Source organism: Python bivittatus, unplaced genomic scaffold (assembly GCF_059951505.1).
Source record: "Python bivittatus isolate LINGU-HERP-01145 unplaced genomic scaffold, Pbiv_v1 ctg000080_np1212, whole genome shotgun sequence".
NCBI lineage: Eukaryota > Metazoa > Chordata > Lepidosauria > Squamata > Pythonidae > Python > Python bivittatus.
This window is the reverse complement of record NW_028277035.1, coordinates 3337576-3398523: the sequence shown is the minus strand read 5'-3', so window position 1 is coordinate 3398523 and position 60948 is coordinate 3337576. Positions and strand designations below refer to the sequence as shown.

Genomic DNA, 60948 nt, shown 5'->3' with positions numbered 1-60948 from the left:
TGTTCCCAAAGCACAGCCAAGATGTTAGCTTACTTTTCAGCTTCTCTCTCCCCAGCCCTCTCTACCACATCTTTGGACACAAGTTCTTGAGCAAATATCCAGCCAAGGTTTCATAACATTATGATGATGTCAACTCCCATTCTTATAAGAACAGCAATATTCCACCAATTGTGGTGTGCTCAAGAAGACAAAAGCATCGACGAGAGAAAAACAAACACAAAGCCAATACACAGCTTTTGAATGTTTAAAACACTTCTCATACCATCTTGTGAATTCTTACAACCACCTGTAAGCTGTTCCTATTGCAAGTTAGAACAAGACAGTAGTGGTCACAGTGTGCAGCTTGCCAAAAGCCACCTCATGAGGTCACAAAAGAGAGACTTGAATGAAGGACTTATTTTTCACTGTCGCCAAATCCTACTTCAACAAGGGGCAACGTATCTAGAAGGCTAGGCAGTCATTGTTGTTTTGGGTGTTGTCATCACAAGCAAGTTTTTCTTTTTTCAAAGAGCTGAGCCAATCCTAGCACATGAGTTCCAGATCATATGACTGTACTCTTCATGCCCTTATTTCAGCTCATAACGTCAGCCAGGTCAAGCCGCATATATGCCTGATCCTTATCTATATTGACAATGCTGGTGACTGTGGCGCCATCAGCAAGCTTAATTAAAAAGCTCCTACTGCCATTACCCAGGTTACTACTAAGTATTTCCTAATATGGGCCCATGACTAACCCTTGAGGAACGCCACTTCTTACTTACCTAAAACACGAAAGCGCTTTGTTCTCTTAATTTACCAATTGCACAATACCTGAACAAAATGTCTTATTTACAAGTGTAAACAGTAACAGTAGTTTTCCATTATTTAACAGATCAACGGCTAGTTGAACCAAGGAAGCAGTGGCCTTTCTTCACAAGGTGCTAATTGTGAACTTTGATTTGGTGTTATCCAAAGCAGCTGGTCTCAGACCACTTAGCCTTGATGAACAGAAGCCATCTACTGTTTTGAAAAAGAAACCAGATCAGGCCCATCCATTTTGTCCTCACAGGATCCATTCTATAGTCTATTACCTACCATAAACATTTATCACTGATGAAGCATCTACTCTATTATCACATTTGCTCATTCTGAAGTTTATCTATCAAATTTTCAGTTACCTAGGAAACTTGTTCTCTCTTACTTGTAAGCATGGATGCTCACCACTTGGCAATCAACTGGTTTTGAAATTGGGCCTTCTGTTCTACATAGTACTTTTCTGATGCTTTGGAAGGTCAGTTACAAAATCTCATGGGGTGTAATTCTAAATATATTTCTCTTGTAATGCACCTGGAGTCAATATTGTTTTAACAGCCTGATACTTCTAAACAGTTGGATTAGAATTTCAAACTTTAATCTCCAGGAAATTGCTCTCAGCAATAATTCCCCATCTATGACATCATAATCATGACACTGAATATTACAGTAAGGAAGATTCTCTCTCACGCACACACTTGCAGCAAGATGTGCAGAGAAAGCTGCAATATTACCATTTAGATGCAGTACCACTTCTATTCTAATAGTAATTCAAATGCAAGGGACAGGGAGAGAGAATTAGAAGATAGAAATTACCAGGCTTCAGGAAACATTGAAGTAAAAATCAGCTTAGAAAAAGAAGACATTGATAGATGGGAGAAGCCCCAAATGACCCAAAATGGCCTGAAAATGCTCAATGGCCACAAAATACTGAATTAATTTAAAGGGAAGAAGGATGCAACTAGATGCAGAGTGACATACAGAAAGGGATATGCCAGACAATGGTGTTGTTTGGCTGGCTGGGATCCTAAACTGAGGCACTCTGAATTGCATCAATTTATCACAAGTCCCGTCAGTGTGTGCATATTCTTGGTCAACTCTTTAATGCTTGTGTAATTACATTTTTCTCTCTTTTTTAAGTGGAAATTTGGTATATTTCTACAGCATAAGCCTGGTTGACTAAAGCGATCCATGCCATTTTACCCTTAGATTGAGTTCAACAAAGCAGCCAGCTCTATTCTTCTTTCCTTCCTGAAATACCGTTTGCCACAGCCTCTCACTGATGCTTTCAAGGGGCAATAAGCGGTACATTAGCAACAGCTGTCATTGTAGTTTTAACTTTTTGGCTTAATTTTAATATTTTGTAGTTTTTAACTATATACTTTATATATTAAGGATTTTATAGTTTTTAATCTGTAATGCCACCTAGAGTCACTTGTATAGTGAGATGGGTAGCATATATAAATTTGAAAAATAAACAAACAGCTGCCCAGTTAACTCTTGTTTACATGCTGTGTTGCATTCTACTTTATCAGCAATGATTCATCTTGAATCTCCTTTGTGAGTAGAGTAAGGAAACATCTTCCTTAAAGACATGTGAACATCAGCAGCTCAAAGCATCATGTGATCATGGTAACAAACACTGGTTAGCTCCCTTGCTGCCACATTTTATATCCATTGAAGCTTCCGTTGCAATTTGATCTATGCATGTGTTGTGTGTGAGAGAGGGGGGAAGGAAATGGGGACATTCAGCTCAGTCTAACTGCTTGTAACACCCAGGTAGCTGTTTTGCATCCAACAAGGCAGAAGTTCTGCAGTTTGCAGAGAGATCTCCATTGTGGGTGGGAAGCCATACAATTCAGCATGGTCCTTGGTATGAGAGGCAGACCATGAAGTAGAAAAGATACCTCTGAGCATATTCCCATTCTCCTATCTCCATGATCCTAACTGAATGACAGAACAAGTGAAAAACGCACATCAGGATATGTATGTCAACAAGCAGTGCCGACTCCATTATTGTTCTTCCTAGGAGAAAACATGCAGTTACAGAAAATGGTCCTTTCTGCCCCATGTTATGGGGCAAAACCTTTCACTTGAAGCACCTGGGCAACAGATGCTGCAAACATTTCAGAAGTCAGCCAAGCTATAGCTTTCAGCCCTCTTGGCCTACTTGATGAGCTCATGGTTGATAGCATTCATTTCAAGCCACAGATGAATGGAGCTGAGAATCAAAGCTCTGCTCCTGTTCATTCAGTTATTACTGTTGCCTTAGAACCATGCTGTCAGGCCTTGTGTTAAATCCAGGTCACCAAAATCACCTTTCAACCGACGTAAAATGATTAGGCAAAATGTTAACATTATTGAAATTTAACTTTGGCTGAGAAACAGTAACTCCACGGCTGAACCTGGCTCTCCCCATCTTATTCTAACGTTATCACCTCTGGACTCCAACATGTTGCCTGGGGACAAGAGCTTGCCTGCCAACAAGATCCTCGGCACTTGCCAAAATCCCTTCTCTACCAAATTTTATATGCTTTGAAATAAAAATAATGAACAGGAAGCTGGCACACTCACCAGCCTCAAGCATAACCTGCACTTCCAATAATGCTTCTGGGCCCCACCTAATTCCCAGAAGGATTCTTAGAAAATATAGTGGTGAGAGGGTTGTAGCTCAAGGCTTTGTTTGCCTTCCAGTACAAAGACATTTTGTGATTGGCCACACCTATGAAGGCAGCTGGTCTGACGGTACCCTTCATACCCACTCAGAATTGCTAGAGATGCCACTGGTCTGAAAATACTGGGGATCCCTTTCAGAGGTGGACAATTGACAACATATGGGCTCATGCATGTTGTCTCTTTATGTTGAAGCCAAAATGCCCCCCCAAGTGGTGAGGCTGAAATTCTCAAACCCAACTTTCTTCTTTGGGTGGGGTAGGTAGAGTGGAGGGCTGGTTTTAAGGGGTGAAATGAGTTTTTAACACTCAAGGAACTTTAAGGCGCCCACTGCACCCCTTGTGTTGCTAAGGGAAGCTCTCAATCTCTACAAGATGTCACTCTAGACTCTGGGGAAACAATGAGGTCAGCTCTGGAAGTAGCACAAATTGTTTGCTTCCTGGTGAAACCACGGGAAACTTTTTAAAAGAAAAAAAACCCCAACAACTCAACAATGAAACAAGAGCAAAGTGCCACCCCTCCCTCTGGCCCTCTCTGTTAGGTTACTGGGTAATGCAGTTTCTTCACCTTTGGCTCTTCCTGACACCTCTTGGCAGGATTGCTCTGTTAAACTGTTTAGGCTTAAGAATGTGGCATCAAAGTGTTTCTTTTTTAAATCTGTAACACAACAGCAATTCTGAAGGAATGCAAATATAATGCTGACAACTGTTGACTTATATTCATGAACTCAGGTGGCAGTTGCAATGTTACATGTTGCCTTCTTATACATTCTTAATTATGAGATCTAAGAGACATCAGCTACTTTTATGTTTAGGGTCTATAGCAACAAAGGACTGAAAGGAAAGAAAACAAGGACCAGTTAGATTAAAAAAGTGTTTTTTTTTTATTTTTAAATTAATAAAAAACCTTCAACCTGTTTAAGCAAGATTCTGATTTTAAAACCTAAAAAATGTAGAACCTCAACTCTTGGCCTGCCACTGGACTGAAGGGAGCATTCAGGAGCCTTCCTTCAACAGATCCATCTTCTGGAATAGCTCATGTCTCTCTGATGCATATGCCTTTGAAAATTTAAGCTGTTTCCCTTCTGGATTAGCCTCCCCAATGCTTAAACATTGTCCTTTTTAAAGGGAATCAGCTTGAGAGTTGAAGGGGGAAAATTTTTCTGAAAAAAGGGAGGGAGGGAGGGAGGGAAGGAGTGCAAGAAGAGATTTAAGTTCATGGTACTTAAGATACAAGTTTCAGTGATTTGGGATGTACCTGTTGCAGCCATCATGAAAGTTTCAATAGGCCAAAGTAGGGGAGTGTGGATGAAAATTTATACCCAAGTTAGAGCATCTTCCCCCTTCTTAAGGAAAAAAACAGAACAGAACACCAGCAAGAAAAAAAGCTCCAGCCTGCACAGGGAGAAAGAGCTGGCTATCAAAATTATTTTGTTAGAGTGCACATATATTAATTAACTCCTGTCCAAGACATCAGAGCAAAAATAGACTTCTTATGTGTACACAAAGTTGTGGGCCAAACTCAACATGCTATCTGAAGAGGAAAGCCCCCAAACCGTCTAACAGAGGCATTTTGCATCATTCCACTATTTCTTTCCAGATTCTCCTGTGGCCTACAGGAAAACTCTGGGGAGCAGCCTCTGCAGCAGAAAATTAACTACAAAAAACCCACCCCAGTTGGCAGAGAGGAAGGGGATGGTGGCTGGATCCCTTCAGCAGGTTATCCTCTGCCAAACAGGCCCTCTGAAGTGCCTGTGTTTCAGCTGCAACGTCTTCCCACACCAGCCCTTGTCTCTTCACACAAGGACAAGGGCGGCTATGATTCTGGACATGTGGCTTCCTCCAATGACTCATTTCCCAAGGCCCCTCAACCATCTAGCTGCTACAGGTATTGCCCCACCCCTGGGGACCAATGGGAAAAGAAGAGGACGACAAAAACAAGGGAGCCCCAATTTCTGAGCCCTCCCCCCTCCCCCCTCCCCTCACGCACATCCACATGTTTCAAGGGAGGCACCTCTATTCTGTTTTCAACACAGCTGCCTCTCCTTCCAAGCAGCGTTCTTAGAATACCACCTGGATCTTTACAATTCTGTTGCTTTCATTCGTGATGTATATACATTAGATATATTTATATATTTATATATTATAGTTATATATTTTTTTTCTTTTTAAAAAAGAGAAGAGACCAGTTATTAACTCTCCTGAAGAGCGGATAGGGGAAGAAAAGAAGAAAAAGAAGAAGAAAAGGACCATGGGGATAACTGATGACATATCATCAATTAAAAAAAAAAACTATAAAATATTCCAGTGCGATCTTCAGGAAAAAAAAAAGCCCCCTCCCATTTCCCATGCCTCCCTCAGGTTTGCCATATCCTCTTCCCCCCTGCCCCGTCTTCTTTCCCATTCCAAAAATGTTAAGTCTTATCTCTGGCCATCCATTGCCGCCATGGCTTTCTGCTGGGGGGGCCCTGGCTGAGACACAGGAGGCCACATGGGCTGCTGATGGTGAAGGTGATGGTGGAGGTTGTGACTGGTTGGTGATGAAGGAGGGATCCAGGCAGGTTGGTGGTTGGGAGGCGAAGAAGCCCAGAAGGGGCTGAAGCTCCCTGGAGGAGAACACGCCATGGACGTAATGGGACTATTGCTGCTCTGGAGATTCTCTGAAGTCCGCAGCTTGGAGAACATTGCTAGAGCGTCTGGGAAGTTGGGTGGCGTGGCTGGAGTATTGCTGGGTGTGCACATCTGAAGAAGAGAGAACAGAATTATAACTGAGGATTCCCATCACCTGATCAACATAGAACCAATATGGTAGCACCCAAAGCAATAAGAAACAGTCAATATTTAAACCAGTCTCAACAACTATCCTCCCTGAAGATTCAGTAGTTTTCTCTTGCCAAACACACAGTATCTTCTAGCCCAATTAAGCAGCTCAAAGCAAAGGCTGGACCCAAAGACCCAAACCTAGTATTTTCCTAGTGAATACTGAACCACAACCCCCCTTCTCCCCCTTTTACATCTAATTCAAGTGAACAGAGTGACAATTTTCTGTTCTGTATTAAAATCAACCCACCATCCTCTATTACATACTCTACACTTTTTAGTGGAAACTGAATCTCAAGGAAGCATAACACTAAAAGCTACGTTCTTACATCCTTCTTTTCATCACTCTTTCACTACCCTAATTCTGAGGATTCTGAAAATGATTTTAAAGGGACTCTCTGTCTCAGCACAGAGGCAATGAATGGAACCTGCGTGTGTACTTTTGATAAGCAGAGGAAAGAATCCAATTCAGTCAGTAAGCGGTCAGAATATTTTTTAAAAAATAACCAATTCAATTGGCCTGTGAATTGCCCTTTATCTCATTCATGGCTGCACTGTCCCAATCCCTAATTTGGCAAGAAGCTTCTTATAGTGTAGGATGTGGTTGTGGTTTTTAGGAACTCCTTTTTCCCACAGTTCTGGGGTGAGCAAGGAAAGAAGAAAGGAGATTCTACTTGGTGGATCCCCCATATTCAGAAGCAAGAAGGAGATATCTCTTGTCTTTATAAATGCTGCTGAAGGAAGATAACAGCAGCAGCAATTCAGAAATTAATAGATGTTTGTCATAATCCAGCTCTATCTGATACCTAATAGCTAGCTAGGTTTATCATCTAAGCATCTTCTTGAGAAGCACAATTTAGAGATGGGGAGGAAAGAGAAATTAACAGCAGGAAAGAATATCAGGCTGTGGAAATAGCTGTTACAGCATCAATCCTGGAGAAGGGCAAGCAGCACCTGTTTAAACCAGTACAAGAAGAGCCAACAGCTTGGCCTATCATCATCCTGTTCTGTCCCCTTGACCAATCTAGTTGCTGGTCAAAATGTTAAAACCTCCCACTAGACATTAATATGAAAGCAATCTTGTGAATGATACTTTCCATAAGCTTGGAGTTAACAGTGAATAAATTGTCACCAAAGAACAGCCCAAGCACTAAAAGGCACATATTGCCCCTTTACTTGAGACAGCATTCAAGCAGGGTTTCCAAAGGACAGAGTTACTCTTCTGCTGAGGAGGGAAAGATCTGGCTTTCCCTCAAGCCTGACTTTTATGGCAAGAAAGCGTAGCACCAAAGCTTCCATCTGAAAGAAGCTTGAAACTCTCCATCATGAATAAGGGAGGCAAGAGTGACTGACTGCAAAAGTGATGAATGAATATGAATACTCTAATGAATAGAGTATTGATTATATAATCAAGCATTAGAGGAGTTAAGCATCGCTGCCCAGATTATAAATAAATTCCAGGTGTCCCTGAAGCTGGTTAGTCAGTGAAAGTTAAAGCTAAGTGTCTTTTGCAATTGGAGAGAATTGATGGAACTCCTATGGATTGCAAATCACAGGAATAATCTAGCCACAAGGAAAAACATATAGGTAAGTTATACTGCAAATTTTCACTGACCCACAAACACGAATAAAACTTGACATAATTCTGAAGAATAGTAAAGAGCCCTATATACTATGCCATCAAAATGAAGTAGGCAAACAAGCATTAATGAATATATTTTGCATAATTTCCATTAACCCAACACAGTACTGTAGAACTGGTGACTTACAGTCATGGGCATCTCCAATGAGTAACCTCTCCCTTACCAGGACACTTATATTTTCCTATGTGTAAGATTGCCTCCTGTATACTGTATCATAACCAGGTTCCACTTGCGGGGAGGGGGAATTCCTGGACTTGCCCTTGCACAATCATTGTATCTCATTAGCTTCCTTTCCAGCCCTGGGCACTGCAGCACACTTCTTAATTAAAGTCTGCTGCCCATCTAGCTCTCAACAACAACAACAAAAAAGATGCTTCTGAGAGTTAAGAAATAGCAAGATATGGTGGTGTTTGGAATCATGCACATAATGAAACACTCTCAATTAATTGCCCCATCCATTTTTCTATCTACCATACAGTACCTTCACTGGGTCTGGGGTTGCATAAAACACCCCCTTCATGACTCAATCTGTGCACTAAAGAGTGAGTTTGGGGTAGTTTGTACCAAAACCAAATCATGTGGTCTTTGGTGTTTCGGTGCACACACGAACCAATTCAAACACGACTGTTCTGTACAGAAGTGGTTTGGTGGAGGAGGGAGTCCGGGCTGGGGGGTTTCCTTGGCAAACATCAGCAACAGCTGGGAAGGGAAGACACTGAGAAGGTGGTGGAGGTGGGGCAGCGGACAAGCCATGTAGAGAGGGAGCAACACCCACCATCTTGCTCTATTTGCCCTGTAAAATCACTCTGGGATCCTTCTGGATGTTACTTCTGCTAACACCTGGAACAACCAACAGCCCAGTCCCCCCCCCCCCAGCTGAACTGTGGCTGATCCAAAGCAGTTCAGCAGAATTTCTGCAGTATGATTGGTTCAGGTTTCAAATAAAATATTTTCTGTTTTGTGCACACCCCAAGTCTGGTCCCACTATTTTGCAATCTACTTAGATGCTCTCTCAAGGAACTCTTTTACCTAAAACGACACTCTTGTGGCTACAGAAATTCTGATGAATTTAACAACTGGAATGGTCTTGAACTTCCGTCCTAATTTAAGTTCTAAAAGGGGTCAGCAACCTGGACAATCTAATTAATGATAATACTGTCATTTCAGTAGGTGAAAGGGAGAGCAGGGTGTTAAAACTTTTAAGCTACCACAAGAGTCAGTTGCAGCAAATACGGTTCCCCTTGCAGAAACAGTCCACAGAGAGACAGCCATGAAATGACTGAAATGATGAGGTACACCATCTTTTCTGTCACACTCTTTGCATTCTGTCATTCAATTCAGGATACAGAAACTCATTTTGTGCCTGATCTTCCAAGGGTGTTATCTTCATGTATGGCAGCTTTACTGTGCATTAAAAACCAACTATTCCAGGGCGATCATACCCTGAAATAAATATACCCAATGTAGGAATACGCTTCAAGACTGCTGAACGCACATGGTACAAATCTACTGCCTGATGACAACAGGATGTTAAGAATTATTAATCAAGATGCAGAACTGCAATTGTCAACAGAAGCAGAGGAGGGTCATAATTTTCTGGCTCCATAAACTGCAGGACAAAGAAATCCTCCCTCACCTCCCCCTCCTGCACCAGGCAGATTCCTCCAGAATGCCCCCATCCCAGGATTTAATGCCTCCACCCAGACTCTTTGGGAGGGCATGTTTTTCAGGCTATCCTAACTGGGCAGTTCAATACTGCTTTGGCAACATTCTGTTGTTCTGACAGCACAGCCTGGATTTGGTCTAAAGCCCTCACAACTGTTCAGATCCTCCAACACCTTCTTACTCCTTTATTCTGTCTTCAAAAAGCTATATTCAAGTCCTCAGCTAGAGGTGCACCAACTTGGAGCATCAGAGAGGCAGGTCTCCTAGCCTACACCTGACAGTTATGCAATGCACCCTTTTCTTCCCAGTGCTACCACCCAGCTTCCTTGCTGGGTGAAATTCACACAAGCCATCCCTAGGCCCAAGCTATTCCTGTAACTGATATTCTGTTCTCTCCGTGGAGTTTGTATATTTTAAAACCTATTTTTTTAACATTTAATGTTTTATTTTAATAATAATTTTTGTCTTTTTATATGCCTGTTTTTATTTGCTTGTTGTTTTATTAATTGTTGTACGCTGCCCAGGGTCGCTTTGTGTGAAATGGGCGGCTATATAAATGTGATATATAAATAAATAAATAAAACAAAATATTCCTTTGTTCTGAGGATGAGTGTAGACCTCCTGTATTCCATTTCCCAATTCTTCTATGTTATACCAACTCAAGTTTTCTTTTCCTTTTTGTAAATGAGGGTGAACCCTCTCAGGCCTTAGACTCTCTCCCTTTTGAGAAAAGGACACATTTTAGCTGGAATGGCACACTAAGGAAATTACCATTTCATTCTGGGTAGCTAACCACACAAGGCTATAGGGCAGAGGAATCTATAGGGTAGAGGACAGACACAGAGGAACTGTACCAAATCACTGCACTCCATGCATTGCCCTCATTCTTCTTATAAAATAAAACAGGCTGAAAAGCAGGTAGACTTATATGCTCCCTAGTCATATACATTCAATGGGGTAAAGGAGGGCAAGTGTGCCTATTCCCCAACCCCATTAAAAACAACACTCCCTGAAATTCTTCCAGCCCAAAGAGGCTGAAAGCCTGCCAATAATGCATGCATATTAAGCCTTGCCTCACCCACTACGATGAATCTGCATAATGAGATGTACCCACTATTTACACAACACTGTATTTCCTAAACAGCAATTGTCAACCAGTCCAATATTGTCTTTCTAAAGATATGATGTGCAATTACTTCATACCATGGGAATGGCTTCTGTATGTTTCCATTTATCAAATGTCTTTTGTGATCGTTTCTACACACAAGATGGGGAATTGTACATCCTTTCAGGAACTAAACTTATGGACTGGACCTCATTTGCCTCCCATCCAGTTGAGGAACAGCTACAACAGCTTCCCGTCAGCTGAAAATATAAAAAGTGTCCTTGCTCATATAAAACATTTCAGGGTATAACTTTTTCTTCAGTACGCTTATTCTGGGATTGGTTCCAATTTCACCTTGTTCCACCAGCCCTTATTCTAAATTTTTACTGAGCTATTTCTGGATCTTGCATTAAACTTGTTTTAGACTTCTGAAAACCCTGGGGTTCCCCAAGCTCAATACTGTACTTTTTTCTTACACATGGGGGGGGGGGGTTGCTATGCAAGAAACAATTGCAGAATAACTGTTATTTGTATATAGGATCTAGACAAGGATGGACAAAGTTTAGAAGCTAAGCTTCAGCTTCTAGATTATCTTGGTGGGCTGCAGGGTGCCATTATGATATCACAGAAGAGGAGTGGCTGAAAACATCCAGACTTTTTTTTTTTTTTTTTTTGGCATGTGGGGTTAAAGGGAGGAAAACTCTGGGAAGCAAAAGTCTTCCGCTCCCATCCTTAATTTCTTTCCTAGTGCAAGAAATTTATGCCACCAACATTCAGCATCAAAATGGATGACATTTAGTGGTATATTTCCAGGCCATTTAAATTTATTTCTTAGATATATATGCCACCTGATTCATTGTTCATGTTCGTAGGAGGCTTTAAGGATGGGAATAGAAGCCTCCTGCTACCAATCCTGTCTTATCCTTCATTCCCTAACAGAGAAAAATGTGCCACCCGAAACTGACCATTTTGCCATCTATCTATATGGTTGCTAGGAGTTGAAAATGACTTGGTGGCACATAATCAATCGATTTAGCAGCAGAATCCTATGACTGTGCCTGGTGTGTGTTGCTGGGGGGGTACATGACCCAAGGATTGCCCACCCATGATGTAAAGGAAGGAAAGTAGAATCATCACACTGATGTAACTTCAGGCTGTGGAGATAATCAGCATATTTTTAAAGTTAAAGGAGGATGGAATTGCTAGTAGTTTTCTAAAAAATTAAAATCCTCATACTTTCAGGTGAAAATCCATGAGGAGATTGATCAAAGATTCTGTGAGGGTTAGAGTAATTTGCCTTAAGGCAAGTAATTTTATTAAGTGACCTATAGTGTGTTCTTCCAGCACCAATTTTACATGTGGTGCTCCGCAGAGTCATTATACAATGTACATTCTCTTTCTAACTTCCTTCCAAACAATGCTGTATACCCAAACCTATCATTTTGATCCAGACCACACACATTCATTTTTTATTCACTAAATCAATCTCTTGCTCTCTCATAACCAGTTGTCCATCCATCAAAGCTGCCTTCCTCCACTGCTCCTGTCATTACAAGCACAGGCTCATAAAGGAGATGTTTGGAGTTTTTTTTTACATCAAGCCAAAGAATGTGATTCCATTCTGCATCTAACCACAGTCCCCTGCCATGTTAGCATCACAAAGGAACTGTACAGGTAGTCCTCAACTTACAACCACAACTGGGACTGGAACTTCCATTGCTAAGTGATGCAGTCATTAAGCGAATCACCATGGTTAAGTGGATCACGCAGTTGTTAAGAGAATCTGGCTTCCCCCATTGACTTTGCTTGTTGGAAGCCCCCTGGAAAGGTCGCAAATGGTGATCACGTGACCTCAGGATGCTGTAACTGTCATAAATATGTGCCAGTTGCCAAGTGCCTGAATTCTGATCACATGACCATGGGGGGATGCTGCAACAGTTGTAAGTGTGAGACCAGTTCTAAGTCACTTTTTTCAGAGACACTGTAACTTTGAACAGTCATTAAACATATGGTCATAAGTCAGGGGCTACCTGTATATTATTGAGAATAATTAGAGTACCATAGAAAAAGGAATGTTGATCTAAAACCTTGACAGAGTTTTGACTTATTTCCAAATGTGAACTTAACAATTATTTAAATACTACTATGGGACTAACGAATTATGATAGTGGATCACAAAAAGATCTTTTGTGGAAACTGATAGACAAGCTGTTAAGTGTTTCATGGCAGAAGACAAAATGCAACTACCCAAGTAGCAAAGAACATTTATTTATTTGTTTATTTATTTAACTGCTGTACACCTGCCCATCTCAACACGTGACCCTGGGTGGCAAACAATGTCAAAATAATTACGACAAATGTAAAAATTAAAATACACAGCAGCCGAGGCAGTATCACAGCCCACAATCACTAATACAGCCAGGAGAGAGGTCCCTTCACATACTCAGGGCTACAAGCTGGGGCTGTATTGTGACAAGGCTTTCAGAAATCACAAAGACTGCAGACATTCTCACTTCTGCTGTTCACCCTGCTCAGGTTCCCTCTGCCACTTCAATCCCTTCCTCCATATTCTGAATTGCTATCCACCCTTTGCTAGGCTAAGCTAACAATGTAATCTTTCAAGGTCAAACACAAGGAAGAATTCTAGGTGACTGAACAGAGGTTGCAAAGTGCAAGCTCCACAGCCTGGTGACTTTAGGGGCAGGTCTGTGTTGTTGTTTTCTCAGCAACAATATAGAACTGGTTTACCACTGCCTCCTTCTATTTGCTTGTTGCTGTTGCTGTTGTTGTTTTACTTCCCAGCTTAGCTTGCAACGTTCAGATTTCACAGCCACCTCCCAGCCAAGTGTTGCCCTAGGCCTGAACCTGCTTAGCTTTCTCAAATCAGCCAAAGCTGGCTACGTCTTGCCACTTGTTTTCTAGCCATGCTTAATCCCATTTCTTCAGTGTTGTTAAAGGTGATGCTCATGAGTTCTTTGATGTTTGTTATTCTTTATGGTTCCAATTTGCCCTCTTTCCAACCCCAGAAGAGAAAGCTTAAATTTTGGGCAAACGCGTCCTTAATACAAAAACCACAGCCTTGCTTCACAAAGGAAGGGTCTGGGGGTCATGCTGATATTCTCCCCCAGAAGCATACCAGCAAAAACAGAACAGTACATTAAGAAAGGCAAATTAGCATCAAACATGAAGTACAGCTGCCCTCTCTAGAAAGCCGGGGCCACATTAACAACAGCATAGTGACAGAGCAGCAGCGTTACCACAACAAAACAGTTACGAAACGAGCCAACGGTGGCTCCTCTCCATCTTGCTGTTCTGAATGAGTTACAACTGACCTCTTACCACTCTTTCCGCCCCCCACCCCCCCCACCCCGGCCGCCAAGGCAGCCACTGTAGTCATGTAACGGCTTGGAGAAATCCAACATCAAAGAGAAATGTTTCAGAAGGGAAGAGAGAGACATTCCAAAAGATTTGTTTAGGCAACAGCATCTCTGTTTGGGTATATACACATACATAAACATATACATATGGGTGTGGGTCTATAAAGACGTGTGCAAAGAAAAATATAAAAAGTGTGTCTGCTTTTTAGGTTTAGGGCCAAAAGAAGCTTCTTACAACCAATCAAGTCCATGATCTCTCTCTTTCCCAGCCATGACCCTTCAGATAAATGCATGTGGGGTGGGACTGGGGCAGAGAAGACGTGCGAAAGCAAAACAATCTGTTGCACAGGTGGAATAATCTGAGGCAGCCTTCCCAACCTAGGGCCCTCCAGAGATGTGTTGGGCTTCAAGTCCCATATGCTCTTGGCAACGTGGCTTTATTGATACTCAACTTATCTGAAAGAAACCAGATTGAAGAAGGATATTTAAATTATATGTGATATAGACAATTATCTTATCTACAAACATATATTTTATAGAAGTTCTTCATCTGAAGGGCGCTTACAGCTAAACCATGTTTCTGCTAAGTCAACATTATAAACTGTGACTTGCCCATGGCGAGCCAACAGGAGGGAGAGGACGTCACTAGATCTGGGCCAGAAGGCAATGTAACAACTCAGTGTTGCAAAACAGAAAACAACATCGGCTCTGTGATACGTCTTAGCGATTGATAATCGTCTTAGCTTACCCTTCCCGTGTACAAACAAATTCAGCCAGCAGCTTGCATCATCACAAACCCTCTGGAGAGGCCAAAACAAAAGGCTGCAGAAGGTCTTTCCCCCATCAAGCTTCTTCACTTCCTGGTAAGCAGTGACCACTCTGTGCCAACATTCTAATTATAACTTCTCAAATACACACACACACACACACACACACACACACACTTTTCCTACTCTAGTTCTCAATTGCAGGCCTGGTGCTAGGGTGATGGTTTTTTTAAAAAAATTGGTGACATCACACCTCCTTTTTCCAGTGGGAGGTGGGGAAATGGTGAGGGCAGGTTCAGAAGGAAAAATGTAGACTATTCTCCATGAACAAAATGAAAGAGCAGTGAGCTGTGGAGTTAAGGTGATGGACTAGAACGAGGTGAGCTAGATTCAAATCCACCCTCACCCATAAAAGCTCACCGGCTGACTGTGGACCAATCATGCTCTCTCAGGCCAACCTACCTCACTGAGTTGTGGGGAAAAGCAGGAGGGAGAAGTGCTACATGTGCTGCCTTGGACTAATGAAAGAAGGGCAGGGTACAAATCTAACAAATAAAAGTACAGTAATATATGGGTGCGTGCTGTGGAATGGTAAATGCCTGGAAGGAAAAACAGAGGATACAAGCCAACCAAGGACTAGGATAAGATTGGAGGAGAGGCCCAAACCCTGTTCTCAATCATTTTTATTTTATATTAAAATAGGTGATTAAAACATATGATTAAAAAATGCTAGTGAGCCCTTACAGGTAGCCTCTGATGAGCAACATGCCATCCAGACGAGATGCCAGACAATTCACTTTATTTGCATGGAACAAATATGGCGTTACAGCTTGTGAAAGTAATTAAATTAAAAAGGATAGATTGCCTGTCCCAGCTGAACCACCCCCATCCTCCCATCTAGTTGGTCAGCCTGGAAGCAGCAGGCCGAGAATAGGAAAAATGGGGCCTGTCACAACAAAGAGGGTTCGGCAAAGCGGAAGCTATTGCGTAATGCTCCACGTATGTGACTCAACCTTCCTGCTTGTCCTATTCAAACATCAACAAAAACAATTCAATGGACTGAGTTTTGTGGCACCAAAAAGACATCATCGCTAAAGTTTATGGGATGGCTAGTCTACCACAGTTCTCTTTGGGACTTTTTCCTGCTGCAAAGAAGAGAAATGTTTAACAGAAGTTTCTCCAAATATATTGGGTTATAGGTTACAGCTCCTAGAATGCCCAACCACCACGGCCAATAGTTCAAAGCACCAGAAGGCAGAACTAAGGCTAAATAAGCAGAAAAACTAGGCTTGGCCTCTCTTGCATAAATAAGCTTAATTGCCCAAGGAGGGCAAAGTCTTCTTTAACAACACCAGGCAACTGAAACACATCAAGCAGTCCAAACAGGGAAAAATTGCTTGCTGTACTATCTCTCTCTCTCACACACACATGCATTTGTATCTATGCACACAGACACCCACAAACATCACAGATCAGTTACCTTTATTTCTGGATCTTGACCTGGAAACTGCAAAACTGCCAAGAGCATCAATAACCAAGGAAATATTAATTAGCATTTCTTGTGTGAAAGCATTTACGTGTGCCAGAATGATCACGTTACTTAACTCTGGCTTTTCGTAAGTCCACATTGTGCTATCACTATCTATGTGAGAAAACAAACATTTGAACCTGCAGCAACTCTGCATAATTAATGTATTGTAAAATAAAATACCTTTATGAATTAAAAAGAAGGCAACCAAAACCAAACCAAATCCAAACTACAATATATTTGGAGGATAAGATTAAAAAGTTCAGAAAATGGAGGATCCCTATATAAATTAGCAGATAAGCTTGCTCTCTGCTAGCGTGGTCCTTTCCCCCAGTGAGTTTCTGAATGTTTGAAGATTCGTGTCTATAAGCATCTGATAGCCATGTCCCATGAAGTTGCAGTCAAAGCACACCTTCCTGATATAGGTGCACCATGTACTTTTATGCATTTGCCATAAAAGATTTTTGACTTGGCAAAGCTCAATTGTACAAAGGGGCCAACTGATCTTCTGCACAGAAGGAATGTGCTCTTTTCACACCAAGTTTCTGCTGTCCCTAACATTCAGGAAACATTTTGCACAACACAATGTCATTCTGTACCACAGAGGTTTGCGAATGTTGGAATGAGAAATGTTGCAGTTAAACAGAAAGCAAACATTATACTATACTGAGGTCCAAGCCAACACTAATTCCAAGATTATTATGAGTTGATTGGCTTGTCCGCTTGCTTGCTTTAGCTGGAAAGTCATTTTCAGTGACGTCTGGCCTAAGCAAAGAGTTTTCCTAATATTGTTCTTTTGGCTTTGGATTTTGTTATCCATGGAAGGAACGAGCCTCTTCTTCCCATCAAAGATCACACAGAGCTTCTAGTTTTCGACATTGCATTTGATCTTGTGGGGCTGCAGAATGTGACCTTCCAGGCCTTTATAATATGAAACTGCAGAGTAGAGTATTTATGTGCACAGTACTCAATGTAAAAGTTTCAAGCGTGGCTGAACAGATTTCAACATCACCTCTAACGTATAAATTAAATTATTCATTCTAGCTTGCACCACTTCCTATTTGTCAATCTAATTGTCTCTGGCCACAATCCATGAGCCTCTTCAACAACTTCAATATGCTTTTGGTTTTTTAACATAATTTGCAGGTCAGTATAGTAAAGCGTATAAGTAGTTGTGCTGGACTGTGATCATTCAAAGCCCATGATACAGGAAGTGTTATTGAAGGCAGATTCTGTTTAATTATTTTTCAAAGAAATTTATTTGGTAAATATAGCATTTGCCTTTGCCATATCCATTTATATTGTTCCTGCTCCACCTGCTATCAACTGTGCAAGGCAGTCAAGATCCAACCCCTTGCATCCTACCAGATACACAGTCTGTACAGCCATATGATCAGTCTACTGAAACTGAAGCAAGGTAGGTCAGTGGAATAACAGATTTCTCCTCTTGCACCAACATATGCACGATTCATACAAATGACCTATAAGAAGGTCAAGGGTTTGAGGCTCCAAACCACATTCCCAGAGATAGTACATCTACAGAATATCTATCAGATGAATGTGACATCAACACATCCTTGATTGTCTATTTTTCAAGTCCAAAATGAGAAGTCATAGAATCAAGAGTGGAACTCGTTGGCCTAACTGGCCCCTTCCAATTCCTTACTCAGTACAGGTATCCAAATTAAAGCATCTCAGATTGATGGCTATCTAATCCTCACTTGAAGACTTCCACTAACAGGGGGCCTACCACCTGCCATAGTAATTGCTCTAACTATTGGATTTTTTCCCCCACGTTCAACCAGAATCGGCCTTCCTGTAACCTTAATCCATTATTACGTGTCCTAAACTCTGGAAAGAAAGGAAACAGGCCGGGCCTTCTGTTTTTGTCTCTTAGGATTTTGCCATCTTCACTTGGCAACTGAAATCCTGATGCTTTTCTCTTTCTTTTAATCTGAATGTATTTAAAATGGCACTTTTTATTATTCTTAGCATCCATGAATCTCAGTTCACTCAATGTGAGAAAGGCAAAATTCAGAGTGAGCTGAGATTCATCTAAACCACTGGTTCTCAAAGTGTGGTCTGGGGACCCCTGGGGGTTCTCAAGACTCTTTCGGGGGTCCACAAAGCCAAATAAATAAATATTTTCTCAGTTTTACTTTCTAATAGAGTAAATACTGATTGAGATAACCTACATAAACCAAAGCTCTTTGGGGTCCTCAATAATTTTTAAGAATGTAAAGGGGTCCTGAGACCAAAATGTTTGAGAACCCATGATCTAAACAATTCCAGTTTACTTGTATGTTCGCTTCCTTGGTAACTTGCCCCTTGTTCCTTCTTCTCAATGTGTCCTTTTCCTGTTTTCAAGCCTCCACTAAACTTCTTGGCTTCTTCAGCTCTCTTCAATCCTCAACTAATCTTCCAAAGTTAACTTGATAAGTAGCCATGGCTTTCTTTTATGCCCCATCTTCCTCCTTATTCTGAGCTGAGTCAAGAGATCAGAACCAGAGAGGGAATGATTAATCCTTCACTCCATCTCAATGGTTCCCAGCCCCTTGCAATTAGCTCCCTAATTGAAAAGGCCCTGCAAAATACCTTTATTTTTCCTTTACTGTGGAGTAAGGATTAAAATCCTTCCCTTCTGGAGCTGGCCTATTTAATTTTTCCCACCTGTGATGGTGCAAGTAGAATGTAAGAATGGCTCAGTTTTTAAGGGAGAATGGCCAAAACACTTTTTTTCTCAGTTTCCTTTTCTAACCACCAAAGTCATTACCACATTGCTGTGCCCGGGTGACTGCAGGCCACTGACTGTGACTATTCAACTCCTATGTCCTAGTCCATGCACAAGAATCCCCCCTGCTCACTTCCTTATCACTAAAGACACTGCAGGACAATTTTCCCTACTGATGCAAAAAACATACACGTCTCCTTTCTCCCTTACCTGATTATAAGACAATGATGATTAGCGGTGATGCTAATCCTTGTTTCACTTCTAATATTTTCTTCTTTGTTGTATCATTAAAAAACCCATTCCAGTTATGAGCTAACCCAAAGTAACGTCCTGCCCCTGACATCATTTGTCAATCTGATCTCTGGCTATATTACACCTGTCTTCTAATCACAAACATATTAAATATCCTTGATATTTTAAAATAATCCCTCAGGGGGGAGAGTCTGGAGGGGGGGGACTACAACCCTTAATTAGGTTAGCAATAGTAATACCATAATGCACATGCTGACACAGAGTATCATGAAAAAGCTTGACTCTACTTGCTATTTATACAGCACCAATAATGTACCCACTGCTTTACAGAACATCATAAGTAAACACACAAATGGTCCTGCCCCATAGAGATTATCATCGACATTTCAACATTGCAGAGAGCAAGAAAGGAGGAAGAAAAGGGCGAGACAAGAAAGAGAGAGTGCAATCAGATGGAAACCTAGGCACTTGTTCTTGTGCTGACTCTGCCAGAAATATCAAATATGCCCATCCTAAGAACACAAAGGCAACAAATGGACTTCTGGTTTGAGCAACACAGCACCTGCAGGACACACACAACATCTGAAAGTCTGCTCAGCCCCAACTACTTGAAGTGGGGAAAACGGTGACCTCAATAAGGAACTGAAGTGTCTGGAGTGCACCCACCCAGAGCATTGCTGGGTTGATCAAAACTTAGTATTAAAACGATACAATGCACAACCCTCCCCACCCTCAAACTTTCTTTTTTGCTCATAGCCAGGTATGCAGCTATGTTCAAATGTAGCCTAACTGCACTCAATAACTCAAGAAAATAAACCACAATCAATAAAATAAATAAATAAACTTGGGTATTGGAGTACAAGGGAAAACAGCTGAGTATTTTTATTCTGCTTGTTAATAAAATTCTCAGCAAGGTTACTCTGCCTGTTTGTAAAAAACATAAAAAAGCTTTTAAAAAATGTAGAACACACAGATATATGGAGAAATAAAATAAAACAGAATAAAATAGCCAGTCTAACAAGAGATACTTTTCACCAATTGGCACTTAAGATAGCTAACAACTAAATATATTAATTCTCTTGAGTTAAAAAAAATCATTTTCCTCTGAATCTTAAAGGACATATGAATTGGCATCAGGCATGTGGACACTCCAAGGCCAGGGTTGCCAATGTGCTTAAATTTCAGATACCCTTCCTAATCTTAGCTGGCTGAGAAGAACACAATTCCCAGATGACAGTCCTTGAGATGCCCTATATGGCTTGGCATCGAGTTTTATAGGTCAACCCCAATGTTTTTTGACTTAAGCCTGCAAAAGCAAAGGGAGGCACTGGAACTACTTTAAACCTGTTTCAGCCCTACACCAGCCAGGACTTTATCCACTTTATTCTGAATCTAGTGAAGATTTTAGAGGGTGCCCCATAGATAAAGCGGAAATTATCAGGTATGCGTGACTCTGGTCAAGAGGAGTTTTATCCATAAAGGAGTGAAGTTTCCAGCAAAACCAGTATTTGAATCCAGCCTGAGGGTAACTGAGCTTCAAAGGCCTTTACATATGCAATTGTTGGCTAGTTGGAGGTTATGACACTAACACAACTAACCTACGGTCTATGAAAATATTCTTCTGATGCAGGCATGTGAGTCTCCATTGCAAAACAGTAAAAAGTAAATTTAGGAGGAGCCAAGAGAACCTTTACTCACCTCTCATTTCCAGCTAAGAAAATATAAATTTTGTAATTTATGTAAACTATATTAACTAAGCACATTTGTACCACTTTGTATTATTTTAGCATTCCATTCACCACCAAAACCTTTAGCAATTTTTGAGTCACTGACAGTCTTAGGTAAGCCTACAGTCAACCATTAATACTAGAAAGTTGTTTCCAAGAAAGGAATATGTGTAAGAGTTCACTGGATTGAGGATGAAATAATGGTTTTTTTCTGAGATGAAATGACACAAGTTTAACTGTCTGTCTGCCATATCTATGAAAAGAAGTGAATAAATATATTAACTATATGTGAAGGGGCATGCATATTGAGGATGACACTACTATATACTGATGTGGGAAGCGTAGCATCCAAAAAAAGAAAAGGAGGGGGGCTAACTGATTTGCAACGAGGTTGTAGATACAGCCCCAGCAGATTTAGAAATAAGATATAGAGCAATCCAGAATTTGTTCTTCATCTGTAATACTGTATTGTACAGAATGAAATAAAATGTTTGGAGTGCCTTCATCCTACACTGTTCACTATCTGCCTAGTATGCCTGCGACAGAAACAAAGAGGCCAGGACAACTGACGATCAACCACAAAAGATCTGCCTGAAAGGAGACAGAAATTCTGTGGTTATGTAGTTAGCAATCTAGTTGTATCCCTTGGCTGTGTCAGAGCAGTGTTCTCTGACTTGTTTCTGTCCTGATGTGTGGATAACAATACCCATAACCCCTAGTCAGCTCCCATATGGATAGGGGAAGATGGGAGCTGCAATACAACATATCACAAGAGCATCTTTTTAAGGAAGGCTATGTTGGAACCACCATGTTTAATTTGATTGTAGTTCCAGAGTGGTCCTTCTACAAGGTAGGCTGATTTCTCATGTATTGAGACCCCTATGATTAACCCAACATCTCCAATGAGTTCCATGACCAAGCAGGGATTGGAACCTGGCCATAATCCATCATTTCTGTGCCACATTGTTCCTCTTATGTTCATCTGAGACTCTGGAATCATCATTCTAGTGCTAAAGGGGAAGAGAAATAAAACAGCACAACCCTTCCAGTTCATGCACATACCCCAAAACTGGGTAGAGAAAAGGAACTAGTATAAATCATGGAAAACAGATCTTAAACTATTCAGATCTTAAAAGTGTCCATGATGAAGCTTGCTTTTAATCACTAGGTTTCAACTTTTAAACCCAGATAAAGAAGTTAAAACAAACTCTACGCTTACAGAATTGGATTCAGCTCCTTCTCTGCTGGTGAGAGCATCTCCTGAACAGAATGGAAAGAGGAAGGACATAAAAAAGATCTTCCCTCCCCTTGCAGCATAACCTCTTCAAGAGCAGATTCTGAGGGGAGGATAGGGTTTTGTAAGATAATAGAGGCATCAAAGATACATTACTGATTTGGAAACCTTCCAACCACAGAAAATCTTGAATCCAAGTCCTCCTGATGGTCATGGGTTCAGATACACTAATGGAACAATGGAAGCCAGATAAGGGAAGCAGTGTATGATCTGGTGGCAGAGACTGGCTGCCCCCACCCTCCAAAAGTCAATGGAGACCCTACTAGCAGAATACAGGGAAGAGATGGGGACAAGCATAAAGAGGGTATACCAAAAGCTCCATTTCAGCTCCACGTAGGTATGAAGAAAAGGTCTCCCACCTCACATGCTGCCTGAGGCAAAATGGGAGAACAATGTATGTGAGCTACATTTCCCATCATAACACTCCCCACACCAGACTCTGTCACTAACACTAATAAACTGTAGAATTCCTTTGCCTATTAAGGAAGACATTTCTAGATAAGAAGTTAGCCAGAGATAACACACTGCTCCTTTTTGGAAGTCAAAACATAAATAAGACACTAATTTATGTACTTCTATCTTCCTTCCTCAGCCTGGTGCCCTCCAAAGTCATCTTCGCAGACCCATGGTCATAACAATTGAGCCAAGAAGCTGGTCATTCATAGGCCCCAGGACTTACTTGTTGCTCCAGTAATCCAAGGACATCATGAATTCTGGAGCCCTACAAAAATCTTGTACTACCGTTTTATGCTACTTATGTCATAATTAAGTCATAAAGGGGGTCATAATTTGGGATCTCAGCAACTGCAACATCCAGGTAATTCATCTGAAGGATAGAGCTGGCTCAGTTTTTTGCAGGACAAATACATTTGATTATAAACTGACCTTAAATTCCATATCACCACTTCTTTAGTGGCTATCAGCTTTTTGTTTGAAGAAATATTAGGATGTGATCTATATTACACCTTGCAGTCAAGACTTTCCGACCCAATTTGCAGAAAACTCTGCTGAATCCAAACCCCTTCAGCGCACGGTGGAAAAAAGGGGCGTGATTTTCACTGGGTTTGCCCTCTGATTTTCTTTAAAAATTGACACTTTCTCTCCCAACAACACCAGTGGCCTATCGATATGCAGAGGTCCCATCCCGGACTATTTGTCCTTTAACTCAGTGTTTCTCAACCTCAGCAGCTGTAAAATATGTGGACTTCAACTCCCAGAATTCCCCAGGCAGAATTGCATTAAGAGAATGCAGCGACTGACCTTTGGACCTTCTGTATTTAAAGCACGATCTCTGCTTCTCTGTTTTGCCCTCCCCCTCGAGTTTTAGTAGAGAGATGTATGATCTTGGGGTGAGGTTTTCCCCCTGGCTTTCAATGCAAAGGTCTGCTCAGGCTTATACCTGCCAATGCTACAGCGTCCATTTTTCTAGACCATTCGGTATAAAAATATAATTATATCAAACAGTTACTTCAAATGTTTTAAAGTATCTAAAGCACAAATGGGAATTTTTGTTTGATTCAGTTTACTTGTCATGGCATGAAGGTAATCTATTATGTCTCGACACAAGTAACATATCTACCCACAACTTATAGTAGATACAGATTTTTCCCTCTGTAAGTTTTTCTATACTGTGGCATCTTTGCAAGATTTTCTTCACTGATTGTGTACAGTAATCAGCTTTCTCCAACATGGCAGCCACCTGATTTTTCATTACAATTCCCATTATTCCTTGCTACTGGCAACAAATACCTGCCTGATACCTATAATTTTTTATTTTCCAAATGAAGCATCTCATAAAGTTTCTCTTATGTTCATCTTCCTTAATTCTTAATTCTCTTCTGTTCACAAACTATGAATTTTCTAGTTTATGTTGGGGAATGGCGTATAAGCAGCAAAAATGGAATACAAAACCAGGTACCACATTAATCTGAGAAGCAACTGAGAAATGTAGGTGAATAACACTTGGCAAAAGGGAACAGTCACAGGGCAAATCATAACTTGAACATTAGTTTCCTGATTAATGTGTAACCGGTTATAAAAAGATAGGGAAAGGGAGGAATTGTGAAGATAGCCATGCAGAGGAGACAGGATATCCTTTGTTTGCAATCTCTGTTAAACTGTCCCTGGCAAATGCAGGAACTGTAAACTCTTTTAATGCTCAGCAGTTGGGAGAAACATTCCAGAGCATGCAAGAATGGGTCCTGCTGTCTCAGTGCAGTTCACAGGCAATTCTGTTTGGCTGAAAACTGCATCTAACAAACAGATTTATGAATAAATGGGAGGGTCTGGCAAAGGACAAGATGCACACAAAAGAAAAGAAACAAGGGGTTTTAAAACTGCCAGATGGGAGGATGGATTTCTTCTGCCTGTTGCATATTTCCTCAGTTTGGGCTTTTCTCGCATGTGTGTGTTTATGTGGGCATGTGTACTTTAAGTGGCAGATAATAGTTAATAGCGGTAACCTCCTTTGGGGGAATCAAAAAAAAAAAAAAAAAGGCCAGAAATGGATTTGTTAGCAATATGCGCAGAAGGATACCCAGCACCAAGGACTGGATATAAAACCAATTAAACAGGCTCAACTGAACTAGGCTCCCCTGCTGTGTGCTAAGCATTTCAAACACCCTGAATCAAATCTGAAATCCTACTTTGTTGACTTGCGCAAGGGGCTGCACAAGATGAAAGGCTCCCGAATATTCTAAGCTGACTTTGAGTTGGGATATTATTAACTGAGACCTCCATCATTCACTGAAATTCTACTTAGGAATTGGATGCAAAAGGGCATCGTCAGCTTCCCTCCACACTATCAACACCTGTTCAAAAATGCAAAATACAAAAATGCAGCCCCTTGGGAAACAAAGCAGGCTGCCTCAGAATCAACTCTACCCCCAGGAGGCAAAAAGCGCCTTTCGAAGGCACCCAGCCCCACAGCCATTTTGCTGTCCCCTTCCTACCAACTGCTGCCTTGCTGGTCCATCTTCCCCAAGGCTCTTTTCCTGCAAAGTTCAGCAACCAGAGACCTCTCGGTGCAGAGGTTCTGCAACTTTGGTTCTTGAACTGGAAGGACTCCTACTGCTGGCCAAATAAGGGCTTTGAAACAGAAATGGACAAGTGTGGCAGGAAGAGCAAGGGTGATAAGTGGGGAGAAGACAGGCAGGAAGGGACGTGGGGTAATGACAGTTGAGAATCCAAAGCATCCATGCAATAGCATTTTGAAGAAAACACTCTAGTCAGGAAGGCATCTAATTCATTATGGCTGCTTCCAACACCGGAAAACTCTTGGAATTTGGGGTGAAATTGCTTTCATTACAACTTTTGTAGGAACGTCTGCTTTCAGCAGGAACCCCATTCTGCAGTAACGGGAACGGAATCCAGGGTGACCTCCCTACCACTGCTTTGAAATCATTAGGAATTATGGAAGTCAACCAGTTCTCACTGAGCACAATGAGCCTTTCACTGGGAAGGGCTAGGATTCCTTGCAAGTCACACAGGAAGCTGCTCCAGGATGCTGCACCCATGTTTCAAGTTCAACAGCAAACCTGAGATCTACTTTCACATTTAGGTTTAAAAGAGCAGACTTAAATTAGCTCACTGGCTGCTTGTTTTAGCTTCCAGGGCAGTTATGAATCATTTGTCACCACTTGGCAATCTCATACAGACCATTTATCCCTTATACTAGTTTCTTATTGCACAGCTTGAATTTTCATGCCAACATCATACAATCGTTTTTGCAGAGAACTTCACGGGGGGAGGCGGGGAGAACGCAACTATGCATAAACCTGGAATTTCACCCCCCAGGAATATAAATAGAACCATCAAACTATATAAACAAATACAAATATTCTGAAGCCACATTATACTGCCTGGAAAGGCTGTTTTAGACTGCAGAACTGGTAATATTTTTCTAAGCAAAATGCAAAGTTTTACATTCTTTGTAACATTTATTCTTCAGATGGTAGAGCACACACTTTTCACACTGTAGGTTCCCAGTATCCCCAGTTCAAAAAGAGACAGAACAGGTAATCAGAAAGATTTTTCACTACCTGAAGACCCACTGTCAATTAAAGGGCTAAATAATCTAAGGTAGATTTCTGTGATTCTGAAGAATAATATAAAGCAGGTTATGCCCACTCTCTAAAAACCAATCAGAAACCCAAATCATTATCTGTCCAGCTTCTCTAAGCAAACTGATGAACATACTATGTTCTGAGTCTCTACCATGCTTCATTCTGTTACCACATTAGTAGAGGAAGAAAATGTATGAACTTGTGCACACTCATATATGTGTAATTCACTAATTACACATTGTATGCATTCCCCCCCTCCCCCATACCTGGGTAGAACAGATTACATGAATTAAACCAGAAATCAGGAGCCTTTTCAGACCCCATGAACTATTTAATATAATGGCTCAGGCACCTTCTCTCTTCCCTTCAACATTTGGATGAGCCTTCTAAAAAAGACTGGATTTTTCAAAATTAAAAATCACCCAGGTTCAGGGACTCATTTGTGAGTCCAAATGAGTGTTGCAGCCCCTGCATGTTGCTGACTTCTGCATTAAGTACTTAGAAGAACCCTTTCTTTGTCCAAATGATTGGCTCTAATAAAACTCTGTTCATATTGCTATGTCCTAGTTTCTAAAGTACAATCACCCATGTACGCCATGCCCAGCATCCTCCCCCATATAAGCATTTGAAATCAGTGCAAGACTTTTTGATAGAACACCAGTTGCAGAACCCTGAAATCTGATAGTTGCAGTCCCTCTCAACTTCAGAAAACGCAGGAAGTTCTTTTACATGAAATGCAGTAAAGCTCATTATTTTCTATATAGATTTATTCTTAAAAAGACTCGTAAAAACAAGCTTTTTAGATATTTTTACAATGCAGCTCACTGATGCAACCAGTTACATTATTTACATTTTCCTAAACTTTACAATATGTAACTTCCTAACATAAACTTTCTCTTTAACAAGTATTTCTAAAAGAGAAATACTGTCTTATCTAATGTCGTTATCTGAATAAATTTAAGATTTCTGTATCATCTAGTCAAATTATGAAGTCCGTCTGAAGTCTACAGTTAAAAGCATACATTAGCAGATAAATGTTGAAAATGCTCTGAGGATAGAAAAATCTACATTAGCCAACAACAGGCAAGCAACATTAGAATTCTATGAGAGATTTCTTCCTAATTTTTTTCTCCCTTCTAAAGCATACATAGGCTTAAACAATAGACAAGAAGTGAAATGCTGCAGCTTAGACTGTATCTACTATTATCCTTGCACACGATACTAGTTCACTTTCCTAAAAAATTTTTTTTTAAATCTTCCTTTACTTGCTAAAAACCCTGCCCTCAGCCAAGGTCACATAAAGTTTTGTTCAAGTTTAGACGAAACATGCTAATAAAGATTGGGGGGGGCTAAATCTTGCCAGCATTTCCTCCTTTCTTCCAAACTCACTGGATTTTAAGTAATTATGGAGAATAAAAATGGTTAAACAAATCCATATGAGGTAAAGGCAGAGGCAGAGGAGGGAGGGAGGGTGAGAGAAGCAGAAGTCCCTGTTTCCTGGCAGACATTTTGGCTCTTGTTTACATTTGCAGTCTGTGTTTCTCTTGTTGCAGAGCAATATGGCTGTCTGTAGAGCTGACAGCTTTGAATGCACAACCACTGCTGGCTGCAGGCTCTTGTTCCCTCCCAGTATCAAAGGTTGTGTAAAATTATGCAGACGTTGCATATCCAAGACAAGGAGTTCCTCCTCATATTTACATGGCTTGACAACTCAAGCGCTGCTCAGCATGGTCTTTCATTTCTCCTTCTGACAGGCTTTCCAAGTGTATGGAAAAAGGCTAAGGATAGTTTTGATTTGTTCATGGAAACAAGGAAGACCCAAGGCATTTAAAAAAAAAAAAAAAGCACACAAGCACATCCCAATGTAAATTTCCAGTGCTCACAAAAGGAGGGGGGAGGATGTGAAGAACAATATTAACCTGAGAAGTTTGAACTACTTACCATTTGATGATGGTGATGGGTGTTGGGAATGTTGGTTTCTTGAAAAAATGCACTCAAAGCCGTCTATGTTAAAAAAACAAACACACAAGCCTACTATTAGAACAAGGGGCTACAACCCCAAGGGAAAAGTCAAGTTGGAGGGCAGGAATAGCAACATATTTTTACAGAGAGATTCTTGCCCAGCCCATTACTGCCCCCCACCCCCATTTTTTAAAGCACTGACCTAGGACAATGCTAATCTTCTTTCCTCTCCCTTTGGGGAAGGAAGAAAAAAGGGAAACCACAAACCCAGCAGAAGAGGACAATGTATACATAGCTCATCACCTTCAGCCTCAGCCAGGTCTTCCAACCCATAAGCCAACAGACCACAGGAGCTTTTTCTAGCCATCCTCCAAATGGGGATGAAGTGAACTGTAGCCCCACACAGGAGGAACAAAGCTGGTTGGAGAACATTTTAAAATGTAATAAGAAAGCCCCTACCTCTAACACTGAAAAATCAGGGCAGATGAACAAAAGTGTGTAGTTTTAAAAGAAGATGCAGGGGGATTTGCTCCACGGAAGCAAAAGACAAGCCAACAGCTTTTGTAAGTATAATGCTATGCCCAGCAGAAATGGACAAAGACATTTATCTTGTAGATGCCAAAGGCTTGGCTGAAACCAATCTTTTCCTCCTCCAGTCTTGTAAATCAAAACAGAGGACATATTTAAAACACTGTGGCTAGACCAGGGAAGGATTCGGCCATATGTAAACAAACGCACTTCTTTAAAAGCAAGAATTTCTAACCACATCTCAGCAGACAATCAAGTTTCTTCTCTAGGTAAATAAAGACCACACATACTAAGGAGGAGATATTAGCAGGCCCAGCTCAGAAACTGATGTCCCCGCTGCCTCCCCAAATAACCGGGGGTGGGGGGACAGTCTTCTTGATACTCCTTTGCTACCAAATCTGGTGCCTCGCTCAGGAAATAAGTGAAGGGGGATGGGTGGGCAAGATAAGCCTTCACACTCCGCCAAGGCATGGCCTACTGTTCGTTTTTTACAGGGATGTTTGCACTATCCATGCAGGAATATTTGCAGTTTACTCAGTCCGAATGATCAAATTAGCCTCCCCGCAAGTAGGCTGTGTGGTCACGCGTCCTGCACTCTCTCTGCTTGGCCAATTCGAGAATATTAATGTTGTCCACCCGCTTCTTCCCCTCCCCTTTTTCCCACGACCAGCAGCAACAACAGATTAGTCAACACGCAAAGGCCTAGCACATTCCTAGCCCCGGAAGGCACTCATTGTAGAAAGAGACAGTAGTTATTAAAATGGCTCTGATGGATTGTTTACATGCCCAGTGCCAAGGAAAAGGCTCCCCCGTCTCACCCGGCGGGAGGCAGGGCAGCAGAACATCCCTTAAACCACCGTAGCCACCGACCCCAGACCCAGAACAGAAAAATTAGGTAGGCGGGGAGGGTGGTCGTGGTGATTCCTTTTCGCCTCGCGCGAAGGAAGGCGAAGAGGGGGGAGGAGGAAAACCAGAAAGGCTCGCAACGCACCTCAAATTGCCAATGTGCAGCTTGCAGTAGCTGCTTCGCTTGATCCGCCGCACAGCCCGCAGCCAGCACGAACTGATTAATCATGACTTGATGCCGAAGCTCCTCCATATTCACCGACATGGCGAGAGAAGCGAAACCACAACACGGAAGGGAGGAGGAGAGCCAAACGCACTCAAGGTGGTGGCGGCGGGGATTCGTATTTTGGGGGGAGGAAAAAATCGACAAAGGCTTCTTCTCCTTCTCCTCTTCCACCCCGAAACGCCAGGCGGCTTCTCTGTTCCGGAGGCTTTAAGCTAACCCGCGCCGGGTTGGAGCCAAGCCGCCTCTCGGCCTCTCTAGCTTCAGTCGGCAGGAACAAGGCTATGTTGATATTTCCCCTTCCCCTCTCGTAGATCCTCGGCAGCTAAACCACCACAAACAACAGCATCCAGGGGAGGAGCATGTGGAGAGGATCGGAGTGGGCAGGGGGGAAAGCCGGAGGTGCCTCAACGTTCAATTCCACGCTTTCCTTGCCCGCTGATTGGTTGCTGCAGTGTTCTCTGCGTGTATGAACGTTCGATTCGAATCTTCCAGGCGGTGGATGTTTCTCTTTCTTTCTCCCACCCTTTCTGCCCCGTTGCTTATATTTCATTGGAGGAAGTAAACCATCAGGTTCCTTGTTTATTGGTTAGCTGCTGTGTTTTGGCTGAGAACGAGGTCATTATTGGTCCTTTTTTCTCGTAAGGGAGGGGTAAAACTATGCTCTTGTTTGAACTGAACTGGAAATTCTACTCCCTTTGTTGATTGGCTGCTTTGCTCCCTCCCCCTCCCGTTCTTTTTTCCACTGTTGTAAAAAAAAAAAAAGAACAAAAAGTATAACTATAGACAACAAGTTCATTGATAAACTTCTCTTTTACAAATATATTCATCTGGAACAGCAGGAATGTGCAGCAGTGTCTTATTTCCTTTGAAAATATGTGATTACCCTGAAAACGAACCTTATCATATAATTGAAAAAGGTAGAGAGAACACTCACAGCTCTTATCGGAAACTAGGCTGCCGCGAACTTCCGGATCCTTATTGCTCAGAGAGAATAAAGATCGGAAATGTTTTTTTGAAGTCTATATTAGAACTTCTTTTACTAAGTCATAATGGAATGAACTGCTAGTGATAACTTCCCTTTGGAAAACCCACAGTAGTACAGAAAACGGAACTCAGCTTTTTTCTTTCATTTTATTTTTTTTTAGGCCTTGAATGAAAGAAAGCTCAATCACGTGCCTCAGGATTTGCGACCCCCTAAGATGGGGGCGATCCCCTTCAGTCAGTCCCTAAGAACTTTTTGCTGTATACTGCCAGATGTGGATCAGAGCTAACAGAGGTTGGACTAACATTATGATGTTGCAAAATTGACTTTTTGTGTTAGGGCCACTCTGTGAGCTCATATTCACCATTTTATCTCAAAGGGTAGCCCCCAGTGAATGCTAACTACACACACAAAATAATTCTATTCCCATTCTATTTTATGCTATTAACATGATTTTTGTTTTTATACTTACTGTAGCGTAAGAGCTATGTCATTGGTTATATGCTGGTCTATGACTGAAATAAAATTGATTGAACTACACACACAACTGCTTCAATACATAGCAGCTGCATTTAGAAAGCGGCCGAGTTTGATTGAAAACTGCAGCTGCTAAACAGTGTGGGGCTTTGTGAGAGTAGGACTCTCTGTTCTGGCCCAAAGGTGGATCCCATGTAAAACCACATGAAACCAAGCGTATCCATGATCTACCATGTGACAATGAGTTCAGGTTGATCATATATAAAAATAATGTGAAATCAAAAGGATCTGTGTTGAATTTAGTGGCTCCAACCTTTTTTTTTTTTTTTAATCTGCGCTCAGTCGTTACCGACTCTGCAGTGACTGCTTGGACGAGTCCTTGCAGTTTTCAAGGCAATTGTTTCAGAAGTGGTTTGCCAGAGCCTCCTTCCTAGAGCAGAGCCCAGCTGGCGTGCGCAGGAGGCGGGCTTTCCGTTGCTTCACGCCCTTTTCGGGCGAGCGCGGTTTTTCGCACTTACCAGCAACTGCTCCCGACTCCTTTTTGCAAGGCGCCGCCAGCATTTTTCCTCTCACCGGAGTGAGAGTCCCCATTTATCTACTCACTTGAAACTGATTGGTAGGTTCACTTTGGTTTCAGAATCTTAGAGTTGACCTAAATACTGTATATTGCTGAGCCTTTGCATCTCCATATGTGAATGTTACTGTGGGATAAGAAGAGAAGGGTTGCTTTGCTAAACCAAACCTGCTACAGCCAGCCCAATGAGCTGGTTTTTATGCATTTTATGCAGCTGGATCTTTACCTTCAGTAAGTTTTCACCATATCCATTCAGAGTTTTATTTTATTTTTTCAGCATCAAATTCATGAGTTTGCACTGACATATATTTGGATTGCATTTAAGCTACCATTTCATGAACCCAGCTAGGGAAATCCTATTTAAACTGTACATAGCTTTTGCTTTTGCCTTTCTTATTGACATCAGCTACACCTTTGATTTCCTCATGACTCCAAATCATCAGTGAACAACTGGAGGTTTCATACTGATAGAAGAGATGTGTTTATTAATTTATTAGACTATAGCCCCATCTTTCATTCATGAGTTCCAGACAGCATACATAGTGTTCCTCTAATTTTTGCCCACAAAAAAAGTAGATTGGGATGAGAGAGCGATTGGCCCAAATTTATTTATTCATTTATGCCAATGTTGACTTATGTGTCTTGTGAAAATACCCATATATGTTTATTTTTCATACCAGGATGTTGAAGCATTATAATTCCATTCTGGGCCAATCATTTCCTGTAGATCAATTGTATGGCACTAAAACATGCTGGGACAGGTAGTCTTTTGAAGATGCTTGGGTATAGCCTTATCGTGGGTATGCTTATTAGGAAAAAAAAAAGTCCTGCCGCTCCCTAATTTAGTTGTAGTCTTAACTCAAGTAAGTGCAACTATGCAATAGTAGGTATAGAAGCAAAAACTGTTGAAGCAATACTGACCTGTTCCCACAGTATTCATGGAAATTCTGTTGCCATCTACCAATCTTCGCTGTCATTCATTTACAATGTTCCTGTGTTAGCCATGCATGGAAGGCACAGATCAGTATGCAGTGACTACATTACCCAATACACAAACATCCTTCCCAACACAGGAGAGAAGGGTGCCTCCAGGAATAAACAGCAAGCTATCAGTGGCCTCCCAAGTCCTAGTATTTGAATGGCAGGCATATAGAGATCAAATTTTTCCCAGGAGAAGATTATGAGCATCTCTTGGCACCAGTGATGAAAAAAGATAGGTCTAATAATTGCATATGACCTTGTTCATGCCACACACTTAACTGAGTCAAAGATGGAGGGATTATCTATTTTGTGAACATCCTAACCCAGTTAATTCACTCTGACAACTAACCAAGAAGTAGTTACTTTTAGCTCAACACAGCCTGGGTTGTTTCAGGCCAAACCTTCTGAACTGCTCACGGTACGCTGGCTGTACCTCCCTTCTACTCTCCATTGCAGCTGATGAATGGGGGGACTGAAAGGATGGCGAATGGGTAAGGAAATGCTGGGTATCATGGTACATTTGGGGAAGAGAGATGTGGTCACCACAAGCAGCAGAGGAGTTGGACTTCATTTGACCAGCTCAAACCAGTGCCCCCAAAACATAGAAAGTCTGTTTGCTTTTTTTTTTTTCCATTCCTCTATCACATAAAGGACATTGTGGCCATAGATGGGGTTCTGGCCATTATCTTCAATAGATATGTCATGTCTGCCCTTCTCCCAGAAGACAAAGCAAACTTCATCTGTGTAAAGTGCAAGCTGGTGAAAATACTGAAAGCAAAGTTTGGTGAACTGGAGGCCAGAGCATCAACCTTACACCTCATATGTCAATGAATACATCTTGAATAATAGTGTGGATGCCATCACTTGCCTCAAGCAGGAGAGCAATGGGAAGCTTATGCAGGATGAAAATGAAGGCAGTTGGGAACATGTTACCATCAGAAGCGAAATGGTCACAAAATAAACCATTCTCCTAGTCATTGGCTACCAGTTCCAGCCTCTGAAACAGCTATAAACATGAATGAGCCACAAAATCAAATAAACAAACCAACCGAACAAGCCATAGTTGAAGTTCTGCCACCTGATGCTAATAGAAATGATCCATCACCAATCATCAAAAAGAAAATGAAGATCTGTGATCAAAAAGATATTTAATCTCCACATGTGTGTTTTCTCCCAGGTGCTCAAAATCAAGGTGGGTAGAAAGACAGATTAGACATTGGATCTGCCAGTCACAGACCTTTCCTTCTTATCTACATAGGCACAAATGGTACTGCATGGCAAGATCTCCAGTATATCCGCAGTGATTTCGTGGCTTTAGGAAGAGGATGAAGAATCCTGGGGCCCAGGTGATGTTCTCATCAGTATTTACTATTGAAAATAAAAGTCTGACAAAAGAAAGGAAATCTTTTCAAGTGAACTTGCTGTCAAGATAGTGCATGCAACAGAGGTTTGAGTTTTTCAACAATGGTACAATCTTCAAGGAAGAGGCTGCTTTGCACAGATGCAATTCATCTCACCAAGGAGGGAAAGTAAATCTTTGGACAACAGCTGGCTAACTTGGTCAGGAGGACTTTGAACTGGAACACAAAGGAGCATGAGTGTTAAGACCATTGGTAAGTAATGAATTGGGAAATATTGGATTAAATACAGCGGCACTAGTTTATCAAAGTAACAATGGAGATACAGAGATAAAGAAAAAAGGGAAACTGAACACAGAGAGTCTAGTCTATTATCTTAAATGTCTCTAACAAAGTATGAGAAACAAGCAAAATGAGATGGATGTAAAGGCAAGTATAATATAATGGGGTTTACTGAAACATGGTGCGATCAATCTCAGCAGTGCAATAGTGGGCTTGAGGGGTACACATTATTTCAGAGGAGCAGGCAATACAAGAGAGGGAGTGGTGTAGTGTTTTATATCAGGAATGAGCTTACCTGTATAAAAACCCACTGAACTGATGGTAGCATGACTGTTGAAAACATCTGAGGTAAGATAAAGGGGCAACCCAAGTGATATCTTGCTATGAGGCTACTATAATTCACCAAATCAGTTTATTAAACTAGATAACAATCCTCAAAAATCATGAAGTGGTTGTGATCAGACATTTCAACTACCCAGACATCTGTTGGAAGACTAATTCTGCCAAACACAAGATGTCAGATAAATTCTTGATTTGTGTTAGTGATAATTTTCTCTTCCAAAAGGTTAAGAAGGGGACTAGGAGATCTACTATCTCAAATCTTGGTTTTAACAGAAGTCGAACACGATCCATGGATTTTTGAAAGGCTGATTTTAATAAACCAAGAGAAATGATAAGGAAGGGATCATGGGAGGAGCAGGCAAAAGTGGTGTAGCCAGCTGGGTTGTCTTGAAAAGAAAATTAAAGATAGCTCAGCCTCAAACAATACTGAAAGAACTGGGAGAAGAGCTGTTGGGACTCTGTCAATTATTTTTGAGGAGTCTAGAGAACTGGGAAGGTGCCAGAGGGCTGGAGCAAATGTTTCTTCAAGAAAAGGAAAAAAGAAGATCCCAGCAATTAGCTGTCAGTGAGCCTAACTTCAATACTTGGAATGATAGAGTAGATAATAAAAGAGGTCATTTGTAAGCATCTTGGAGACAATGCTGCATTTGCTAAGAGACAACATGGTTTTGTCAAAAAGGGGTCATGGGAGACAAATCTTGTCTCTTTCTTTGACAAGGTAACTAGCAGACAAGAGGGAAACGCTGTGGATATAATCTACCTCAGTTTCACGAAAGCCTTTGACACGGTTCTGCATGACATTGTCATTGACAAGCTGTTAAAATGTGATTTGGATGGCATTACAGTAAGGCGTATCCACAACTGGCTGGCTAATCTCATTCAAGAGTCAGCACTGATGGCTCTATGTTGAGGTGGAGAACAGTAACCAATGGGAAACCCACGGGTCTTGAGCCCAATATTATTCAACGTTTTTATTAATGGCATGGATAATGGGATTGATGAGCTGCTTGTCAGTTTTTTAGATGATATCAATAGAAGAGAATATAGGAAGCACAGGGCTGAATTGTTGAGTCCTTGGTGCTCTCTGAGCTTGGCTGTTTGATTGCAGATGTTTCATCACCTGACTAGGTAACATCATCAGTGCTAGTGAGTGTGGGGTTTACTCCTTGTTTAGATGATACAAAATTTGCAGGTCTGGCCAACATCCAAGATGACAGAATGAGATTGCAATCTAATCTGGAAAGGTTAGAAGAAAGGGCTAAGAGGAACAAGATTATCTTTTCAACAGGGAAGAATGTAAGATATTACATTTAGAGAGGAAAAATGTAGGGCAGAACATACAAAACAGCAGATTCATGACTTGGAAGCACTACATTGGAGAAGGACTTGGTTATGGTCATTGACAAGCCAAGTATGAGACAGCTGCTAGAAGTGTTAATGTAATTCTGAGCTATATTAGAAAAAGTGTTGTATCAAAGAAGCATGAAGTCCTTATTTCCCCTACTCTGCAATGGTGAGAGCACACCTCAAGTATTATATAAGGTTTTGGTCAATATATTTCCAGTAGGATATTGATAGGTTAGAATGGGGAGAAGAGGATGACAAAGATAATATGGGGACTTGAGGACATGCCATATATGTATAGGCTGAAGGAACCTGAGATGTTCAGTCTGGAGAAAAGAAGACTGAGGGGAGACATGTAGGGTTCAGATACATAAAAGAGTGCCATAGGGAAGATGGTCAGGAACTATCTTCCATTGTCTCAGAAATTAGGACAAAAATAATAGGTACAAATTGCAGCTACCTAGAATTTGTTTAAATATATGGAAAAGCTTCCCGGTCTTTTGGATTGTATAGATCTTACAAACAATGGAAGATTAAGAGGTCTCCATCTCTGCAGATTTTTTAAAAGAGGCTGGAAAGCCACTTCTTAAAATAGTTCTTTCTTATTATGCTAGTAGTGTTTCATCAATGATTCCACTAGCATTAAATTCTAAGAACTCTGCCTGTACTGTATATCATAATATGCCTTCACTACCAACAAGGGATATAGGAGACATTTTACACCTGCCAAGCAGGTATAAGTTGTAGATGGAAATTAGTAGTACCTCATAGTACCTCATTATTTAGCTTGCATTGCAAGAATGATTACAACAAACTTAGATTGTGCTACTTCAATGCTGGTCCCATGAGGTACATGCAGAGGTACTTTTAAAGAGTAGATCTGTCTTTGGATGTTATGACTTTGGTATTATGACTCCTTGTATTCTCAATCCATGTGGATTCTAAGCAGCATGCCTTCAAGGTAGATGGATACATTTTATTTCTTTATTTTAAAAAATTGTGTGGGCACCCATCTTAGAGCACAACTCTAGGTGGCTCACAAAAATAAACGGGTGTGTCAGCCATCCTCCTGGGATACCCCCAACAAACCACCTGGGCTCCCATCTCACTGTACCCCAGCTTTCAGAAAGCTGAAACGGGGGGGGGGGTCTGCTGGATCACTGGGGGGAGGGTGTTCCACGAGGTAGGGGCAGCCATGGAAAAGGCAAGATTTCTAGGTCAACACTGGAAATATTTCAGGGAAGGAACCCAAATTACTTCAGTTTCTAGTCCATCCCACTTCTGGAGGGATTGAATGCCAATGTTCACCTTTAAGGGCTCCATTCCGACCCATTTTCTTATTTGTCAGCAAAAATAGTTATCTATTTTTAAAACCTGCATGAATATTTGCATTTAAATGCACATTTTAGATGTATTTTTTGTTGAAATGCCTATTCCCTTACACACACACACACATTTTAGTTTCTTGGGCCAAGAACTGCAGGAGACTATTCAATCAGGACATTAACTCAGAAAATGTGCATTCTGAAATTCACAAAGATCAAATTCCTCAGAGGTGCTTATTTTTCTTTCCCATCTCCAGTGCTCTAATTTTGAGACTTTCTCCCTACTTTCCAAAAAGGCAGTTTGTCCCATTATTTCTCTTAAACATTTTACTGAGAAAGTGTTCCACTGTAACAAGTTTAAAAACTGAATAGCAGCAGCAGCAGCAGGAGCAGCAGCAAAAAAGCAAGTGTCCAAAATGTAATTATACACATAGCAAAAACAATTTTGATAAATTGTATTTTATTATTGCATTTTTATCTTGCCTGAGAACTCAGGGTGGTGTCTGTTGTTGCTCTCCCACCCTCACTTGATTTTCACAGCATCCTTGTGAGTTAGGCTGGGCTGAGAATTGGATTATGCAGGGAACAAGGAGAGATTTGAGCCTGGAATTTCCAAATCTTAGTCTGGCACTCTGATTGCTGTACAACACTAAGATGACCAGCAAAAGCATGGTAAGTAACCTTCTTCAGAACAGTGCATTTATCATTGACTGTGATTTATTTAATTACAATTATTATTCACCATTGCTCATTCAGTCATATAGTGAATGTCATGGCTATTACCTGAAGTCCAGGCATACTGCTTATTTCAGTAGCTGGTGTGAGCATAATTCAGACCCCCCATTTTTGTCAAAGCGGTCAATTTGGCATATTGTTCCTTTTGAGGGGTTAACACTGTTTCTAATGACAGTGTTGGCTTCATCTTTCTCTTACTCCATACTCTGATTAAATTAACCAGCCACTCCAAACCAAATAATAGTGATGCCTTCCAAAATCTTGTTATATTACAAACTGTTTTTCAGATATACTGGGCAGAATGATTTTGTGAAACTTGGGGCCACATGTCAATTATCACCTCTGAAAATTCATCCGTGTTCTTCATTCAACTGACCCTCTGCCCCAGGGAGATCCTTACTGGCAAGAGACAGTTTACTTTCAGCAAACTACATTTTGTGAGCAGTGAGCTAGAATCCTTATGAAAATATTCAATTTTGTTTCAAAATCAAGAGGCCAATTTTATCTATTTCCTCCAGATACAAACATACCATAGCAGCAGAGAAAAAGCATTTTAAATACAGCTCCCAACATATGTTGTGTATTTATTTATTTAAATCATCTGTATGGCTGCCCATCTCACAACAGTGACTCTGGGGAGCTTACAAGGATTAGAACAACAGCTACAAGCAGTGACCCTTGACGCCCAAGGTAAACAATACATCCCAGTTGTAGAAAAGCCACAACAGAGCTCACCTAACCCCCTGGCCTGAATGCCTGAGGAAACAGCAAGGTCTTCAGAGCTTTGCAAAAAGCTAACAGGGTTGGGACCATCCGGATATCCGGGGGGTTGCTGTTCCACAGGGCAAGTGCTGCCACTGAGAAGGCACGACTCCGGGGTCAAACAAGATGAGATTGCTTGATAGAGGGGGTCCAGGGCATGCCCGCCCTGCTAGATCTGATGGGGCGGGCAGACACCATGGAAGGGAGGTGATCAGAGAGACCATTTGTGTTTCAATTTCAAATTCATACTGTTGCCCCTTAGCCAGATTTAAGGCAAACATGTGGCCTTCGGGGCAAATTGTAGACTAACATTGGGTATTTGTTGTGGCCTGCCAAGTACCACAAACAGTCCTCATGGGAGACCAGTGGCTTTATTCAGCATGAGAAATCAAAAACTTTATTCATTTGTGGCTTCTGATAGAAGGGGGGATTCTGTGACTCCTAGACGACATCTGCCTCTGAGCATAACTTCTGGAGGTTCTAAATTCAATGTTCAAAGTTTCAACCTTCCTAGCAACGTTAATGTTCCATTGGTCTTCTGAATGTTTCTGTATCTCATGGGGAACACAGACTCTCAACCCAGTGTCACGAACGCAGTTCTACTTCGCCATGTTCTCCAGGAGATGCCGCAATCCAGTTTGTGTCATTGTGCTTCCCGATCTTGAAAGCAGGGCAGCAAAGCCAAGACACAAAAGAAGCAGGAGTTGTGTATCACAGCTTTATAAAAATAGGTGGGCAGAGCAAACAGTGGCAAACAACCCTATCTCTATTTATGTGGCTAGATTGCATTTGGTTTGGGGGGGTGGGGGGGACAGACAGCAATTGATTTGCTGCCTTTGTATCAGCAAGAAGCAGAAGTGACCCAATTTCCCATGCTGCTGCTTTTGTCTTTGCTCTCATTCAATGGCACCTGGCTTGACTACTGCCGAATGTCTTTTAACACAATGAGAAAAGGATAAGTAGGTGGGAGGCTTAAGGAGGAGAGTTTCTAATGCAGCTTCTAGCTAGGTTCTTAGAGAAATAGACAGCGGTATTGAAATTGGTGGGGAGATATGCCCTCACTCTCTTGCACTTTGAGATAAGGGTGGTTTTAAGAATGATTCCTGGGACACAAAACAGGGAAGAAATCAAGAAACACACACTGTTCTTGCCTTCTCTCTTCCCCCCCGCCCCCCATAGCTCAAGTCTCAGGGCACTTTTCAGATGTCCTAATTCCCTTTAGTTCATTTTTATAAGGCCTGTCTTGCATTAATTGAAGTTAATTCAGGGCTTCGCTGTGATCTACAGCAGGTACCAGTGCATAGCCAACTTTTCCTACTTTTGAAAATCTAAGCAGGATCGTACCTAGTGCATGGATAGGAGACCAAAAGGAAATCCCATGGCTGTAGGCTAGAAGAGGGTTAAAAGGTGGCAATAGTTCCATATTGTTGCCCAGAGAAACCTACATCAATGTGTCCGTCGTATATGGGATCTATCCTTCCTTCCTTCCTTCCTTGTAAAAAATATTTTCTCCTAATTCATTTACATCAATATAGTTATTTTTGCAAATCATTATCCCTTCCCTGCCCAGCTGCCAAGTAGCTTCGGTAGTCACAACAATGTAACTATACAAATTACTTCTATTTTTTTCTATTTGTTCCAAAATATGGTTGGTTTGGTTGTATCTAAGTGAATTAATCCAAATGTAGTTATTCATGAAACCATAATTAACTATGCTTTACTGCAGTGTGTGAATCCAGCCATAGCATGGAGGTTTTGTTTTTTGACAATATTCCTGCATTTAGATCAGTTACATAGCATAAAAAATCCAGCAGACAACATTAAAAACTTTTGTTTTTAAATATGTTTTTTATGGATTGTTGTGAGTTGCCTAGAATCATTATATGAGATAGGCGGCCATATAAGTCCACTAAATAAATAAATAAATACATTTGTCCCTGTGTGGAGGCAGAGCAATTGAAAAGGCCCTCTTGGGGAAAAGTAGTGGAAAATCCAATTTCAGATTCAGCCTTGGCTTTGAGAGTTTGGATGGGGAAAAGCTAAGCTGTGGGACGATCTACCTCACTTTCTTTTATGCATCCTCGCTTCCTTGCCCCTGTCAGCCTTCAGTCCGGTTGAAAAATATGTGCTAGGCAACATCTATTGCTTTGTATAATGGGAATAATTTACAATCCTATCCTGTGCTTTCACCATAGCAATCTCCTTCAGCTGATAAATCTGAATTTACTATCCCTGCTGCTGGCTCCACCTTCTGGCAATACCTATACATAGAAAGTTTGAATTTGATCCACATTTGATTCTAAACCATGAACAAACTCTGAAAATTAGGGGATTTACTTCATTTACTTGTTGGCCAGTCATTCTGGCCAAGAATTGGTATTATCAGTGCTAACCACCACCTAGATTTTAATACAAATGACAAAATCTGTGCAAGGCACATTAAGAAATTACAATTTAGCGAATTATGAACAGATCATTTATTTGCTTGTTTGCTGGAATTATATCTTGCTTTACCTCGATGAGTTCAAGACTGCATACACAGAACTCCCTCCTCCTATTGTTTCTCACAACAACCCTGTGAGGTAGGTTGGGCTGAGAGAGAATGACTAGCTCAAAGTCACCCAAATGAGCTTCCATGGCTGAGGGTGAATTAGAACCTGGGTTTCCTAATCCAGCCCCTCATCTATTCCATAGCTTTTGCTTTCACAAAATACATATTTGGGAAATGTAGTAATTAGAATGTAATTTTATGCTATTCTTTAGTTATAATACTTTTTTTTTTTTGGTGCCTTTGAGTCAGTCTTGACTCCTGGTGACTACCTGGACAAGTCCCTGCAGTTTTCTTGGCAAGGTTTTTTGGAAGTGGTTTGCCATTGCCTCCTTCCTAGGGCTGAGAGAGAGTGACTGGCCCAAGGTCACCCAGCTGGCTTTGTGCCTAAGGCGAGACTAGAACTCACCATCTCCTGGTTTCTAGCCTGGTGCCTTAACCACTGCACCAACTGGCTCTTCATGTGAATTAGGCTGAGCTAAAATAAAGTGACTGGCCCAAAATTACCCAGTGATTCTACAGCCAATGAGATCTCCCTTTTGGCATACTAATGTCTTAACCATTATACTGTACTGGATTACAGGACTTCCCAGACATTGTGAAGACACTCACTGTCTCCCAGTTTCTAACCTGGTATTTTAACCACTATATCAAACTGGCTCTCTAATACAATACTAATGGCAATTAAAGGCCATTTCATACATTAATGCAATATATACATGATGAAAATAAAAGATAAACATACAGTGTATATCAATGACACCTATGCATAACATAATCCTAACCACACTTTTCATAAGAAAGTCTCAAAGATTTTGTAGACTGTACCTTCCAGTATATGTGCATAAGACTGTAACTATATTCTGCTCAGAAATATTCCTATTTAAAAGTATCCACTCAGAGTTGGACTCTGACTGGGCAGGTCCAGTTGAGGTGCCCAGGGCATAGTCGTGTGGGTTACCTGGGCAGAGTTTGAATCTGTGACTTTCAGTGATGTGGACAAGGTTCTCCAGTCAGTGAGTCTGACCACTTTTTTTAGTAGACTCAGTCCTTCCTGGGTTGTTAAGGCTGCTTGGGAGGTGATTTGTAGATGGGTCCAGGTAGTGGTGTCAACCTCCTTGAAGGAGGGGGTGGTTCCTTCTGCCTTGCAGGAGCAAGTAGTGCACCCCCTTCTCAAGAAACCATCATTGGACCCGACAATTCTGGACAATTATTTCCAGTCTCCCAACTTTCCCTTTTCAGGGAGGTTGTTGAGAAGATGGTTGAACAACAGTTGCAGAGGATCTTATGGAGGAAGCAAATTATCTGGATCTGTTTCAGTTGGGTTTCGGGCTGGGGTTTAGTATGGAGATAGCAGTGGTCACACTTGTGGATGACCTTTAGCAGAGCTGGGATGGGGGAGGTGGGTTCATCCTTGTGCTTCTTGATCTCTCAGTGGCTTTTGATACTGTCAACCAGGGTATCCTTCTAGACCAGCTACAGGTTTGGGAGTGGAAGGCACCGTATCTTGGCACTTCTCCTCCTTCCTCTGTGACTGGTTCAAGTTGATGCTGATAGTGGGGGATAGGTCCCACCTGCGGCCTCTCACTGTGGAATGCCTAGGTCTTGACAGACTCTTTTCTCCTATTTAACATTTACATGAAACCGCTGGGTGAGATCATCATCAGTTCAGGGTCTGGTATCAGTGTGCAAATTATATATCTCAACCCTGAGTCATTCAGGTAATGCTGTTGAAGTCCTGACCCAGGGCCTGGAGGCTGTGCGGGCTTGGATTGGAGAGGAAGAGACTCAGGTTCAATCCTGCAAAAAGTGACTGACTGACTTATTTGGGCCTCCTGAATCTGGAGATTTTTCATCTTTGGTCTTGAATGGCATTGCATTGCTCCGTGCAAGACTGGCGTACAACTTGCTTCCTATTTGTCCCTATAGATATTGCCCAGGGACCTCACCACTCTGTTTTTTGCAAAGTGGAAATTGCTGAAAGGGCTGAAGCTGACAAGGTGGGCACCAGCACTCCGCAGATGTGACAGAGCCACTGTGGAAACCTGGAGCAGGTGCATTCCTATCTCAAGGCTGGGAAAAGAATGGCTCAAAAGGAAAGATTTAGACCTTGAGATTGTTAGACAAGACAGACAGGCGGGTGGTTTGATTTCTCTGTTCTGCATCTGACAGAACTTAAATGTATATACGACTAGTTTATTATCTGGGATAAAGCAACTTATCCAGTGATAGTTTACCTGTTATCTAGTTCCTGAAGGTGGGGCTGAGTGTCTGGAAGATTTAAAGACTGCCCTGAAGTCTGATAGTTGCCATATTTATATTTATATATTTATATATCAAATTTGTCACCACCCATCTTGTTAAAAAGTGACTCTGGACAGTTTACAGAGGAGATAAAATCAATTAAAATACAATATAAAAACAGTCTTAAAAATACTAAATAAAATCCAGGAATGATGGGATTGGTGAATCACTCAGGGAATAACATCAGGGCGCCAGCCATCCCCGGGATTGATTAAAACTCTTATCACCCCATGCAAGCTGACAGAGCCAGGTCTGAAGTCCTTTCCAGAAAACTGGGTATGGTTTGATGATGATCATCATCATCATCCAATAATGTCTTTTATACAGGCCAGCATTCAAAAGCAAATGCAGATTTCTTCTCCTGTGTTTAACTTCTGTAACAACTACTTTATGTAATTCAGTTAAACTAGAGCTAGTTAGGCCTAATTGTAATAAAGCATGGGAAGTGTGGGGCTGGGTCATATTTTTCACTGCAAAAATATTTTGGGACATTTAAAGAAAAAGCAGTGAGATCACTCAAGGATTAGACTCAGCAGCTCTGCGAAGGGGTCAAAACATGCAACACGATGGCCGCAGTATCACAGCTGAAGTCCTGGCTCTTCTGTATGTGCATCTTGCCTGTTTTGACACTCCCTCACCCCATGGCTGTTGCTGATTAGGCTTCGGACATCATTAGTTTATTTGGTTTTGACTTAGTCTGCTTTGTAAAAACAGCTAAGATGTCTAAGGAAGCTATGGAATAATATGATGTTTGAGACATCCTTGTGATATTCTATCATTTGTTTTGACCTAGCCCAGGAGTGCTGTGTTTGCAAAAATATCCAGCCAAACCCTTCTAGAAAGTTTAAAGGCAATCACCCTGTCCTTGGCAGCACCAGGATGGTGTTCCAGGATGGTGCAGGTTAGAAGACCTCTGGGTAAAAAGAGATGGGAGGAGGGACTCAGCAAAGTTGGTGGGGTTTGTAGCATTTTCAGGATTGGGAGGCACCAGCTGCCCCTGATTAATGTTGTGATTGCATTGGCTGCCATTATCTTTACTTCTTTCAAATTTTGATAATTTAATCTGCAAAAGTCCCCATTGTGCACTGATTTTGAACTGGAATGGTGGACTGTGAAGATTGTACTGCACTACTGCTGTGCTTGATCAAAGAAAATGACAAGAACCAAGCTCTCCATTTTGCATTTAAAAAATACTGCTAAGCTCTGATTTTTATTTTTTTTTTGCCACTTTTTAATCACGCTACGCCATTCCACTGCAGTATGGCACCATAAAATACTCTGCTGCTTCTGGAGCAAGTGCCCTGTAAAACATGAGCACTGTACATAATGGTCTATGCTTTATGGGGATTTGCAGGCATAACAGAGAATTATTGCCTTCTCTAGATTTCAACAGCCTGTTTCATGATCTTTAAATGGACTCTGACCAAGGAGGCTGGTGTTGTTTCTCCCTTGATTCACCGTGTTTGTATATAGCTAGGATTTTTATCAAGTAACCATATTATCCGATGATACAGTGAGGTGTCTTTATTGAACTATATGTCAGTGGACTATGTAAAATGTGGTTCCATTTACATAATTTATTCCAATTATGCTCTTTGCGATATGCAGAATTTGGAATGTGAAGCATAAACGGTGGTGAGAGAGAGGAAGGAAGCAAGGGAGAGCCTGAGAGACAGAAGAGAACAAAGATTTATAAGGAGAATTAAGATGCCAAACCTGTGTAGAGAGGCAAGCCTCTGCTCATTGATTTTCAGTGTTGTCAGACATAGTTCGGTCCATACAGAGCGTTATGCCAGGATTTTTAATGATGGCTTTGTTGAATAAACCACATTGGCTGGCTCAACAGAACTCACTAAGCCCATACCAAACAAACTGAATTTGGGTTTATCATCTTGAGATAGTTTCCAGTTAACTATCCCTACAGACCGATGACAGCTGCCATTTCAGGTTAATAAAAGTGAACTTACTAAGGTTAATTGCACACTCTTTCTGTCTCTCCCGTATGTCCTCTGTGTTCCTTCAGTCTAGTCAAGGTAAGGATGCAAGCTTTTGTACTGCATAGAATGTATGAGATAAGGAGGAAAAAAGAATTTATCTATTTCATGAAGAATTCTGTATAACTTAAAAGCTTAACTACTCATCCTATATCATTAGATGCTGGGATACTAAAATACATCTGCTTGATTTGTTTCTTCATGCTAGTGTGTCAGAAATGTCAACATTAAGCTAATACAGCTAAGATAATTAAATTGTTCTGTAGTCAGTGTCTAAACTACCACTGATTTTAAGTATTTTAAGCCAGCTCTGGACATCTGTTCCTAACTTGGCACATAGGCAGCAGCAAACAGAAAATTGCTAAATGCTCCTAACATACAATTCTTGGTGCTTTTTTCCAGCAGCTGTTGCTTACTGAGCATTCAAGAGAGAGAGAGGAGAGAGAGGAAGCAACAGTTGATAAATAACTTGAAATGTTTCAAATGTTTGAATGCTCCCCCCTTTTTTTCAAAGCAGTAAGGACAAAACATTCTGTGTCTAGTGCATGGACAACAATCCTATACATCAACCTATCCCAACTTGGCATGTTCTAGATGTAATGGGACTACAAATCCCTGGCTGTATTCCCATAACAGGGTGAACCCCCTCACAGTTAATACACCCACCATCATGCATCAAGGCCCATGATTACATAATGTAGATCTCTGTTGCTGCCGCCATTCTTACAGGCTACCCAGCTATCCCTAAGGAGGCTATCGTTGCTTGCTCAGCTTCCATTACCAAGCTCTTGGTCATGAGCAGAAATAGCCATAGAGATGGAATGCCTAGATAGCCTCCCTTTTTTACTGGACCTCTCTAGGACTTCATCTCAATCTTGGATAGGTAGAGATGAATTAATTCCATGGTGAAAAATTCCATCACATGGCTCACTGCGAGTGGTGTTTAAACCTATGTATCACTGCCTCTGTTATGGGGTAAGTCTAACATACTGGGTTGTTGACTGGGTTAATTCCTTTCTGAAGTGCTGATAGCACAATAATCCTTTCCCCCTAATGACCCAGTTATGTATGTTGTGGGGAGAAGGCCCCAAGGTTGCAATTGCCTGCCATGCTACCTAGGAATTCTGGGCGATACAATCCCAACCCTTGTAAGGAATATCTGTTTAAGGAGGTTGCTGAAGATATACTTTCCCAATAATCTCAAGAGTCCAATGCACACACTGCATGTTTAAAATACTGGTGGTCTGTTGGCACACTCATACTCATATCTAAAGTGAAGCCTATTGAGAGTCAGGCATGGCATCTTTAAAAGGGACCACTCTAGTTCTATAGGTGGTTACATCTTGTTGCCATTTCAATTTCCCACAGGGCCCCTAAGGCAGCATCACTCTTTGGGCATTCTGGGAGATTCAGAGCCACCATTTTAATCAACGCCTTATAGTGCCATAGCTCTCCAATAATCTCCTCAAGGAAGGCTTATTGAATGAGATTTCCTCCCAAGGAAAAGCATAAAGGTTTGTAACTTTAGTCCTTTAGAAAGATGGATCTGGATATTTTTTTATTTATCTATATTTATTTATTTATTTATCTATATTTATTTATTTATATTTATTTATTTATTTATTTTTCAGATTTGTCACTGCCCATCTTGTGAACGACTCTGGGCAGTTTACAACAATGATAAAATTCATTAAAATACAATGTAAAAACAATCCTAATAATAAATAACTTCCAGAAAGATGGGAAGTTGACAAATAACTTGGGGAGCATCATCAGGGTGCTAACCACCCCCAAGGAGAGTTAGAACTCATGTCACCCATACCCACTGGCAGAGCCAGGTCTTTACCCCTTTTTGGAATGCCGGGAGGGTAGGGGCCCGCTGCACCTCTTGGGGGAAGATATTCCAAAGGGTGGGGGCAACATGGTTTGGTTTTTGCATAGCATGATATGCTAATCAGACCACTGAAAGACACTTAAAAGCAGCCTGAGAATGAGAACTGAGATTGTAGTGAAGGGCATTATTTTAATATATGATTTTATATTTTGTATATATATTTAACATGCATGTAACAGTGCACTCTATCTTATTTATAAAGGATTAACTTGCTTTGTAAAGAGCACAGCGTTTCTTTCCCCCACCTTATCTCTTTGTTGAATGCCTGATTGTCTTTGAATGAATAAACAATTAGCTTGGTAAAAGTTGCAAAGAGAGAGGCCCTGAATTCTACAAGAGATAAGGGCGTGCTAACATGTGCTATTCCCTTGGTAACAGGTGAAGAGAGTTGAGCTCACTTTCTTCTTCTGGGATCCACCTTTTCCCCCCCTTAGACCATCCCTGCATTTCTTTATATGGGAATGAGGGGATGTACAATTTGATTACATTGTCTATAAAATCTTTGTTGTTTGCTTTGCAAGGTGTGGTTCTTTTCAACACTTTGCCACGATGTTGAATGACCCATCCAGATGTTTCTTGGCCCAATAAAACATTTGTTAGATAAAATGCCTCGTCTCAAGTTAATTTGGTTCTCTAAACTTGGGTAAACGAATAAACAAAGGCTAGTGCCTAACAGTAGGAAAATTAAACAAGAGCATAAGAACTTTGAGGGTGTTAGAAGCAGATCACTCAAAGAATGACAAAAGTCTGTCTTTTCCTATTTCTACTTTGGAGTGGGAGTGAGGATGATCTAATAATAAAGAATGTTTTCTAAAAAGACAATACTCCATTTTTAGAAAAGGATCAGGGAAAAAGTACGTCTTTTTAAAATTCTACATTGAATACTTTTCTTTGAACATGCCAATTACTTTGCTGATTTTATCTGTTTTAATGTGGTCTGTATCCAGTGATCACTTTAAGCCTGTAGTGTTATTCACGCTCTCTTTGGGAATGAGTCCCATTGAATAGGATAGTATTTATTTGGTAAAAAAAATGTGATAAGATCAGTTGCAAAGCAAAGCTGAATGATATTTCTATTAAAAGAAATATCTTCATTAAATAGGAGCTTCACTTAAGAGTGTTAACAAAAGCATAAGGTACACAGCGTGGGATCAGAGAAAAACGAATCTGTTACCCTGTTAAAGCAAAATATGTGTTAGCGTGTCAGTGTGTGTCTACTACCTATCTAACAAAATAGTCCCAGTGTAAACAGCAACACTATTCCTAAACACAGAGCAACAATAAAATAACATAAATAGAAGTACCTGGGAACAGATTTTTTTTACCCTTGAGAGTAATGTATTTGTGGTAACAATCAGATCCAGATAAATTATTTTCTTATTTAGGTTATAAGGCTGTTAATTAGCCAGAGGGAGGGGAACTACCCAATTTGATTTGGTATATATCAGAGTTTAAATATGTAGCATTTTTTGTTTAAATGCACACACTCACATACAGTACAGCAATATTACCAATGTAATATAATGTTGGAAACAATAAAAATAATATAAAAATGAAACAAGCCTGTAAAATTAGAGTATATAAACAAACCAGTCTGTAACTTTGACCAAGTTGCTCAGAAATCTTTGTTGTCCCTTTGTTAAAAGAAAACAAATGGTGACAAATCAATAATCCATTGCTATAAATCTGATGTGTGTTTCTCCTAATGATATATAATCATTCTTTTGGTTAATCCACAGGCTTGAAAAAGTCCATAGTTATAAATGTATTAACAAATTCCAGGTACTAGGATATAACCAAGAAGGACATATACAATCCAGTTGTTTGCTTCTCCAAAATATAGTAATACCTGTAACAGGATAAACTCAGACCATAATGTTTTACATAATTCCTGAATTGCATTTCCAACATCAAAGTGATTGCATTATTAAACTTTGTATGAATATTTGTACTAATCTTATTTTAAGATCAAATGAAACTGATTTTTTAGAACACCTTTCCAGTGGTTTATCAGAACCAGACATTCAAGCTTATTATTCCAGAAGTACTGTAGTAGCTGATGTTAATTTCATCAACCCTGTTAAAATGGGTTACTGGCTTAGGAGCTACAATGGATTTCTAACCAAAGGTCTAACCAGTTTGGAACTTCTGTGGTATGTGGGAATAACTTTCGGAGATAGGAGGGAGAGCCACAGACTGGACAACCGGCGTATAAAAGATATCTCAGCCCACAGAGGGAGGGAGGGCATGGGAAATGTATCAGAAAGGTCCCTCCCTAGTTTTCCAGAGAGAAAAAGGAAAGGAGGGGAGAAATACTTTCAGTCTTGCAAGATTCTGTTAATGTAACCTTGCAATAACAGCTAGTACTCCTGGTTGTGCTTCTTGTCTGGGATACCTTGCAGGGCTAATAGCAGCAGTGGTTATCAGAACCAAATTGACCAAATAACCAATGCTTGTGTTGAACAAACTATAAAGGAACACTTCTTCACTGTTTGTTTTAGACTGTACAGAAGTTAAAAAAAATAATTTCCTCAGAACTGGGTTTATCCAAAGTAATAATAAATTACTTTGATATGCATTTAACTGGGATGAAGATGTGCCATTAATAAGCATGTGATTTAAGAGCTGAATAAGCCATATCAATCCAGTGTAGAAACCATGTCAGTCCAATGCCTCAAAAATTTCCAAGAAGTTTCCAATTTTCAAAAGCTTTCTTAGTACCCAAAGAAATTATAATAACTAGACATCTATTAAAAGTCTAGTGTTCTTGGAATCTTGATTGGCCTGAATAAATCCAGTCTGAACTGAGAGTCACATCACCTTGAAGTATCAATATTAAAACAATAACTATTCTGGCCCGTATACAGTATTATATCTTACTGTATACAGGCCAGAATAGTTATTGTTTTAATACTGATACTTCATTATGGTTGGTGTGAGCACAACTGACACTTAAAACAAAATATAATAAAAAAAACAATGATACTAAAAAAATCAGAGAACTAACTGAGTTACTAAAACTATTAACCAAATTACCAATGACTAAAAACTAGAGTTGTAAAATACTTAAATTTTAATTCAATAGTATTTAAGATTTTAGGCTACTTAATTGGTAGCTCTAGGAAGATAAGCATGAACAAATGAACATGCAACAAGGTATTTTGGAGCAGGCATGAGCATGCTATCAGTGTCTCCTTAACTTAATCACATATTTTCTTGGGATCACACAACTATTATTGCAAACCTTGGAAAAAGATACTTTTCTTTAAGGAGGCATTTGCAGATGCAGCACATGTACTCACCCACATTCCTAGTAGGATCCTTACTTTAAAAGATGCTTTAGAACAGGTGTGAGTATGTCTTTAAAATAGCGACTAGAAATTAGCTTGAAAAAGCTTCACCATATCCATTCAATAAAATACAAGATAAAAAGTCACTGTACTTTTTGTACCAATCCACTGGGAAACCAGGCATACCAAAGGCCTCCCTCAGTTTGTTTATTATATAGATTTCTATACCACTCCATCCCAAGAACCTGTGTAGTTTTCTCAGAACAGACATAATAAAAGCAAACAATAAAACTCATCATTGTAATTAACACAGCATAAAATAAATATATCCTAAAAGGTTTCATAAATTTCACTGTAGTAATAATTTCTTGAAGTGAAAGAGATAAGCAGGGGTAGGATCTGGCCCTATAAATACTACTGTATAGCAATATTGTATTCTTAAAAAAAACCACACACCTCTATCTCAGCATCTTTTAATGAAAAATTGAGACTATACAATTTAGAATAAAATTCAAAAACGTGTTGATGCATTCAGAAACTATATATATTTGTCCTTTTTTGTACTTCAAAGAGATGTTATAATATTATGCTGTAGCATTGTAGAGCTTTTTAGCTTTGAAGAAGAAATATGAACTGAGTGAGCTCGATGCCTCCAAAATAGATTCTTTATTGCATTATAAGAAATAATGATACTAGGAAAAAGGCAGAAGTTTTCTATGATACTGACCTTCAGAATCAAACACATTAAACAATATAATAGAGCTGTGCAGCACTTGTTTCAAAGAAAAAAAGGTGCTTGAAACTTCTGGGGGAGACATGGCGAACTGAACATATCTCCAAGAGACCGGAGATGATGACCATGGCAAAGACCAAAGAACTGGTGAGTAGACCAGTCCTTCAGAGCCTCTCCGGACAAGGAAAGAACAGGAGATCACCCCCATGTGTTCCAGGCAGCTGCTCCTCATGAGGAGACCATAGGACAGTGGTCTCCCACAGGTTTGAGCACCAGGAGATGAAGGGATCAGCCATCACACTCGCAACCACAGCAGACCCTTCTAAAGGATACTAGGTTCGCTAACCTCGCTTTCTAATCACTTTTGGAAATTGCTTTTTTAGCTTAAAGCTATTAGAGATCTTTGGAATGACAAGTTTGAAAGGCCACCTGGTGAGTCAATCTTCATTCTTGAACAAAAGAAAAAGTAACCATAAATTTAAGAATTGAAATAATTGAAAATAAATGGCAAAAAGCTAAATAAGATTTTGATCTAAGAAAGTTATAAACAAATTAAGAGTCCAGAGAAATTTGGAAATAATTTTATAAAATAAACAACTTTTCATGGGAACCAAAATTGTTTTGTCTGTTTTAAGTCATAACAGAGATTGGAGACTTTATGATTTCAGAAATTGGACACTAGAAGGGTTAAGGATTCCAGGCAGAAAAGGAAAAAAAAGTATAAACTTGCCTTTGGTTTTCAGTCAGTACTGGGATTTACAAAACAACACAAAGTGCTATAACATTTGAAATAGTACAGGAAATCTTTGAAGAATGGGGTCAGAAATTAGTAACTACAATATCAGCAATGACAGTAATGATGTCTGCTTCCATGAATAGACTATGTCCCAAAGATGATAATGAAGGAATGACAGATGTGAAACAAATTTTGTCTGATGCAGAAATAGCAGAATCAGAAATATTGGATAATAAAAAAGTGTGGATTATAAGACAGAGAAGGCAGCTAAAATGGAAATACAAGTGACAGGCCAAGAGAATTTCCTGGATAAGGACTCTCTACTAGATATACAAAAGAAGCTGGTTGAAGTTTTAAAAATTAAAGTGGAAATACAAATGATAAACCAAGAGAATGACCTGGATAATGTCTTTTTATTGGATTTACAAAAGAGGTTTGCTAAAGCCTCAAAGAAGCCTTTGGGATGGGAAAAAGAATTGAAGAGAGATCAAATCCTATGACAATATCTGAATGAATTCAAGATTGTCAGAAGTAAAAGAAATGAATAAACTTAGTTTGTTTGACCAAGGTTAAAATAAGACATGCCTTTATAAAGTTCTGGCAACCCTTTACGGACTTTTTGCTGACACCAGGACTGGAAAGTTGATGATTTATGGATTTGCATATAGATAAGGGACAGGTTATGGGAAGAAGAGATATTTGCTTGTAACCTTATAGGGGGTGAAGAGTTACCAAATTTGTTTATACTTGTGATGAAGATTGGAAATCACTTCTTTACATATTTTTATTTTTCTTTATTTTTCTTTCTTCTTTTTTCTTTCTTTGCATTTTTTCTCTTTCTTTCTATTTTTGTTTTTAAAATCTTCAATAAAATTATATACAGTCAGGTCCAGAAATATTGGGACATCGACACAATTCTAACATCTTTGGCTCTATACACCACCACAATGGATTTGGAATGAAACAAACACAATGTGCCTTAACTGCAGACTGTCAGCTTTAATTTGAGGGTATGTACATCCAACTCAGGTGAACGGTGTAGGAATTACAACAGTTTGCATATGTGCCTCCCACTTGTTAAGGGACCAAAAGTAATGGGACAATTGGTTTCTCAGCTGTTCCATGGCCAGGTGTGTGATATTCCCTCAGTACCCCAAGTACAATGTGCAGATAAAAGGCCCAGAGTTTATTTCAAGTGTGCTATTTGCATTTGGAATCTGTTGCTGTCAACTCTCAAGATGAGATCCAAAGAGCTGTCACTATCAGTGAAGCAAGCCATCATTAGGCCGAAGAAACAAAACAAACCCATCATAGAGATAGCAAGAACATTAGGCGTGGCCAAAACAACTGTTTGGAACATTCTCAAAAAGAAGGAACGCACCGGTGAACTCAGCAACACCAAAAGACCCGGGAGACAACGGAAAACAACTGTGGTGGATGACCGAAGAATCCTTTCCCTGGTGAAGAAAACACCCTTCACAACAGTTGGCCAGATCAAGAACACTCTCCAGGAGGTAGGTGTATGTGTGTCAAAGTCAACAATCAAAAGAAGACTTCACCAGAGTGAATACAGAGGGTACACCACAAGATGTAAACCATTGGTGAGCCTCAAAAACAGGAAGGCCAGATTAGAGTTTGCCAAACGACATCTAAAAAAGCCTTCACAGTTCTGGAACAACATCCTATGGACAGATGAGACCAAGATCAACTTGTACCAGAGTGATGGGAAGAGAAGAGTGTGGAGAAGGAAAGGAACTGCTCATGATCCTAAGCATACCACCTCATCAGTGAAGTATGGTGGTGGTAGTGTCATGGCGTGGGCATGTATGGCTGCCAATGGAACTGGTTCTCTTGTATTTATTGATGATGTGACTGCTGACAAAAGCAGCAGGATGAATTCTGCAGTGTTTCAGGCAATATTATCTGCTCACGTTCAGCCAAATGCTGCAGAACTCATTGGACGGCGCTTCACAGTACAGATGGACAATGACCCAAAGCATACTGCAAAAGCAACCAAAGAGTTTTTGAAGGGACAGAAGTGGAATGTTATGCAATGGCCAAGTCAATCACCTGACCTGAATCCCATTGAGCATGCATTTCACTTGCTGAAGACAAAAGGGAAAATGCCCCAAGGACAAGCAGGAACTGAAGACAGTTGCAGTAGAGGCCTGGCAGAGCATCACCAGGGATGAAACCCAGCGTCTGGTGATGTCTATGCATTCCAGGCTTCAGGCTGTGATTGACTGCAACGGATTTGCAACCAAGTATTAAAAAGGGAAAGTTTGATTTATGATTATTATTCTGTCCCATTACTTTTGGTCCCTTAACAAGTGGGAGGCACATATGCAAACTGTTGTAATTCCTACACCGTTCACCTGAGTTGGATGTACATACCCTCAAATTAAAGCTGACAGTCTGCAGTTAAAGCACATTGTGTTTGTTTCATTCCAAATCCATTGTGGTGGTGTATAGAGCCAAAGATGTTAGAATTGTGTCGATGTCCCAATATTTCTGGACCTGACTGTATATAAAAAAGAGGAAAAGATGCTTCAGATTGTACCAACTTAGCACTTTTTTGGCAACTCCTTTGATCAAAAGCATCTTTTCACAGGGCAGCTGTGAGGGTGGCTGTTTGATCTTGGAAAATGATGCAGCTGCTTTGAGGAGTTGATTGCAGATGCTATGTATGCACCCCTGTGCATTCCAAAGCATCTTTTCCTGTTCAAATCTGGTGTACAATGTAATTTGGAAGCATAAAGCTTCTTCAGCTCAACCCCCTGCCAATTTTGGTGGGGGTGTGGTTTTCTGGCAGGGCAAGCTACTGCATATAAACAGGGAACAAACCCCACACTCACTCACACTGATGATGTTACCTAGTTGGGTAATGAAATGTCTGCAAGCAAATGACCAAGCTCAGAGAGCACCAAGGACTCCACAAAGCAGATAGCTCTTATCAGGCCCAGCCCAAGAACAATAGGGAAACAATCCAGCCAAGTTCAGTTCTTTATTGCTTACACCATATAGACAGAATCTTGCCAGACTAAATCTATACTATGCTAAGCTAATATACTCTGGGAGAATCTAGCGAGTGGCTATCTTAAATCTTTTCTTTTTCCCATGCTCCTGATCTGGATTATGTTGCCTCTTGCCTCCCCTTTTTCCTTCCTGGAATGTGCTCTCTCTGTCCTGAGAACCTGAGTCTCTACTGCATTCCACCACACCACCTCCCCCTTTGTAGATTCATTCCATCAGAGTTTTCTTTCTTTTGGGTCCATTTTTTTTGCTATTCTCCCATCACAAGCTTCATCCCACTAAGACTCAAGAATACTTATCAAATTGAACAACATCCCATGTTAGATCTTCAGATTCAGTCCTCCATGCATTAGTATGTAGATGTCAGAAGGCCTAGTTGTTGCACTGTCCCTGCTTCCCTGCTGCAAAGACTAGGGTTCTGTTTCCACTGCCTTTGTCACTCGTATTGTCTACAATTTACTTTCAAGTTTTTGCATCTTAACCCAACAGTTTAAAGTCATCTTGATCATGGACAGTTGTGTTTACCCAGTATTGAATCACAAATGAACAAATGGCACTTTAGCTTAGATTGTTGTGAAAACTCAGCCCATGTAGTCACTTTATTGTTCAGTGTATTGTATAAACCCAGAAAGCAAATCAGTCATTGATATAGCTATATCATCTGTTCCCACTTGGTCAGCAGCAAAGGATAGCAATTATTTGCCTTGCTGAGTATCAGTAGCTTCTTTATTACATCTTGAATATACAGTATATGTCCCTAGAAGGCAACATACCGTCTGAGTGTGCTTGATCTGCAGATAGCTGCCTCTCTGACTCTACAGGTAGTCTTCAACCACCCTCATTCATCTGTTAAACTTCATGCTGGTGACTTAACTTCCTCATATCCCTATAGACCAGAGCATCTTCTCTGAAGTTTTCCAAAACAGGAGTTGACAATAGCAAATGACCCATGAGCTTCCTGACTTCATGGGAAGAGCCTTGTATCAGATATATATGGTCTTATATATCATGTCCTTGTGCACACATTATACTGTATGTAAGACCATACGACACATACGTACAAGACTTTTAAAGCAGATGAATCAGGTGACCCATTAGGCAAAGCTCAAGATTTCAGAACAAAACAGGGAGGACTTCTTGAGGAAGAAATGGTGGACTGAAGACAACTCTGCAAAAAGCAGAACCAACCACTGTGGTGAAGAATAAACAGCTGGCAAGTACACCAATTCTTCAGATTCTCTCCAGACAAAGAGAGGATGGGAGATTGCCCAGTTGTGTTCTGAACAGTTGCTCCTTGCGAGGAGAACACAAGACAGCAGTCCCTGGTGGGTTTTGAGCACTGGGAGAACCACAGTTGGCGCCTTTTAAAGGACATTAAGTTCACAAACTTCCTTTTCTAATCACGTTTGGAAATTGCTTGTTAATTATTTTTAAGCTATTAGAGATCTTCAAATTGACAAGTCTGAAAACACCAGGTGAGTCTTCCTTCAATCCTACATGAAAGGAAATTTTAATGATAAGTTTCAGGATTTAAAAAGTTTGTAATAAACAGCAAAATGCCAAATAAGACTTTGATCCTAGAGAGTTATGAATGGATTAAGGGTCCAGATAAATTTGGAATAAGATTTTGGAATTAATTATAAAGAATCCTTCCCATGGGAAATAGATTTGTTTAGACCTTTGCAAGACAAAATAAAGATAAGCAATTTTAAAAATTGGATACTATAGGGAACTAAAGATTTTAGTTAAAAGAGAAAAATACACAAGCCTGATTAACCACTAATTAAATGGGAAAAATAAAATGGCACAAAACATTTTAACATTGAAAATATTGAAGGACATTTTTGAAAAATGGAATCAGAAGTCAGTATCAACAATGTCAATAGCGATGTTTGCTTCTATAGATAGATGGTGTCCAAAAGATGTTTTGGAAGAAATGGCAGATGAGGAACAAGTTCTATTTGATAAGACAGAGATGGCATAGAAAATGGATCTACAAATGACAGATTATGAGGCATGGAAAAGGATGTCGCACTGGACATACAAAAGAAACTGGTTGATATTTTAAAAATCAAAAGGGAAATACAAATAATAAACCAAGAGAGTGACTTGGATAATTATTTTATATTAGATTTACAAAAAAGCCTTGTTAAAGCTTTGAAGAATCTTGTGAGTAGGAACAAAGAAGAAATTAAAAGAAATCAAAGTCTATGACATTATTTGAATAGACTAAAGATTAAGACTGTTAGAAGTAAAAGGAAGGTATATAAAGTTGATTTATTTGATCAAGGTTAAAATAAGATACGTTGTTATTTCTGGTAACCCTTAATGGACTTTCTCCTGACATTAGGACTGAAAAGATGATGCTTTATGGATTTGTCTATATATATAAGAGATGGGATATGGGTTGAAGAGATCATTGGTTGTAAACTAAGAGTAGGTGAAGACTTACAAAAATGTTTATACTTGTTGTGATGGTTGGAAGTCACTTCTTTATATATTTCTTTTCTCTCTCCACTATATTCTTACTCTTCCTTTCCTTTCCTTTCTTTTCTCTTCTCTTTTGCACCTTTCACTCTTTTTTTCTATTTTTCTTTCTTTCTTTTAGTTTGTATTAGATTGTACTTCTGTAATTAAATTCTTTAATAAAAATTAAAAAGATTTCAAAATGAAACAGGCTAAGTCAAGTGACTCTAGTTTAGCTCAGTTCCTGATGACTTCAGATAGTACAGAAGTGGTCCTATCTGCCAAGAAAAGGGCAGGGATGTATCCATTTGCCTCTTCTGGGATGTTTTTGCACTTCCCAATCTAGCCTATAGCCCTGGGATTCCCTGATAGCTTTCTATCCTTGTGTTCAGCAGGCTGAACCTGCTTAGTTTCTGAGCCCAGACGAACTCAGTCAGGTGTTGCCTTCTGCTGAGGCTAGCAGTCTAAGCAGAGAGGGAAAAGCACCAAACAACCCTTAATGCAACATAGGCTAGTTGGATGTCTCAGTAGACTCAGAACACCTCCACATATCCTCAAAAAATATCCCCCTAATTAAGCTTTAAGGACATCTCCATATGACAGACTTCCTCACCCCCAGATTTCTGTAAAGCAACCTCCCTGTCAGACCCATATAAAAACGGAGTGACCAGATGGCTATTACATTCTGATAGTTGGCTAAACCCACTGCTTAAGCTATCTGTCAAAATGACCTCTTCCTCCCCCGGCCCCGGCCCCGGCCCCGGCCCCGGCCGAGCAATTGTGGAATCTTTTTCTCACCAGCAGGGTAATTCACCAATCACTACACTTTACCTTACTCTGTGGGAAGTGACACTTGGCCACCTCATTAACAAGGCTAACCCTAACCCTAACCCTTCATGTTGGCGCACTTTGTGCCTCTCCATGGACTAGAGGGAAGCATTAAATGGGAGGGGCGCAAGGTCAGGGGACTTAGCAACTTAAACAAAAGGAGGTGAAAAATCATAAAGCCACCTTATTATTTAGTTGTGTTTCCATAAGGTGCTTATCCATGGTTGGTGGTTTTATTACAAATATTTGTATGCTGCCTGATTCAGAGGACTCTAGGCAGAGTACAATATTAAAACAATAAAACCATAACAACACTCTAGCACAACCTTTATGTGTGCCATTGTACACAATTTACAATCTTTCCCCTTAAATGCTGTCCAGAAAAGGGCAGTGTTCACTACATTTCTGAAGGATAGCAAGGTGCAGGCTTGAGTAGCGGGGGGGCAAGCCCAGAGTGAGGGTGTTGCTACAGTAAAGGTCAACCTCCAAGCTGCCATGGCCCCTAAACTTCCAAGGAGCTGGGACCCACAGCCTCCTCTTGATCATGTAGGGTGGGATGATTCTACCTCAGTAAGACATCTATTGATTTGATTTGATTTGATTTGATTTGACCTGCATGGCTACCCATCTTAGAGCACAACTCTGGGCAGCTGACAACAACAAGAAGCCCCCACAAAACAGTAAAAGACCATAAAACCAAAGACAAAAACCCGGTGCCTCAGCCATCTACCTGGGATGCCCCCAACAAACCACCCACAGGCAGGGTCCCATCTCACTCTACCTCAGTGCCCGGGGAAAGAGCCAGGTTTTGATGGCCTTCCAGAAGGCTAAAAGGGTGGGGGCCTGCCAGATCGCCAGGGGAAGGATGTTCCACAGGGCAGGGACTGCTACGGAAAAGCCTAAATTCTGAAGGTAGCAGAGAGGCTCAAGCCATATACGGCTTTATTGGTAACGACTGGCCCTTTGAACTGGACCCAGAAGCTTATGGCGACTGGTGCAACTCCCACAAAATGGATATTCCACTAAACCAGCTACAGCTTATTCCACTGAATGTTCTAGATCTGTATGAGTCATAAACTAACCATAATCATAACCTTAAACCACAAATTAACTATGATGTCTGGGGCTCTACAACGCACTAAGCTGAAATGTAGTTAACTAGTTTATTTGCATGAGCACAGCCTCTGCTTCAAAGAAAAAAGTGCAAAACCATACAGACAGCTGAAAGGTTCCCTAAATAGCTCTCTGTTCTGATTACTTCCAGCTGTGGACTCTACTATTGTCAGATAATCTCACATTTTCTAGCAGGCAATAAGAAAGAATCTGATAGCACCTTATAAGACTAACACATTTTATTAAAAGGTATCCGCTTTTGTGCGATGAAGAATGATATTAAAATCATGTTACATGTTACATGTTAGCTAAATGCTTCTAAAGGAAAAAATATTGGGACAAAGCTATGCAGACCATTAATGAACAGTTAGATTAGTTAATAGTTAATTAAAAGTGCACAAATGAGTAAATTCATCGATAATTGTCTATAGATGAAATGGACAGTTTTCCTCAATCTAATTTCCCAAACAGTAAAGCCAACTATATTTTTCACACAGGAATAACTTGTGATACAAAACACCAATCTTTCATGCAAAAGTAACATTAATGTATTATTTTTTCAATTCTATTTTTTTTCAAAGTTCCTATATGATGCAATGATAGAAAGTTTAAATTATGTTATTTAATATTGATATTATGACAGTCATTATAGTTAAAATGCACACTTTTGCCCCTCAAAAGATAATTGCATTCAATGCCCTCCCATATGCTATGTTCTTCTTTTCCTCTGCTTTAAAATGTTTTTCATTGAAGCTCTTTTTATTGTTCTATATGTTACTCTGGTATCCTTTGAAAAGAAAAAGTTATTAAAAAAATAAAATAAGTACAATTTCCAGTCGAGATTTTAA

At 40.5% G+C, this 60948-nt stretch overlaps 1 protein-coding gene across 1 annotated transcript; it reads right to left on the bottom strand.

Annotated features, from left to right (window-relative positions):
- Window positions 1-4652: 4652 nt before the first annotated feature.
- Window positions 4653-30497, bottom strand: UBALD2 (UBA like domain containing 2). The gene is made up of 3 exons (XM_007427230.4): window positions 29919-30497; window positions 28379-28441; window positions 4653-6206 (listed from the first exon to the last, which is right to left on the bottom strand). The coding sequence occupies exons 1-3, from the start codon at window positions 30036-30038 to the stop codon at window positions 5886-5888; spliced, it is 504 nt and encodes a 167-aa protein (XP_007427292.1). The 5' UTR covers window positions 30039-30497; the 3' UTR covers window positions 4653-5885.
- Between the last annotated feature and the right edge of the window lie 30451 nt (window positions 30498-60948).

Bases quoted from the DNA above. Each gene is read 5' to 3' on its own strand.
- UBALD2 (XM_007427230.4), bottom strand. From the start codon at position 30,038: ATGTCGGTGAATATGGAGGAGCTTCGGCATCAAGTCATGATTAATCAG. The intron at 28,442-29,918 runs GTGCGTTGCGAG...TTTTTAACATAG, and splicing joins CTGCACATTGGCAATTTGAG to ACGGCTTTGAGTGCATTTTT. The intron at 6,207-28,378 runs GTAAGTAGTTCA...TCTCTTCTTCAG, and splicing joins CCCATCACCATCATCAAATG to ATGTGCACACCCAGCAATAC.